Here is a 63,160-nt window from a genome sequence, read left to right on the forward strand (position 1 = left end):
TGACATGAGCCAGGCCGTGTGCCCTGACATATAATTACAGTATGTCCTTGTTACCCATGAATTTGCTGGCTTGCATACCAATTGGCAAGCCATCCTGGAGTTACCCCGTCACTACCAGTCAGGGGATTACTCTAGTTTTGGGGGAAGATGTGAAACCTTTTGACCTGGCTCAGTGGTCCTTTGTAGGGCAGAATGGGTAACTATCTCTACTGGTCGTGTTTCAGACCTGACTGTCGTTCTTTAAGGTTTCACAACGTCAATTACATAAGTGGACCACTGTGACTGTATACCAACAGGTGTACATTTTGACCCCAAGAAGTCAAAAAAAATATATATATATTTTTTTATATATATACATTTGAAGTCGGAATTTTATAATTAAGTTGGAGTCCACTCCACAAATTTCTTGTTATTAACAAACTTTAGTTTTGGCAAGTCGATTAGGAAATCTACTTTGTGATGACAGAAATAGATTTCCTAATCGACTTACACAAGTAATTTTTCCAGTTAGGATCACCACTTTATTTTAAGAATGTGAAATGTCAGAATAATAGTACAGAGAATGATTTATTTCAGCTTTTATTTCTGTCATCACAATCTCAGTGGGTCAGAAGTTTACATACACCCAATTCGTTTTTGGTAGCATTGCCTTTAAATGGGTTGGGTCAAACGTTTCGGTTAGCCTTCCACAAGCGTCCCACAATACGTTGGGTGAATTTGGCCCATTCCTCCTGACAGAGTTGGTGTAACTGAGTCAGGTTTGTAGGCCTCCTTGCTCGCACACGGTTTTTCAGTTCTGCTCACAAATGTTCTATGGGATTGAGGTCAGGGCTTTGTGATGGCCACTCCAATACCTTGACTTTGTTGTCCTTAAGCCATTTTGCCACAACTTTGGAAGTATGGCGTTTGGAAATTGCTCAAATAGGGCCATCATGCACAAAGTAGATGTCCTAACCGACTTGCCAAAACTACAGTTTGTTAACAAGAAATTTGTGGAGTGGTTGAAAACGAGTTTTAATGACTCCAACCTAAGTGACTTCAACTATATATATATATATATATATATATATATATACAGTGGGGAGAACAAGTATTTGATACACTGCCGATTTTGCAGGTTTTCCTACTTACAAAGCATGTAGAGGTCTGTAATTTTTATCATAGGTAAACTTCAACTGTGAGAGACGGAATCTAAAACAAAAATCCAGAAAATCACATTGTATGATTTTTAAGTAATTAATTTGCATTTTATTGCATGACATAAGTATTTGATCACCTACCAACCAGTAAGAATTCCGGCTCTCACAGACCTGTTAGTTTTTCTTTAAGAAGCCCTCCTGTTCTCCACTCATTACCTGTATTAACTGCACCTGTTTGAACTCGTTACCTGTATAAAAGACACCTGTCCACACGCTCAATCAAACAGACTCCAACCTCTCCACAATGGCCAAGACCAGAGAGCTGTGTAAGGACATCAGTGATAAAATTGTAGACCTGCACAAGGCTGGGATGGGCTACAGGACAATAGGCAAGCAGCTTGGTGAGAAGGCAACAACTGTTGGCGCAATTATTAGAAAATGGAAGAAGTTCAAGATGACGGTCAATCACCCTCGGACTGGGGCTCCATGCAAGATATCACCTCGTGGGGCATCAATGATCATGAGGAAGGTGAGGGATCAGCCCAGAACTACACGGCAGGACCTGGTCAATGACCTGAAGAGAGCTGGGACCACAGTCTCAAAGAAAACCATTAGTAACACACTACGCCGTCATGGATTAAAATCCTGCAGCGCACGCAAGGTCCCCCTGCTCAAGCCAGCGCATGTCCAGGCCCGTCTGAAGTTTGCCAATGACCATCTGGATGATCCAGAGGAGGAATGGGAGAAGGTCATGTGGTCTGATGAGACAAAAATATAACTTTTTGGTCTAAACTCCACTCGCTGTGTTTGGAGGAAGAAGAAGGATGAGTACAACCCCAAGAACCCATCCCAACCGTGAAGCATGGAGGTGGAAACATCATTCTTTGGGGCTGCTTTTCTGCAAAGGGGACAGGACGACTGCACCGTATTGAGGGGAGGATGGATGGGGCCATGTATCGCGAGATCTTGGCCAACAACCTCCTTCCCTCAGTAAGAGCATTGAAGATGGGTCGTGGCTGGGTCTTCCAGCATGACAACGACCCGAAACACACAGCCAGGGCAACTAAGGAGTGGCTCCGTAAGAAGCATCTCAAGGTCCTGGAGTGGTCTAGCCAGTCTCCAGACCTGAACCCAATAGAAAATCTTTGGAGGGAGCTGAAATTCCGTATTGCCCAGCGACAGCCCCGAAACCTGAAGGATCTGGAGAAGGTCTGTATGGAGGAGTGGGCCAAAATCCCTGCTGCAGTGTGTGCAAACCTGGTCAAGAACTACAGGAAATGTATGATCTCTGTAATTGCAAACAAAGGTTTCTGTACCAAATATTAAGTTCTGCTTTTCTGATGTATCAAATACTTATGTCATGCAATAAAATGCAAAGGAATTACTTAAAAATCATACAATGTGATTTTCTGGATTTTTGTTTTAGATTCCGTCTCTCACAGTTGAAGTGTACCTATGATAAAAATTACAGACCTCTACATGCTTTGTAAGTAGGAAAACCTGCAAAATCGGCAGTGTATCAAATACTTGTTCTCCCCACTGTATATATCCTTCTGAAGTTGAAGGACTTTGTCAAGCAACTGGTTACCAACAAAACAACAACATTTAGCATGATTTTTGTGTTGTATTAAATATCTATTTTTGTATACTAGTGTGCTAGTATAAGAATTTGATGAAATTGTGGAATCAATAGTAAACTTTGTGATAGAATCACCAAATTTGGCACATATGTACCCGGAAAAGATATATATGGACCCACCCCAGATTTGGCCCCTGGATCATGGCATCAACTATAACTAAAAAATGTAAATACATTTAGCTTCCAGTCATTGTTTCTTCAAGTCAAGAGTATCATCATTCAGATGCAATTTGAACATTGCGTTCAAAAATTAGAGCAAAAAAATCAGATTGGACCGGTGCCCATATCTACTAAATCATACCAGTATGTCAGATTAGCTCAATCGCCAATTTCTCAGCCTCTGAGTGTCACAGAAACACAAAACTTTGAATAACAGACACATGTTCATAAGTGGCTATGGTTGAAATTGATCAGAATCTGTTCAAAACATAAAATATAGCTATAAATGTCTGAACATTTTTAAATATATATGCTTATTTTGGGGAATGTAAACCCTTGTGTAAAAAAGGTAAATAAAATAAAAAGTGCTACTGTTTGACAAAGTGTATCTTTGCCATTTCCTATTTTGGGGAAATGATGGGGTTGAAATATGTTGCCGCTTTTAGGGTTAAGGATGCAGGCAGGGGACTTCCTGGATTGTTCTATTTTCTCCTCTATGCACTGAAATCTGTTGAATTTTACTTCCCAGAACAGCCTTGGCCATCCTAATCTGGATTTGGGTGTCTTTGTCTCAGCTGTGTAGGCTTGGGCTAACCATGGCTTTTGTTTGTTCAATACACTGGGTTAAGTAGGCTAATCTGTGTTAGTTATTCACCAAGATTCTGTTGACAATCAGAGGGGAAGATACAACATTGTTGTGTGTTTTTTTTTTACGGAACATCTTGAAGGTAGCATTGAGCAATGACTACCCGGCAATTCTCTGGTTATAAATTCCTGACATTCGTCATACCTGCAGTTTAAGCCTAGTTTCAGTCAGCAGGCTTGTGGTTTCACTGTCTCCCAGCTGTAGAGTGTGACAGAGCCACACAGCATGGGTTTTAGCAACACTATTCCACTCTGTACAAAACCAATTCTGTTCCAGTTATGTTCTATCAGGTTGTCTTTTGATAATCCAAAATCTTGATGTGTCATTCACAACGCACGCACAGGAGAGTTCTTTCTTTTTTTTTTGCCCAGTGGATCTAAAGTCTCACACCTCTAAGGTTTATTAAGCCTAAATGTTTCTAACTTTAGATAGTCACCCATCTATAATTCAAATTGCAAAGATACTGTGAGTCAAGAGTAAAAGCCATTAGGGGTTAGATGCATCTTCTTTAGACCAACTGACTGTGAACAAAACAGTATTGCATAGCTTCTAATGTAGAGCTGTAAAATCAGGCTCAATCTGACATTTTAGAAGATTCAGTGAGCGTGGGGAATACAGGTGTAAATGTATGGTTGAACGCGTTCATGTCAGCAAATGGCAGATGCATCATCGATTTGGCACATCTACACAGGAGAACGACAACACAATGCCCCATACGCACTCTTCAAGTGGATGGTTTTAAGAGGAACCGAGGCACATGACTTGTATCGCTTTGTCAATATTGATCTGAGTCAGAGATAATAGAGCATGAATCACCCAAGTATTTTCAGTTCCTGATCTTTAACTCTGCTCATCAGAGAAGAGACACAGGGGAATGAGTCATACTGTAGTAAACCTACTGCTGCCACTGCTACCGAATCCATAGGCAAAGTTCATACTACCAACGTCCTTACTGGGAGATGACAGACGGTCTATTTATGTTGTTCTTTGGTTGTTTAGGGGTAATGAGTAAACTAGATATGTGGTAGTAGAGTAGGGGCCTGAGGGCGCACACTTAATATGTTGTGAAATTTGTTGTAAATGTATTGTAACGTTTTTTCAATGTATAACTGCCTTAATTTTGCTGTACACCAGGAAGAGTAGGTGCTGCCTTGGCAGTAGCTAATCGGGATCCATATTAAATACAAATACATAATATATATATTTTTTTAAATGTATGATTAACTACACAGGCTTTTGAATGGACACACATTTACATTTGACATTATTTTATGTGATGTAGACTAACAAGCCTTTAGGTAATTGTATAACTAACAGACGGCGTTGACATCTGAATGACAGGTGAACCTCCCCATAATTAATTGAAATGGTGAACTGATAATATGCAACTAAACCTGTTGAGCACTTGCACGCTGGGGTGGCTACCATTTTAGGAGCTTTGACGTCTTCCTTCGCACATTGTGTTTCACCTGAAAGGCTAATAGAGGACTTTCTGTGTCAAACTTGTTTCTGTGTCGAACTTGAGCTAATGAAATTTGTGCAGACAAATACAACCAATACGAGTTGTAACACAACTGTTGTGTGATATGCGTTGTTTATACAGCCTGAGTGTCTTGGTTGTAGACAGTTGGTACAGTTTTACTTGGTTGGTCAGTTCTTCTAAGTATTCTTATTATTTACACTATTGTTCTTTGACAATGTGCGTGTCTGACAAATGTTCATGCTATATACTAAGGTACTTTTTCATTCATATCGATAGAATCCCAGTGCTCAGGATAATTTCTGTACTGCAAATCTTATCCAGATGATAATGGTAGAGAGTGAAAGAGGTATATGAGACATTATCATCAAGATATGAGCCGACAGGCCTTTTGAAATGCAAATATTGGAATGCCATTTAATCATGTCCTCCTCAGCTCTCTTTCAGTTGTCTCTTTTGTTCAGCAGTGGATATGTGGATCCTAAGGCGAATGTCAGCATTCACATTTGATGAGCTGAGAATAACAACTTATTTTATTTAACCTTTATTTAAGTAGGCAAGTCATTTAAGAACAAATTCTTATTTTACAATGACGGCCTACCCCGGCCAAACCCTCGCCTAACCCGGACGACGCTGAGCCAATTGTGCGCCACCCTATGGGACTCCCGACCACCGCCAGTTGTGATACAGACGAGATCGAACCAAGGTCTGTTGTGACGCTTCTAGCACTAACATGCAGTGCCTTGGACCACTGCGCCACTCGGGAGCCCTTAAAACTTTTGCTCACACTTTACTTGAAGCACATTTTAAGTGCTATATTGCCATACGAACATATTCGTAAAACCTTATAGATGCAGGTTTAGAGCATTATATATTCACAATACAACAAAGCCTCTTCGGCCTTATTCCTTTAGTACAGTTTTACAATGCTCTATTACTGCATCTATAAGATGTAGGCAATATAACACTAGGTAAAAAGCAGTGGCATGTATTCATGGATACCAAGGGAAGCCAGGCTTCCCACAAAAATCTACCAAAGAAAAAACATATAAAACAATGTGTCTTTCATCTCTCAGTGTTCAAATTAGTGGATTCGGCTATTTCAGCCACAGGTGTATAAAATCGAGCACACCGCCATGCAATCTCCATAGACAAACATTGGCAGTAGCATGGCCTCAATGAAGAGCTCAGTGACTTTCAAGGTGGCACCAGCCACAGGATGCCACCTTTCCAACAGTTCAGTTCGTAAAATTTCTGCCCTACTAGAGCTACCCCGGTCAACTGTAAGTGCTGTTATTGTGAAGTGGAAATGTCTACGAGCAACTACGGCTCATCCGCGAAGTGGTAGGCTACACAAGCTCATAGAACGTGACAGCCGAGTGCTGAAACGTGTAGCGTGTAAAAACCGTCTGTCCTCGGCTGCAACACTCCCTACTGAGTTCCAAACTGCCTCTGGAAGCAACGTCAGCACAATAACTGTTTGTCGGGAGCTTCATGAAATGGGTTTTCATGGCCGAGCAGCCGCACACAAGCCTAAGATTACCATGCACAATGCCAAGCGTTGGCTGGAGTGGTGTAAAGCTTGCCGCCATTGGACTCTGGAGCAGTGGAAACGCGTTCTCTGGGGTGATAAATCACTCTTCACCATCTGGCAGTCCGACGGATGAATTTGTGTTTGGCGGATGACAGGAGAACGTTACCTTTCTGAATGGATAGTGCCAACTGTAAAGTTTGGTGGAGGAGGATTAATGGTCTGGGGCTGTTTTTCATGAGTCCCTTCATTCCAGTGAACACTACAGCATATAATGCCATTCTAGACGATTCTGTGCTTCCAACTTTGTGGCAACAGTTTGGGGAAGGCCCTTTCCTGTTTCAGCATGACAATGCCCCCGTCGAGATCGGTGTGGAAGAACTTGACTTGCCTGCACAGAGCCCTGACATCAATCCCATCGAACACCTTTGGGATGAATTGGAACGCCGACTGTAAGCCAGGCGTAATTGCCCAACATCAGTGCCCGACCTAACTAATGCTCTTGTGGCTGAATGGAAGCAAGTGCCTGCAGCAATGTTCCAACATCTAGTGGAAAGCCTTCCCAAAAGAGTGGAGGCTGTTATAGCAGCAAAGGGTGGACCAACTCCATATTAATGCCCATAATTTTTGAATGAGATGTTTGACGAGCAGGTGTCCACATACTTTTGCTCTCCGGTTTTATGATGAAACAAAGGTGTGGTTTATTTTATTCTGCCACTCTGTCTTGTTGTCTCGACGTTAGGCCTATATGCCAACAGGCATATTAACTAGGCAAGGCATATGAACTAATATATTATAGAGCAAACAATACAATTATTACAACACAGGTTGTAATATGGCTTTTTTTATTGGCTTGGCTTCCCCAGTGATTTTACCCACGTACCGCTACTGGTAAAAAGGTGCTTCAAGTAAAGTGTAACCCAACATTGTTCTTTCCTCTATTTGAACTGTAGTTGTGTAGAGGTTGTACAGAAAACGTGTTCACTTGTAGCAACTTCTAGAGGCCTCAGTACAAAAACATCTATGCACCTTTAGAAGATTCTGTCCAGATGTCAATGTGAGATATAGGGATTGAGATATTATCAGAAACTCAGGTTTCAGGTTGAGGTGGTTTGGAAAGGATCCCAGTGGCATGAAGATATCTAGAGCACTGCAGACATTAAAGGGACATGCCCTCTGCAAAGTTTAAACATTGAGGTGGCTTAATTCAAAGTCATCCTTGTGTAAATGTGAGAGTTTGGTATACAGTTGTTCTGAGTGTGAGTGGCTACAGGTTGCCATGTGAACGTTCACCTAAAACCAAGACAACAAAAGCCCACATGGTTATACAGTAGATTAACCTAATAGAGCTGTCAATTAGAGGATGTGGTAACATTCAAGTTACCTTTTAAGGTTGACACCTCCAATAGATGCTATTGTAGCCATCATGAATGTTTATAAAATGTCATTGTTTTTTTGTTTATGAACTGTAATACTGTCAACAATGGAAGTTACTGTTTTCATCTTTACATATCGCACCACCTCATCTGATGTAACGGGCATGACGTATTCTCCTTAAATATTTTACTTTACTGTAATACATTTGTTAGATACTGTATATTTGCTATACTGTACGCTTAAACCTACTCCTGATAGCACTGTGGGAAAAGCTTTCAGCAAGCAGAGAACTATTTTTGCCTGACAGCAGTGACCTCCTGTGGTGTAATGTGTGAAAGAAGGTTTTATGGATGGAAGTGTTCATGGGAAATGGAGTCATTTACAGGTCAGTGTTACAAGCACTGGGATATGTAGCTCATGAAATGAGTGGGGTTTGACATGGGGGGATAAATAGGGTGAGAGGATGATGTTGGGCGTTGCATAGCCTTGAGGGGTGGGTCAGTGGGGTGGGCCAGCATAGAACACCGTTCGGGTCTTTACGTGTCAAACATTTACACATCAAATAATACTCTTTGATATGTCAAATAACACTTCAAATAAGCTTTTTAATTTGACGCGCCAATTAACAAAATTATATTATAGAATGTTGTGTGCTCTAAATTTGCATTCGCAAGCCAAGCGTCACCACTACGGTCAGTAGCACTGTCAAAGCTGGATTTTTTTAAATAGAAAGGCTGCAAACGGCCCCTAAAATGTGTTTACAATACCGTGCTGGTAATATGACACCATTTGTTCTACCGAACAATACACATAAAAATACAGAACGCACTGTGTATTTACTGATGGTGTTTAATTAGGTTTTCTGGACATAAAGGGCATCCCACAGGGATTGTTTCTTGGTCAAATTATTTTATCTATGTACAATTAATCTTCTCCTTTCCCCCCTCTGATAACCAGGTGGTGAATCGCATCTCTGCATGTCTGGCAGACATATCAGTGTGGATGACGGATCACCACCTCAAGCTGAACCTCGGCAAGACGGAGCTGCTCTTCCTCCCGGGGAAGGACTGCCCGTTCCATGATCTCGCCATCACGGTTGACAACTCCATTGTGTCCTCCTCCCAGAGTGCTAAGAACCTTGGCGTGATCCTGGACAACACCCTGTCGTTCTCAACTAACATCAAGGCGGTGACCCGTTCCTGTAGGTTCATGCTCTACAACATTCGCAGAGTACGACCCTGCCTCACGCAGGAAGCGGCGCAGGTCCTAATCCAGGCACTTGTCATCTCCCGTCTGGATTACTGCAACTCGCTGTTGGCTGGGCTCCCTGCCTGTGCCATTAAACCCCTACAACTCATCCAGAACGCCGCAGCCCGTCTGGTGTTCAACTTTCCCAAGTTCTCTCACGTCACCCCGCTCCTCCGCTCTCTCCACTGGCTTCCAGTTGAAGCTCGCATCCGTTACAAGACCATGGTGCTTGCCTACGGAGCTGTGAGGGGAACGGCACCTCCGTACCTTCAGGCTCTGATCAGGCCCTACACCCAAACAAGGGCACTGCGTTCATCCACCTCTGGCCTGCTCGCCTCCCTACCTCTGAGGAAGTACAGTTCCCGCTCAGCCCAGTCAAAACTGTTCGCTGCTCTGGCACCCCAATGGTGGAACAAACTCCCTCACGACGCCAGGTCAGCGGAGTCAATCACCACCTTCCGGAGACACCTGAAACCCCACCTCTTTAAGGAATACCTAGGATAGGATAAAGTAATCCTTCTAACCCCCCCCCCCCCCTTAAAAGAGTTAGATGCACTATTGTAAAGTGGTTGTTCCACTGGATATCATAAGGTGAATGCACCAATTTGTAAGTCGCTCTGGATAAGAGCGTCTGCTAAATGACTTAAATGTAATGTAAATGTACATCTACAATAGTGGTTTATCTGTAAAAAAGATGTATATATACTTTTATCTGTATGCAGGTGACACTGTGATTGATGTATGCTATTGCTCCCACAGCTGACCAGGCTCTGTCAGAGATTCAATCTGCCTTTATTGCCCTGCAGAAATACTTTGTTGACTGAAATTGGTACTTAATGCAGATTGGATACTTTGGATGGTGCCCTCAATGACCCTCAGTGTCCCTGCTTATAAAATATCTGGGCATCTGGATTGAGAGCTTCTATCTTTCCAAAACATGTGAATGACTGAATTGTGGCATTTAACATTCAGAGGTAAACCTCTAGACCTCAAATTGTCCCTCTCAGGCACCAGGCCCCAGGACTTCGCGTGCCGAACCTGCCCGTGCTGTTGGGCCCCAGGTCCCTGGGCAACGGGAGTTGCCACTGATTCCCGCCTAAAAGGCGAATGATTTCCTCGAACCAAGCATGTCTGGGCCGACAGGGAGCCACAAGAATCAATGATAAACCCTCTTGGTACACCTTCTCCAACATGGGCTGAATCAGAACCCCCTGCCACAAATGCATAAAGGATCGTCCGAGGCCACTGGTGCGCCAGAGCAACCATTCCCTAGGCTATCGGGTCCTTAATTGAGAAAAATAGACAACACTGTGTGTTTTCTTGCGATGTGTAAAGATCTACGTCGGCCCTGCCGAACCTCTCCCATATCTGGGCAACCACCCATGGGTGTAGTCTCCATTCCTGAGGACGAGGGCCCCCGTTGCATAGCAGATTTGCACCCAAGTTGAGACAACCGGGAACATGCGTCACCTGAAGTGAGGGCAACTGCTCACTGCTATACAGCAACAGGGAGGGAGCCAAGTTGAGAAGAGGACCGAATCCCCCCCTGCCTGTAGATGTATGACACCGTTGTCGGATCTGACTGGCACATGCTGGCCCGACAAACACGGGAGGAGGTGCCTGAGCATTACGTACACCGTCACAAGTTCCAGGTAATTGATATGTCGAACAAATCAAATTACATTTTATTTGTCACATGCGCTGAATACAACAGGTTACAGTGAAATGCTTACTTACAAACCCTTAACCAACAATGCAGTTTTAAGTGTTTAGTAAAAAAATAGATGAGTAAAAAATAAAAGTAATTAAAGTGCAGCAGTAAAATAACAATAGCGAGGCTATATACAGGGGGTAGCGGTACAGAGTCAATGTGCGGGGGCACCGGTTAGTCAAGGTAATTGAGGTAATATGTACATGTAGGTAGAGTTAAAATGACTATGCATAGATAATAAACAGAGAGTAGCAGTAGCGTAAAAGAGGGGGCGGGGGCAATGAAAATAGTCTGGGTAGCCATTTGAATAGCTGTTCAGGAGTCTTACGACTTGGGGGTAGAAGCTGTTAAGAAGCATTTTGGACCTAGACTTGGCGCTCTTGCACCGCTTGCTGTGCGGTAGCAGAGAGAACAGTCTATGACTAGAGTGGTTGGAGTCTGACAATTTTTAAGGTCTTCCTCTGACACCACCTGGTATAGAGGTCCTGGATGGCAGGAAGCTTGGCCCCAGTGATGTACTGGGCCGTACGCACTACTCTCTGTAGTGCCTTGCGGCCGAGCAGTTGCCATACCAGGCAGTGATGCAACCCGTCAAGATGCTCTCAATGGTGCAGCTGTAGAACCTTTTGAGGATCTGAGGACCCATGCCAAATCTTTTCAGTCTCCTGAGGGGGAATAGGTTTTGTCGTGCCCTCTTCACGATTGTCTTGGTGTACTTGGACCATGTTAGTTTGTTGGTGATGTGGACACCAAGGAACTTGAAGCTCTCAACCTGCTCCACTACAGCCCCATCAATGAGAAAGGGAGCGTGCTTGGTCCTCCTTTTCCTGTAGTCCACAATCATCTCCTTTGTCTTGATCATGTTGAGGGAGAGGTTGTTGTCCTTGCACCACACGGTCAGGTCTCTGACCTCCTCCCTATAGGCTGCCTCGTCGTTGTCTGTGATCAGGCATACCCTTGTTGTGTCATCTGCAAACTAAATGATGGTGTTGGAGTTGTGCTTGGCTCAGCGTTCAACTCCATAGTGCCCTCAAAGCTCATCACTAAGCTAAGGTCCCTGGGAAGAAACACCTCCCTCTGCAACTGGATCCTGGACTTCCTGACAGTCATGAGTGAACAGGGAGTACAGGAGGGGACTGAGCACGCACCCCCGAGGGGCCCCCGTGTTGAGGATCAGCATGGCGGATGTGTTGTAACCTACCCTTACCACCTGGGGGGTGGCCCGTCAGGAAGTCCAGGATCCAGTTGCAGATGGAGGTGTTTCTTCCCAGGGACCTTAGCTTAGTGATGAGCTTTGAGGGCACTATGGAGTTGAACGCTGAGCCAAGCACAACTCATCATCAAAGTGATGAGCTTTGAGGGCACTATGGTGTTGAAAGCTGTCGTGTCTTTGGCATCATTAAAGTGTAGACTGTTATTTTATCAAATCAATTCTCTAATTATTACGTGATTAAACTAATTATGTAAATGTAAATAACTAGGAAGTCGGGGCACCAAGGAAAATCTTCAGATTACAAAGTTATAATTTTCCTAATATACAGTAACTCTTCAGATATTTTAATATCTGATCAATTAGTCTTCTTATTAATGAATTATTCTTTACCTCACGTTAGTCTCATTCCAAACGTCGTAAATTGTTGGTTATCTGCACAAACCCAACCTTTACTATGAATCATCCACAAACCAATTGTCTTAATCATTTATTTACTAACTAACTAAGTAATCACAGAAATGCATAAACAAGCAACAGTTATGGTTACAAGGAAATGATAGGGGAGGTTCCCTAGTGGGCTAAGCCGATATGACGACTTGGTGGACAAAGGGAAGTGGGTGTGGACTGAGAACAGCGAGAAAGACAAACAAGGAATCGCTACACAGTTGATAATTATATTAATTTAAATGCTAATCCTTTGCACATGAACACTCACTCATTTGGGAATAACTGCAATCAATATATATTTACGCTCAGTGTGTCATCGTGATCTCTGTTGGAATTGTCCGTCTGTCTGTTGGAGAGTTCGTCGGAGTGTCTCTCTCTCTGCTCCCTTGGAGGTCAAAGTCTTTCATGGTTAGAACATCATTTGACATCATTTCTAGCTGCAGACTAGTAATTAGTATCTAAGATTTGTTCTTATTCTGTCGGGGTCGATAGTCTCAGAGTTAACCATTTCCACCCGTGTAGCCAATGCTCCACGTGGTATGGTTAGGAATTCAACAACCATTGCAACCTTAGCGGACACTGAGGTTTTTGTGGTCTGAAGTTGATTTCCTCAGGAGGGTTTATTTTATTCGTAACAGTAGAAAAGGGCTGTTCCATGATGCCAGATCATGTCTGTGCTCACGGGTGTGGGCCAAGGAATTAGTTCAACTTTAAAGGGAATACAATTCTTTCACATTAAAGGTTTAACATATTACATAATTTCACAAATAGTTTAATCTTTACTCATTCATTTTATACAAGAATTAGATGCAAACCCCATAATTGAGAAATGTACATATTCAGAGATATAGTCGTGTGTTTCCTGTCCTCTCTGAGGTCACCAAATGAAACACACTCGTCATACCTGTCCCTTAAGTGTCCATGGACCATTCCCACCTTCTCACAAGTGGACATTTTGTATCAAATCCCCATTTTGGGGATTTAGGAGTTCGCCATGTGAAATCCTTTGTTTTCTCTATGTGTCTCTTTCTGCATGGCCACGGGGAGAGGGTCTCCTCCAGGAATTTACGACCTGAGGTAACAGAACCTAGGTGTAGGAGAGGGAGAGAGAGAGAAGGGTAACCCACTAGCTATACCCAAAAAGGGCCACTTCATGACAACGCTGAGCTGTAGTCAATGAATAGCATTCTCACATAGGTGTTCCTTTTGTCTAGGTGAGAAAGGGTAGTGTGGAGTGCAATAGAGATTGCATCATCTGTGGATCTGTTGGGGCGGTATGCAAATTGGAGTGGGTCTAAGGTTTCTGGGATAATGGTGTTGATGACCAACCTTTCAAAGAACTTCATGGCTACAGACGTGAGTGCTACAGGTTGGTGGTCATTTTTTATTTTACCTTTATTTAACTAGGAAAGTCATTTAACCTCTATGGGATATGTGGGACGGTAGCGTCCCACTTGGCTAATAGCCAGGGAAAATGCAGAGCGCCAAATTTTTTTAAATGATATAAAATCAAACTTTCATTAAATCACACATGTAAGATACCAAATTAAAGCTACACTCGTTGTGAATTCAGCCAACATGTCAGATTTCAAAAAGGCTTTTCGGCGAAAGCATAAGATGCTATTATCTGATGATAGCACAACAGTAAACAAAGAGAGTGTAGCATATTTCAACCCTGCAGGCACGACACAAAACGCAGAAATAAAATATAAATCATGCCTTACTTTTCACGAGATTCTTTTGTTGGCACTCCAATATGTCCCATAAACATCACAAATGGTCCTTTTGTTCGATTAATTCCGTTCATATATATCCAAATTGTCCATTTATTTGGCACGTTTGATCCAGAAAAAAACAGCTTCCAATTTGCGCAACGTCACTACAAAATATCTAAAAAATTACCTCTAAACTTTGCCAAAACATTTCAAACTACTTTTGTAATTCAACTTAAGGTATTTGTAAACGTTAATAATCGATCAAATTGAAGACGGGTCTATCTGTTTTAGTCTTGCGCAACTCTCAAACAGTACACATGACGTTACACTGTTTCCAGATGGCCTTACTTCTTCATTGCACAAAGGAATAACCTCAACCTATTTCCAAAGACTGGTGACATCCAGTGGAAGCGGTAGGAACTGAAAACAGGGTGATTAGAAATCCAGTATCCCAAAGAAAAGTCATTGAACAGACAGTGACCTAAAAAATAAATAAATTAATGGTTAGTCCTCGGGGTTTTGCCTGCTACATAAGTTCTGTTATACTTACAGACATGATCCAAACAGTTTTAGAAACTTCAGGGTGTTTTCTATCCAAATCTACTAATAATATGCATATCTTATATAGTAGAAGGAAGTTGAAATTGGGCACGCTATTTATCCAAAAGTGAAAATGCTGCCCCCTATCCTAGAGAAGTTAAGAACATTCTTATTTTCAATGACGGCCTAGGAACAATGGGTTAACTGCCTTGTTCGGGCAGAACGACAGATTTTTACCTCATCAGCTTGGGGATTTGATCTTGCAACTTTTCGGTTACAAGTCCAACGCTCTAACCACTAGGCTACCTGCCGCCCCATTTAGGCAGGTTACCTTTGTATTCTTGGGCACAGGGACTATGGTGGTCTGGTTGAAACATGTTGGTATTACAGACTCAGTCAGGGAGAGATTGAAAATGTCAGTGAAGACACTTGCCAGTTGGTCAGCGCATGCTCGGAGTACATGTCATGATAATCCATCTGGCCCTGTGGCCTTGTGAATGTTGACCTGTTTAAAGGCCTTAAACACATCGGCTGCGGCGAGCGTGATCACACAGTCGTCCGGAACAGCTGATGCTCTCATGCATGTTTCAGTGTTACTTGCCTTGAAGCGAGCATAGAAGTAATTTAGCTCGTCTGGTAGGCTTGTGTCATTGGCCAGCTCTCGGCTGTGCTTCCCTTTGTAGTCTGTAATAGTTTGCAAGCCATGCCACACCCGATGAGCATCGGAGCCGATGTAGTACGATTCGATCTTAGTCCTCTTTTGAAGCTTTGCCTGTTTGATGGTTCGTCAGAGGGCATAGTGGAATTTCTTATAAGTTTCCGGGTTAGAGTCCCACTCCTTGAAAGCAGCAGCTCTTCCCTTTAGCTCAGTACGGATGTTGCCTGTAATCCATAGCTTCTGGTTGACGTACGTCTGTACAGTCACTGTGGGGACGACGCCATCGACACACTTATTGATGAAGCCAGTGACTGGTGTGGTGTACTCCTCAATGCCATCGGAAGACTCCCGGAACAAATTCCAGTCTGTGCTAGCAAAACAGTCCTGTAGCTTAGCATCTGCTTCATCTGACCACTTTTTTATTGACCAAGTGCTTCCTACTTTCATTTTTGCTTGTAAGCAGGAATCAGGAGGATATAATTATGGTCAGATTTGCCAAATGGAGGGCGAAGGATAGCTTTGTACGAGTCTGTGGAGTAAAGGTGGTCTAGAGTTTTTTTCCCTCTGGTTGCACATTTAACATGCTGGTAGAAATCAGGTAAAACTGATTTAAGTTTCCCAGCATTTAAGTCCCCGGCCACTAAGAGCGCCGCCTCTGGATGAGCGTTTTCCTGTTTGCTTACGGCCGTATACAGCTCATTGAGTGCGGTCTTAGTGCCAGCATCGGTCTGTGGTGGTAAATAGACAGCTACGAAGATTATAGATGAAAACTCTCTAGGTAGATAGTGTGGTCTACAGCTTATCATGAGATACTCTAACTCAGGCGAGCAAAACTTCGAGACTTCCTTAGATATTGTGCACCAACAAATATACATAGACCGCAACTTTTTGTCTTACCAGAGGTTGCTATTCTATCCTGCCGATACAGTGTATAACATGCCAGCTGTATGTTATTCATGTTGTCATTCAGCCACGACTCTGTGAATCATAAAATATTTTTAAAAATAATGTGCCGTTGGTAGAATATACGTCCACTTTATTATCCAGTGATTGTACGTTGGCCAATAGTACCGGTGGCAAAGGCAGATTAGCCGCTTGTCGCCGGATCCTCAGAAGGCACCCCATTCTCCTTCCGTGAAACCAGTCTCTTTCTCAAATCAAATCAAATTTGCGAATGATGGGGATGAGGGCCTGTTTGGGTGTCTGGAGTAAATCCCAGACACCCAAACATCTCATCCGACAGTTCAAGGTGAGTAATTGCTGTTCTGATGTCCAGCTCTTTTCGGTCATAAGAGACGGTAACAACAACATTATGTACAAAATAAGTTACAAACAATGTGAAAAAACAAACAAAATAGCACAGTTGGTTAAGAGCCCATAAAACAACAGCCATCCCCTCCGGCGCCATCTTTAGAGTTATTAATGTGACTTTAGTTGTTCTACAAACGTTGGGCTATATGTTTAGATGTTTTATACATTGTAAGGCTGCATGATAGGACTCTAATGTGTCTGTCTTCACTTGTAGCCTATGCGAAAAACCCAATCACCTGATTGCTCTCAATGTGAGTGAGAGGTGATTAGGAGCGCGCTGGAGAAGGTCACAACGGCCACTGGCTGCAAAAGGAATATATTTTTTTAGGGTGCATTACGGCCACACAAAGAGGATGCCATCGTTAAATTCTAAGGGTGCTTGTCAAATTGTGAATGAGAGTGTGTACCGCCTGCGCAAAAAACAAAGCAGAGCTCATGCCTTTCAAGCGATTTTTTTTTTTTTTTTGCCCAACGTTTGTAGAACAACTAAAGTTACATTAATATCTCTAAATTAAGCATATTCAGCTTTGTTCAATTGTATTCTTCATACTATAAAATAATGCCACGGGATTCTAAGCAAATTTTGTCTGCTAAATGAACTAGTGTAGCCCACAGCCATTTGACATAGTGAAGAGGGTTAAACCAAGGCCTCATACCTTTTAAAGGGTTAATAAATTGTGTTATGATAAACTGTAAGGTCTCCTCTTCAGGAGATCTCTGTGTGTGTGTTAACCTGTTTTGAGCGTTGTATCCTTCAGACACTATCAGAAGACGAAAACTGTCTAGGGTACGTTCATACTCCTCCTGTCTGGGCCCCACCTGGCTATCTGAGGTTCTGAGAAATACGACGGGTTTTCTGAAAACACAAGGCTACCGCAGGCCTGATAAAAACAGCCACCTGCCAGAAGATGCTTGGACTCGTTCACCTTGTTATGACTCTATACTTGTGATGAAAGATCAAGTTGCGGTCAAACCCACTTCTGAGCTTTTAATTGCTGATAAAATGGTTGCTGCTCTCAGGGGGAGGTTAGATTTATTAAAATGTTGTTGCCAGGGAAACTCACGCAAGGAGGACTGGGAGAGGCTATATGAGTTACAGGATGTCTTAGACATTTTGCATAACCTGGGGAGAGCTATTATGTACTGTACTCTGTCTTCTGCCTACAATTGTATGACAAAAGGAATATTTTAAAACTTAAACAAAGAGTCTGTGTTTCCTTTCCATTACTAATGTATGTTTGATAATTATATAGACCTGATAATTTGTTTAAGAAATTGACCAATAATAGCCAGATCAGGACCTAACATAAGGACAACTCAGAGGATGCTATTCTGTTCTTCTGAAAGAAACTTTATTTTCTTAATTTCATGCTTCTTTAGACCTGTCCAAAATAAATAATGGATTTATGGTGATGGTGTCGGCTATATTACATGGATTTATTATACTTTTAAAAAATGTAGATGCAAAGGTCTACATCAGTGGCTTCTGGGCTATGTGTTGAAGCCAAAAGATGCTAAATGTGTTTGTTAATTAACGTTCAATTACCGTGAGACCGACAGTTATTTGCTTGACAATCACCGGCTGGTGAAATTTCGTGACCACCACAGCCCTAGTCCTAATCATTTCAGGGAACTGAACTGGCTTCCAGTTGATCTCCGGGTGGTGCAGATCAAACTGTTGATGGTTTTTAAATTTATACATGAACTTGCCCCCAGTTACTTGTCTCATAGCCAGCACACCAGAGCCAGTGTTGCCAATATCAGACCACTGCGCTATAGGAGCATGGCTGGAAAAAGCTCTTTCCTTAAGACTGGTGCAGAGGAATGGAATGTTGTTCCAAACAATATTAAATCCTTCACTACGCTAGGTAGTTTTAAGATAAACCGTAAGAAATGGTTTATGGGCAAAATGCTTTAAAACGGCAAAGGTTAAAGAAAGTATGATTGTATTGAATGAATGTTACATGGTAATCAAATCACATCTTATTGGTCACTTACACATATTTAGCAGATGTTATTGCAGGTGTTGCAAAATGCTTGTGTTCCTAGCTCTAACAGTGCAGTATTATCTAGCAATTCACACAAATCTAAAAGTAAAAGAATGGAATTAAGAAACATATAAATATTAAGTTGCATTGACTAAAATATAGAATACAGTATATACATATGAAATTAGTAAAACAGTATGTGTTCCATTATTAAAGTGACAAGTGATACCATGTCTATGTACATAGTGCAGCAGCCTAAGGTGCAGGGTTGAGTAACCGGGTGGTAGCTGGCTAGTGATGACTATATAACAGTCTGATGGCCTTGAGGTAGATACTGAAAAACAGCTTCTCAGTCCCAGCTGTGATGCACCTGTACTGACATCGCCTTGTATTTGTATATGTTCTGGATGCCCATTGGCTGCTGCTAAGGCAGCAGCTACTATTTCTGGCGTCCGGCAAAATTAAGGCAGTTATACAATTGTAAAATCATTACAATCCATTCATTACCGAATTCACAAGACATGCCACAAGAGGTCTCTTCACAGTGCCCAAGTCCAGAACAGACTATGGGAGGTACACAGTACTACATGGAACTCTATTCCACATCAAGTAACAAAAATTTGATTTAAAAAACACCTTGAGGAACAGCGGGGACTGTGAAGCAACACAAACATTGGCACAGACATACATACACACACACGGTAACATACGCACTATACATACTACAGGTCGACCGATTTATGATTTTTCAACGCCGATACCGATACCGATTATTGGAGGACCAAAAAAGCCGATACCGATTAATCGGCCGATTTGTATTTATTTATTTGTAATAATGACAATTTCAACAATACTGAATGAACACTAATTTTAATATAATACATCAATAAAATCAATTTAGCCTCAAATAAATAATGAAACATGTTCAATTTGATTTAAATAATGCAAAAACAAAGTGTTGGAGAAGAAAGTAAAAGTGCAATATGTGCCATGTAAGAAAGCTAACGTTTAAGTTCCTTGCTCAGAACATGAGAACATATGAAAGCTGGTGGTTCCTTTTAACATGAGTCTTCAATATTCCCAGGTAAGAAGTTTTAGGTTGTAGTTATTATAGGAATTATAGGACTATTTCTCTCTATACGATTTGTATTTCATATACCTTTGACTATTGGATGTTCTTATAGGCACTTTAGTATTGCCAGTGTAACAGTATAGCTTCCATCCCTCTCCTCGCCGCTACCTGGGCTCGAACCAGGAATACATCGACAACAGCCACCCTCGAAGCAGCGTTACCCATGCAGAGCAAGGGGAACAACCACTCCAAGTCTCAGAGCGAGTGACGTTTGAAACGCTATTAGCGCACACCCCGCTAACTAGCTAGCCATTTCACATCAGGTACACCAGCCTAATATCGTGAGTTGAAAGGCTTGAAGTCATAAACATAAACATAAAATGCTTGAAGCATTGCGAAGAGCTGCTGGCAAAACGCATGAACGTGCTGTTTGAATGAATGCTTACGAGCCTGCTGGTGCCTACCATCGCTCAGTTAGACTGCTCTATCAAATCATAGACTTAATTAGAACATAATAACACACAGAAATACGAGCCTTAGGTCATTAATATGGTCGAATCCGGAAACTATCATCTCAAAAACAAAACGTTTATTCTTTCAGTGAAATACGGAACCTTCCGTATTTTATCTAACGGGTGGCATCCATAAGTCTAAATATTCCTGTTACATTGCACAACCTTCAATGTTATGTCATAATTATGTAAAATTCTGGCAAATTAGTTCGCCAACGAGCCAGGCGGCCCAAACTGTTGCATATACCCTGACTCTGCGTGCAATGAACGCAAGAGAAGTGAAACAATTTCACCTGGTTAATATTGCCTGCTAACCTGGATTTCTTTTAGCTAAATATGCAGGTTTAAAAATATACACTTCTGTGTATTGATTTTAAGAAAGGAATTTATGTTTATGGTTAAGTACAGTTGTGCAACGATTGTGCTTTTTTCGCAAATGCGCTTTTGTTAAATCATCCCCCGTTTGTCGAAGTTGGCTGTCTTTGTTAGGAAGAAATAGTCTTCACAAAGTTTGCAATGAGCTAGGCGGCCCAAACTGCTGCATATACCCTGACTCTGTTGCAAGAGAAGTGACACCATTTTTCCTAGTTAAAATAAATTCATGTTAGCAGGCAATATTAACTAAATATGCAAGTTTAAAAATATATACTTGTGTATTGATTTTAAGAAAGGCATTGATGTTTATGGCTAGGTACACGTTGGAGCAACGACAGTCCTTTTTCGCGAATGCGCACCGCATCGATTATATGCAACGCAGGACACGCTAGATAAACTAGTAATATCATCAACCATGTGTAGTTATAACTAGTGATTATGATTGATTGATTGATTGTTTTTTATAAGTTAAGTTTAATGCTAGCTAGCAACTTACCTTGGCTTCTTACTGAATTCGCGTAACAGGCGGGCTCCTCGTGAGGCAGGTGGTTGGAGCGTTGGACTACTTAACCGTAAGGTTGCAAGATTGAATCCCTGAGCTGACAAGGTAAAAATCTGTCGTTCTGCCCCTGAACAAGGCAGTTAAGCCACCATTCCTAGGCCGTCATTGAAAATAAGAATGTGTTCTTAACTGACTTGCCTAGAAAACTTGAAATCGGCCCTAATTAATCGGCCATTCCGATTAATCGGTCGACCTCTAATACATACACTTGGATTTAGTACTGTATATATGTGGTAGTGGTGGAGTAGGGGCCTGAGGGCACACAGTGTGTTGTGAAATCTGTGAATGTATTTGTACTGAATACTCATGGAGAAAAAGGCAGGTGTTTATTTCGCCTTCGCAGAAGGCAGAAATCATGGTCACAGACAGGCAATGGTCATACACAGGTAGGCAAACAGGCAGGTGAATCAAAACTAGGACTGAAGGCTATAACTGGTTCTCACAAACGAGCTAGTAAAAGGCTTAGAGTCAAAACGAACAATTCCTCACAAAGGCACAAACAGAATGAGCTGAACTAAATAAAGAGCTGATGAGACCAGGTGAGTAACTAACACAGGTGAAATCAATGAACAAATATGACAAAATAAATACAGAACCTTACAGTATTGTAATGTTTTTAAAATTGTATAAACTGCCTTAATTTTGCTGGACCCCAGGAAGAGTAGCTGCTTCTGTCACGACTTCCGCCGAAGTCGGCCCTTCTCCTTGTTCGGGTGGTGTTCGGCGGTCGACGTCACCGGCTTTCTAGTCACCGCCGATCCATTTTTCAGTTTTGTTTTGTTTTGTCTGTATTACACACACCTGGTTTCAATTCCCCTATCATGTTCCCTATTTAACCCTCTGGCATTCATTTCTGTTCTGTCCGTGATTGTTTGTTTCGTTAGTGGTTGTTGTTAGTACTTGTGTGTTTGTTATATTCCCTTTGAGGAATTTTTACTTATTTTGAGTAAACGCTGTGGTTTCGCTCAACACCTGTGTCCTGCGCTTGACTCCGCTACTTCTCTGCACACAACCCTGACAGCTTCTTTGGCAGCAGCTAATGGGGATCCATAATAAATATAAGTACAACACACTAAATGTGTGCCCTCTGGGCCATACTCCACTACCACAAATCTACAACACAAAATCCATGTGTACGTGTGTGTATAGTGCGTATGTTATCATGTATGTGTATGCATGTGCCTATTTCTGTGTTACTTCACAGTCCAAACTGTTCCACAAGGTGTATTTTTATCTGTTTAAAAAAATTTTTTATTCTATTGCTTGCATCAGTTACCTAATGTGGAATAGATGTCCATGTAGTCATGGCTCTATGTAGTACTGTGCGCCTCCCATAGTCTGTTCTGGACTTCCGAACTGTGAAGAGTCTTATGCGGTATTGTTATGGATTTTATGAATAATGACTAAATGATGTATACATTTAACGTAGAACTATAACTAAAACTACCCTGTAAATAAATGTAACGGAATTCCTCAGGGATTCGACCAAAATGCAGCGTTGTAGTTCGACATATTATTTATTTACAACAAACAGACGAAGACGAAAAACTCTTGAATAAAATACAAAACAACAAACGAAGTAGACAGACCTGGACTACGAACTTACATGTAACGAAGAACGAACAAGTACTGACTACAAACAAACGAACGAACGATACAGTCCCGTATGGTGCAACAAACACAGACACAGGAAACAACCACCCACAACACCCAATGTGAAAACACCTACCTTAATATGATTCTCAATCAGAGGAGATGAAAACCACCTGCCTCTAATTGAGAACCATATCAGGTACCCATAAACCAACATAGAAACACAAAACATAGACTGCCCACCCAAACTCACGTCCTGACCAACTAACACATACAAAAACTAACAGAAAACAGGTCAGGAACGTGACAATAAATATGATGTGTGTTGTTTTAGTCAGAATTAGGACAAGGACTTTTTGTTCCTTTTTAGTATGTAAGCAGGGTGCAAGTGTGAGACAATGTATGAGATAAGAGGAGCTATCGACAGACAAGCTCTACTACTGTGTTCCTTACAGGACATTCTGTCCCCACCCAGGGAGGGGAGAGACCTTGGGCTTGTAGTAGATTGTATAACAGGTGGCAGACAATGTATGACAGGAAGACTTGTGAACTATATTGTCATTGTTTCTGAGAGGAGGAGGGACATTTATGACGAGATGTGAGGAATATAGACCAATGTACAGGAAATGATAGGCAGAACGTTCCCGTAAATAAACATTTGACTATTGTAGACTGGGCTTCTGTCTGTTTTTATTTCTATCAGTATCTTACAAATCCTGATATAGCAGACTGAGTAATTTAATTTAATTGGTTAAAGAACATGATAATTTAATTATCCTAACAGGTATGCATGAGTGTCTGAGCTGTGTGCTAGTCGTTTAAACATAGCTCAGTGCTTTCAACATGTCAATACCTCTCACAAATACAAGTAGTGATGAAGTCAATATCTCCTCTACTTTGAGCCAGGAGAGATTGACATGCATATTATTAATGTTTGCTGTCTGTGTACATCCAAGGACAAGTAGTGCTGCCCTGTTCTGAGCCAATTGCAATTTTCCTAAGTCCCAATTTGTGGCACCTGACCACACAGCTGAACAGTAGTCCAGATGCGACAAAACTAGAGCCTGGAGGACCTGCCTTGTTGATAGTGCTGTTAAGAAGATAGAGTAGCGCTTTATTATGGACAGATTTCTCCCCATCTTAGCTACTGTTGTATCAATATGTTTTGACAATGACCGTTTACAATCGAGGGTTACTACAAGCAGTTTAGTCACTTCAACTTGCTCAACTTCCACATTATTTATTACAATATTTAGTTGAAGTCTGGGGTTTAGTGAATGATTTGTCCCAAATACAATGCTTTTAGTTTTTCAAATAATTAGGACTAACTTATTCCTTGCCACCCATTCTGAAACTAACTGCAGCTCTTTGTTAAGTGTTGCAGTCATTTCAGTTGCTGTAGTAGTAGAGGTGTATAGTGTTGAGTAATCCGCATACATAGACACACTGGCTTTACTCAAAGAGAGGCTTCCATTATAAAGAACACCCTCTGTGTTCTGTTAGACAGGTAACTCTTTATCCACAATAGAACAGGGGGTCTAAAGCCATAACACATACGTTTTTCCAGCAGCAGACTATGATTGATAATGTCAAGAGCCGCACTGGTCTAACAAAACAGCTCCCACAATCTTTTAATCATCCATTTCTCTCAGCCAAACATCAGTATTGTATGTGGTTGTTGATTATCCTTCCCTATAAACGTGCTGAAAGCCTGTTGTCAATGTGTTTACTGTAAAATTGCATTGTATCTCGTCAAACACCTTTTTTTCCAAAACTTTACTAAGGGTTGGTAACAGGCTGATTGGTCAGTTACTTGAGCCAGTAAAGGGGGCTTTACTATTCTTAGGTAGCGGAATGACTTTTTCTTCCTTCCATGCCTGAGGGCACACACTTTCTAGTAGGATTAAATTGAAGATATGGCAAATAGGAGTGGCAATATCGTCCTCTATTATCCTCAGTAATTTTCCATTCAAGCTGCCAGACCCCGATGGCTTGTCATTGTTGATCAACAATAATTTTTTCACCTCTTCCACACTCACTTTACAGAATTCAAAATTACAATTCTTGTCTTTCAAAATGTGGTAAGATATACTTGGATGTGTAGTGTCAGCGTTTGTTGCTGGCATGTCATGCCTAAATTTGCCAACCTTGCCAATGAAATAATCATTAAAGTAGTTGGCAATATCAGTTGGTTTTGTAATTTATGAGCCATCAGATTCAATGAATGATGGAACAGTTTGCCTTTTTTCCCAACATTTCATTGAAGGTGCTCTAAAGCTTTTTACTAACATTCTTTAAGTCATTCATCTTTGTTTCATAGTGTAGTTTCTTCTTCTTTTCATTCAGTTAAGTCACATGATTGCTCAATTTGCAGCCAGGTTTATTTGCCATTCCTTTTCCTCATCCCTCTCAACCATAACATTTTTCAATTCCTCATCAATCCATCAATTAGTCATTTTCTTAATGGGTGCATGCTTATTAGTAACTGGGATAAGCAATTTCATAAATGTGTCCAGTGCAACGTCCATTTTTCTTACACACCATATTAGGCCCAGAAGTTTGGATCTTTGGTTTTCCTAGATATGGCTATTATTTTATGATCTGTACATCCTATGATTCTGGATACTGCTTTCAAGGACAATTCTGCAGCATTAGTAAAGATGTTGTAACGGTGTTCCTCCTCCCCTTCATACGAAGAGGAGTAGTGATTTGACCAAATTGCAGCGGGTTGTGAATACATATTGATTTAATAGACAAAACGGAAAAACACGACAAACACTTGAATAATTACAAAACAAATAAACGAATGTAGACAGACCTGGACACGAACTTACATACAACGTGAAGAACGCATGAACCAGGAAAACAGACTACATAAAACGAACGAACTAACAAAAACCGGAACAGTCCCGTGTGGCGTAACATACAGACACTGACACAGGAGACAATCACCCACAAACAAACAGTGAGAACAACCTACCTTAATATGACTCTCAATTAGAGGAAAACGCAAAACACCTGCCTCTAATTAAGAGCCATACCAGGCAACCCAAAACCAACATAGAAACAGAAAACATAGACTGCCCACCCAAAACTCACGCCCTGACCATCACACACATACAAAACAACAGAAAACAGGTCAGGAACGTGACAGAACCCCCCCCTCAAGGTGCGAACGCCGGGCGCACCAGCACAAAGTCCAGGGGAGGGTCTGGGTGGGCATCTGACCACGGTGGTGGCTCAGGCTCCAGACGCTGTCCCCACACCACCATAGTCACTCCCCGCTTCTGTATCCCCCTCCCAATGACCACCCTCCAACTAAAACCACCTAAATGAAGGGGCAGCACCGGGATAAGGGCCAGCACCGGGATAAGGGGCAGCACCGGGATAAGGGGCAGCACCGGGATAAGGGGCGGCAGGTCCTGGCTGAGGGACTCTGGCAGGTCCTGGCTGAGGGACTCTGGCAGGTCCTGGCTGAGGGACTCTGGCAGGTCCTGGCTGAGGGACTCTGGCAGGTCCTGGCTGAGGGACTCTGGCAGGTCCTGGCTGAGGGACTCTGGCAGGTCCTGGCTGAGGGACTCTGGCTGGTCCTGGCTGAGGGACTCTGGCTGGTCCTGGCTGAGGGACTCTGGCTGGTCCTGGCTGGACGGCTCTGGCTGGTCCTGGCTGGACGGCTCTGGCTGATCCGGTCTGGCGGAAGGCTCTGGCTGATCCGGTCTGGCGGAAGGCTCTGGCTGATCCGGTCTGGCGGAAGGCTCTGGCTGATCCGGTCTGGCGGAAGGCTCTGGCTGATCCGGTCTGGCGGAAGGCTCTGGCTGATCCGGTCTGGCGGAAGGCTCTGGCTGATCCGGTCTGGCGGAAGGCTCTGGCTGATCCGGTCTGGCGGAAGGCTCTGGCTGATCCGGTCTGGCGGAAGGCTCTGGCTGATCCGGTCTGGCGGAAGGCTCTGGCTGATCCGGTCTGGCGGAAGGCTCCGTAGGCTCTTGGCAGACGGGCGGCTTTGCAGGCTCATGGCAGACGGGCAGCTTTGCAGGCTCATGGCAGACGGGCAGTTCAGGCGCCGTTGGGCAGACGGGCAGTTCAGGCGCCGCTGGGCAGACGGGCAGTTCAGGCGCCGCTGGGCAGACGGGCAGTTCAGGCGCCGCTGGGCAGACGGGCAGTTCAGGCGCCGCTGGGCAGACGGGCTCAGACGGCGCTGGGCAGACAGATGGCTCAGACGGCGCTGGGCAGACAGGCAGTGCAGAAGGCGTTGGGCAGACGGCCGACTCTGCCCTGCTGAGGCGCACAGTAGGCCTGGTGCGTGGTATAGGCACTGGCTGCGCTGGAGAGGAGGAAAGCTCTGACAGCGCTGGACAGGTGGGAGCAGCTGGAGAGAGAACCCGGAGAGACAGCCTGGTGCGGGGGGCTGCCACCGGTGGACTGGTACTTGGAGGTGGCACCGGGTATACCGGACCGTGAAGGAGGACACGTGCTCTTGAGCACCGAGCCTGCCCAACCTTACCAGGTTGAATGGTGCCCGTAGCCCTGCCAGTGCGGCGAGGTGGAATAGCCCGCACTGGGCTATGCTGGCGAACCGGGGACACCATTCGTAAGGCTGGTGCCATGTATGCCGGCCCGAGGAGACGTACTGGAGACCAGATACGTTGGGCCGGCTTCATGACATCTGGCTCGATGCCCAACCTAGCCCTCCCAGTGCGGCAAGGTGGAATAGCCCGCACTGGGCTAAGCACACGTACTGGGGACACCGTGCGCTTTACCGCATAACACGGTGTCTGACCAGTACGACGCTCTCTCACTCCACGGTAAGCACGGGGAGTTGGCTCAGGTATCCTACCTGGCTTTGCCACACTCCTCGTGTGCCCCCCCCCAAGAAATTTTTGGGTCTGACTCTCGGGCTCCCAACCGTGTCGCCGCATTAACCCGCTGCTTGATCTGGGTTTGGTGGGTGATTCTGTAACGCGCTTCCTCCTTCTCCTCATCAGAAGAGGAGTAGCATGGATTTGACCAAAATGCAGCGGGTTGTGAATACATATTGATTTAATAGACAAAACGGAAAAACACGACAAACACTTGAATAATTACAAAACAAATAAACAAATGTAGACAGACCTGGACACGAACTTACATACAACGTGAAGAACGCATGAACCAGGAAAACAGACTACATAAAACGAACGAACTAACAAAAACCGGAACAGTCCCGTGTGGTGTAACATACAGACACTGACACAGGAGACAATCACCCACAAACAAACAGTGAGAACAACCTACCTTAATATGACTCTCAATTAGAGGAAAACGCAAAACACCTGCCTCTAATTAAGAGCCATACCAGGCAACCCAAAACCAACATAGAAACAGAAAACATAGACTGCCCACCCAAAACTCACGCCCTGACCATCACACACATACAAAACAACAGAAAACAGGTCAGGAACGTGACAGATGTGATCAATACATGTTAATGATTTCATTCCTGTATTGTTTGTAACTACCCTGGTAGGTTGACTGATAACCTGAACCAGGTTGCAGGCACTGGTTACAGTTTGAAGCTTTTTCTTGAGTGGGCATCTTGAAGAAAGCCAGTTAATATTTAAATCATCCAGAAAATATACCTCTCTGTTGATAATACATACATTATAAAATATGTCACACGTGCTGGCCTTCTAGGCAGAGTTCTTCTGTCCAGTGTCTGTGTTCTTTATCCCATCTTAATCTTTTATTTTATTGGCCAGTCTGAGATATGGCTTTTTCTTTGCAACTCTGCCTAGAAGGCCAGCATCCCAGAGTCGCCTCTTCACTGTTGATGCTGAGACTGGTGTTTTGCGGGTACTATTTAATGAAGCTGGCAGTTGAGGGCTTGTGAGGTGTCTGGTTCTCAAACTAGACGCTCTAAGGTACTTGTCCTCTTGCTCAGTTGTGTACCGGGGCCTCCCACTCCCCTTTCTATTCTGGTTAGAGCCAGTTTGCGCTGTTCTATGAAAGGAGTAGTACACAGCGTTGTACGAGCTCTTCAGTTTCTTGGCAATTTCTCGCATGGAATAGCCTTCATTTCTCAGAACAAGAATAGGCTGACAAGTTTCAGGAGAAAGTTCTTTGTTTCTGCCCATTTTGAGCCCGTAATCGAACCCACAAATGCTGATGCTCCAGATACTCAACTAGCCTAAATAAGGCCAGTTTTATTGCTTCTTTAACTAGAACAACAGTTTCAGCTGTGCTAACATAATTACAAAAGGGTTTTCTAATGATCAATTTGCCTATTGAAGTTATATACTTGGATTAGCTAACACAACGTGCCATTGGAACACAGGAGTGATGGTTGCTGATAATGTAAATATGTAAATATTCCATAAAAAAATGCTGTTTCCAACTAAAATAGTCATTTACAACATTAACAATGTCTCCACTCTATTTCTGATCTATTTGATGTTATTTTAATGGACAAAAAATGTGCTTTTCTTTCAAAAACAAGGACATTTCTAAGTGAACCCAAACTTTTGAACGGTAGTGTATGTTAACATGGGCTATTTTTAGCACTTTTCTGGAGTGCTTTCTTGTTTCCATTGCTTTACTGGGAAGCTTAGCAGAAGTAGGTATTATCATGTTAATTATGTTAGTGCAGGGTGAGCTGCACACAGTGGACTTCCTACTAGGGCACACCGCCTCAGTGCTAACACCATAAATCTGGTTCATAGACACATGATTGCGGCATACAATAGCTGTCGGATCAGGGCAGTTAGAGGGACATAAATTAGGTTACTTATATTGTGTCTACCAATGCCCCTAGTATAATGTACATTTGCTAAAGCATTATGATGACTCAGCGACACAATTGTAGGGATTAACTGAGAAGGGCTTAGTTCATTGATAAGTCATTGTTTCAACACAACCTTACAATGCTGTGAAAGGATCCAGGAACCCAAATTATTTGGGTGGATCCCATCCTCCATTTAAAACGTGTTTTGTTTCCGAAAGGTATCCAAATTGTCAACAAAAGTAGCCATTTGTGAAGAGAAAGAATCCTGCTAAAGCGTTCAATGCCACGAATCAAAGTGGGCACAGGGCCAGATATGATCGGTATTTTATTAGTGTCTACCAGTTTCAACTGTTCAGAGCTGCCCTTCATAATGTCATTAAAACCCACATGGACTATGATAGAATCGATGTCCATGTCCTGGCGTAGTACATTCGGGAGCAAGTTAGTCATGTAATTTACTCGAGCTCCAGGATAGGACATTGTTTTTGCACCAGGAACAGTCATATTTCTTACCATGGAGCTGCCCACAGTCAGACCTCTGACAGATGGAGAAACCCCGCTCGATCTAGAGCAGGGACGGAATGTTGCCGACGTTAACTTCGAAATCGTAGGGGAAGGAGTAGGAGTAGGCTCAGCGGCCGCAGACACAGGTACTCCCAGCAAGGAAGGTGCAGGAAGATTAGGCTCTAGAGATCATCTGGGACTAACTTCGTTAGCTTGATGGCTAACGTTAGCAGCTTACCTAGTTTAGCGGCTCTTTCAAGCAGACTTTAACCTGTCAGTTAGGCAGGATTACGGGACAAGAAATAGCGTTCCTAACTGTTAAAAGCTAACCGCATCACGGAATCACTGCAAAAACAAGTTAGGTATTTATGTTTAACAAAGATTGGTAATGTTTTAGTTAAAATAACAAATCAAGTGTTTCCAGTATACAGTGTTCAGCTGCCCATTCTGATGATGTCAGATATCAATCAGTCTTTTCCCTGTGCCTTCTGGATGATAGCGGGGTGAACAGGCCTTGGCTCGGCTAGTTGATGTCCTTGATAATCTTTTTGGCCTTCCTGTGACATCGGGTGCTGCAGGTGTCCTGGAGGGCAGGTAGTGTGCCCCCAGTGATGCATTGGGCAGACTGCACCACCCTCTGGAGACCCCTGCGATTGTGGGTGGTGCAGTTGCCATACCAGGTGGTAATACAGCCCGACAGGATGCTCTCAATTGTGCATCTGTAAGTTTGTGAGGGTCTTAGGGGCCAAGCCGAATTTCTTCAGCCTCCTGTGGTTGAAGATGCGCTGTTGCGCCTTCTTCACCACACTGTCTGTGTGGGTGGACCATTTCAGATTGTCAGTGATGTGTACACAGAGGAACTTGAAGCTTTTCACCTTCTCCACAGCAGTTCCATTGATGTGTGCTTGGGGCAGTGGTGGTCAAAAAATTTCATCAGCCGGTGATTGTCAAGGAAATAACTGCCGGTCTCACGGTAATTGACCGTTAATTAACATGAACACATATAACATCTTCTGGCTTCAATACATAGCCTACAAGCCACTGATGCAGACCTTTAGAACATAAACATAAATCCATGTAATATAGCCTACACCTTTACAATAAATCCATTATTTATTTTAGACAGGTCTAAAGAAACATGATAGGAAGAAAATGTTGTCTATTTCAGAAGAACAGAATAGCATACTCTGAATTATCCTTATGTTAAATTATGCCATATTGCTGTGGGCTCCATAAATATATTTAGCAGACAAGATTTGCCTAGAATTCCGTGGCATTATTTTATAGTATAAAGAATACAATTTAACAAAGCGGAATAAAATAGAAAGGATATTTTCTCCAAACGATTTGAGGGAGTACGCACATGCATCTATTCTGTGCGAGCGGTTAACAAAGAAATAGCTACTCCAAAATGCTTAATTTAAAGCTATTGATGTAACTTTAGTTGTTCAACAAACGTTGGGCTATATGTTTTGATTTTTAATACATTGTAAGGCTGCATGATGTGACTAATGATGATTTGAAAAAAGTTGCTTGAAAAGCATGAGCTCTGCGCAGGCTGTACACACTTCATCAGTCTCTCATTCACAATTTAACAAGCACTTTGTAATGCCTCGAATTTCCTGAAGGCATCCCCTTTGTGTGGCCGTAATGCCCCCTAAAAAATCCATGCCTTTTGCAGCCAGGGGCTAAATATTATCATTATAATTACCTTCTCCCTGAGTGCTGCGTGCTCCGAAGCACCTCTCACTCAGATGGCTCAGCATCATGTGATCGGGTACTTCTCACAGGCTACAAGTGAAGACTGACACATCGGTGATGCAACTGCGCGCGTCCTTATCCAATTCCGAGATGCATATTGAAGATATTGGAAGAACTGTCCACATTTACTTTTCGTCAACAAGTGTCACGCCCTGGCCTTAGTATTATTTGTTTTCTTTATTATTTTAGTTAGGTCAGGGTGTGACATGGGGTATGTGTGTGTTTTGGGTGATTATATGGTATAAGGGGTGTTGGTTGTAGTGTATGGGTTTGTGTTGAGTGTATGTGTCTAGGTATGTCTATGGTTGAGTGTAGGTGTTTAGGAAAGTCTATGGTTGCCTGATTTGGTTCTCAATCAGAGACAGCTGGTTATTGTTGTCTCTGATTGGGAGCCATATTTAAGGTAGCCATAGGCTTTAGGTGTTTGTGGGTAATTGTCTATGTCTAAACGTTAGTAGCTTGTGTGTGCACTTTCGTTTTGTAGCTTCACGGTTGTTTTGTTAGTTTGTAAAGTGTTTTGTTTTGTTTTTCCTTCTTAAAATAAAAAGAAGATGTCTTATTTTTCACATGCTGCGTTTTGGTCCGTCTCTCCTCCACACGATCGTGACAACAAGATGAGTAGGCCTAATTAACAGCAAAAGCACTAGCCTACGTCAATCTCCCCATAGTACAAAAGTTGACCTGTTCTGTGCAAGAAATAAATATCCCAAACATCATCTGGGACAGTTGTGGGATGTGATAGATCCCAAATTTATACAACCACTAGCATCAAAAATACTTTTATGCAATGAGGCTGATCAGATCAGAATGTTTAGCTTAAAATGTTGATAAACTATTAGGTTATTTCTTCACATTATAAGTGCAGCAATGCGCACACGGCAGTAGGCTATAAGCGTGAATGTTCCATTTGCAGGAAAACACTATTATGAAAAGTAACCACAAATGTGATTATGCATGTAATACTTTTATTATGAGGGTGCATTTTTATGGTGAAAATTATCTTCCCAAAACTTGAAACTCACGCGTTGCTTATGTGTGCCAGTTAGGCTCTACACCCCTTGTAAAGCAGATTAATTTGCTTAATTTTAAGAAGTTATTTGGACGCTTTAGTTGTGATACAAACCTTATCAAAACATAAAGGCCTATGGGCTAGGCTACATGGGGTGTGCAACTATGGTTAGAAAAAGTCACGAAAAAAAGGCATTGTTTCTTGCCTTACGCTGGGCATCATTCACAAGTGATAATATATCATTCACAAGTGATAGGCTAATATTGTCACCCATCAGACTATTCTTGATTTAATCTCGTCTTTCAATATACTAAATAATAAATATGTGAAATTTGTTTTGATTTAGAATGGACCATTATCATGCACTTGTCTCGAAACAGTGGAAGGGGAAAAATGTATCTGTGCACTTAAATAGCGAATGGAGGACGCTTTTCCCGTGGTTCATTTTTATGCCAACCAGGTAGGCTATACTCCTATTGTAAAGAGAAGCAATGTACTTAATATTAGGAAAGTTAATAAATAAATATAGTAGGCCTAGCCTATAGAAAGCTGATGGGATACCCCTCTTCTTAAGAGGCCATCACTCTGTTTTCTCACGCAATTGCATAGCCTATAGAAATGTTACGCAACATGAGCTCATGGGCTCTCATTTTCGATTTTCGATTACATTTGCATTGATATCGGAGTGATTAGAGGGATAATAGAGTGCTGAGTACCAGGCTGTTAGCAAGTTTAGTAGACTACTAATGACCATCAGCAGCATCAGAGCTTGGAGAAGCCTAATTACCATGACTAATTTGTCACGTGGAATTTGACTGCCTTCATGACTCGTGACCCTAAGCATGCTCCCTCGGCTGTCTCCGGAAGTCTACGATCAGCTCCTTCGTTTTGTTGATGTTGAGGGAGAGGTTATTTTCCTGGCACCACTCCGCCAGGGCCCTCACCTTCTCCCTGTAGGCTCTCTTCATTGTTGGTAATCAGGCCTACTACTGTTGTGTCGTCTGCAAACTTGATAATTGAGTTGGAGGCGTGCATGGCCACGCAGTCATTGGTGAACAGGGAGTACAGGAGGAGGCTGAGCATGCACCCTTGTGGGGCCCCTGTGTTGAGGATCAACGTAGAGGAGGTGTTGTTTCCTACCTTCACCATCTGGCGGCAGCCCGTCAGGAAGTCCATGACCCAGTTGCACAGAGTGGGGTTCAGACACAGGGCTCCGAGCTTAATCATGAGCTTGGAGGGTACTAGGGTGTTGAAGGCTGAACTTTAGCCAATGAACAGCATTCTTACATAGGTACTCCTCTTGTCCAGATGGGATAGGGCAGTGTGCAGTGGGATTGCATTGTCTGTGGGATCTATTGGGGCGGTATGTAAATTGAAGTGGGTCTAGGATGTCAGGTAAGGTGCAGGTGATATGATCCTTATCTAGCCTCTCAAAGCACTTCATGATGACAGAAGTGAGTGCTACGAAGCGATAGTCATTCAGTTCAGTTACCTTTGCTTTCTTGGGTACAGGAACAATGGTGGACATCTTGAAGCAAGTGGGGACAGCAAACTTGGATATGGAGAGATTGAATATGTCCGTAAACACTCCAGACAGCTGGTCTGCCATTCTCTGAGGACGTGGCTAGGGATGCCGTGTGGGCCGGTAGCCTTGCGAGCGTTAACATGCTTAAACGTCTTACTCATGTCGGCCACAGAGAACGAGAGCACACAGTCCTTAGGAGCGGGCCGCGTCGGTGGCACTGTGTTATCCTCAAAGCGGGTGAAGAAGGTGTTTAGCTTGTCTGGAAGCAAGACCTTGGGAGCAAGACGTCAGTAATCTATTTTATTCCTATTACAATGTCCTCCCTATTGATGAGATTCATTTTGCTTTCATGTTATAATCTTGTGTATATTTTGTTTTCATGTATTTTCACGAGGACCACAATGGAAATATTTTTTTTTACTTTCTTGTGTCTTCCACAATGATTTTAATGGCATTTTACTGGGTGGTTGTATTGTGTTTCAATAAATCAAGTCATGACTTCAGTGATCTCAGATCAGAAAGTCAGAGCTCTGGGAAGAGGCCCGAGTTTCCACTTGGATAACCGTTCAAAACTATATATTTTTTTCAGTCGAAACTCGTTTTTCCCGAGTTTCCAGTTGTGTTGAACTTACTGAAGTCGGGAGACTTCCGAGTTCCCAGTGGTTTTGAACACGGCATTGAAAGGGCCAAACACATGGCTTGCGTCGGGTGTTGTGGGTTTACGTCATGACGTTGACGAGGAAGTGAACACGTGTGAGGAAAAATAAGAAGTCCGCGTTTGCTGAGGCCACAAACCTTGAGTAGGTGAAGTTATTGTTATTTGCATAGCTAATCCGATATCTCAAACATTCAAACGTAGCTCAATAACTATAGTGTGTATGGGAACCAGCCCGTGGTCTTGGATTTTCTTGAAAATGTGTTCAATAAACGTTACTGAACTTCTAAACTTGAGGCAATTTCCACTCCACTAGCTAGATTGCTAACGTTAGCCATATGCATTGCGTCTTCATTTTTTTCAATTATGGGGTGGTAGTTGTCATGTGTTTGTAGCTGTTGTACAATCTTTGGATACTCTACCGTACATATTATAATCAGCAAATTGGGCTGACTGAGATGAGAGAGTTAACTGAGTAGCTAGGCTTGGCTAGAAGTAACCAATTAATAGTCAGCTAACGGTAGCTAGGTAGGAATTGTGAAATATTGACGGGTATTTTATTTTGTTTCAGGAAAGTTCTTCCTCAACTGTGAACTTCAACATGGCTGTCAGGGCATCTTTCGAGAAGAACAACGAAATAGGCTGCTTCGCCAAATTAACAAACACATATTGCCTAGTTGCAATTGGTGGGTCAGAGAATTTCTATAGGTAAGAAATGTGGCATCTTTTCCAGACGTTGCTTGCTAGCTAACGTTAGCTGATCAGATCGAACATCCGGCGGATAACTAGCTTGAGATGGTACATTTATTTTCAACTAACCTAGTTTTCGAATAGAAAGCACCAGTATTTGTATTTATTAGGGATCCCCATTAGCTACTTTTCCTGGTGTCCAAACATATTAAAGCACTTACATATATATTTTTTAAATGTATATTAAAGCACTTACATATATATTTTTTAAATGTAACCTTTATTTAACTAAGCATATATTTATATGTGTATGTTCCTATTCCGTCCCTTAGATTTGTGTGTTAGATATTACTGCACTGTCGCAACTAGAAGCACAAGCATTCGCAATACACTCGCAATAACATCTGCTGACCATGTGTATGTGACCAATAAAATTTGATTTGAGTTGGGTGTAATGCAAAGCACACTTGATTTCTGAGTCAATCTCATGAATCAGCGCTTTGGGGTGGACTCACCTGTCTTGATCAAGCGGACAGAGCATAAGAGTGAATTCCATAACAAATGGACAAGTACAATTGTATTGAAAGCTTACATACAGTATTGTCAGCTTTCTCCAGGGAATGTTGTTATGAATGAGCATAGAGTACCACAGTATGAGTCACAATACCCTAGCGGTCAATCAGGGAAATGGTTCCACTTGTTCCGATGGTCAAGGCAAAGGTAGGAATTTCTGTATGAAATATCTAATGTTAGTTCAAGGTAAAAGTGACCTTGTTCGGGGGATTTACATGGTTATCAAAACGTCACGCCCTGGTAAGCCTATACGAAACACAGCCCTTATTTAAATTTTCTAAAATCCCATATGGGGAAAAAACATGGTGAGAAACGATTTGAACCATTTCCCTGTTTGACCGCTAGGTTTTATGACTATTGACACCTCCACTGTGGGGCTCTATTGCTGTCATGGTAACATGAACTCTATGATTTCAGTGTCTTTGAAGGCGAGTTGTCAGAGACCATCCCAGTTGTACATGCCTCAATAGCAGGATGTCGGATAATTGGAAGAATGTGTGTGGGTGAGTATAGCTCTGTAGGTCAAACAGCTAGGCTTTGTGCAAGTGCACAAAGAAACACAAAGCAATGTCATCAGTTCAACAGGGGACTGGAATACTCAATTATGCTTTATGTAAGACCAATACTGCGCTTTCTATTTTCTGAAAATAATTTGGATAATTGACTGTCACAATTTTGCACTTAGCCCAGCTAACCCTGCTCAACTACTTCCACACTAAATTTGCTATTCAGGGAATCGTCATGGACTCCTGGTGCCCAACAACACTACTGACCAGGAGCTGCAGCACATTAGGAATTGTCTTCCAGACACGGTGAAGATCCAGAGGGTCGAGGAGCGGCTCTCAGCACTGGGGAATGTCATAGCCTGTAATGACTATGTGGCCCTAGTGCATCCTGATCTGGACAGGGTGAGAAAAAAACAACTCTTGCCTCATACCTCTTATGTTTGTCATGCATGATTGCAGTGCTGCCAACTCTCACGCATTGGGCGTGACACACGCATTTGACCCTCTTCCCATGTCATACTTATTTCTCACGCGTTGAAAAAAGTACTTATTTTATTTTCTAATTCAGTGTGTCAACTTTCAACTGTGCCTCCAAATCCCTTTGAAATGGAAGCATATTGCGCCTGCAATTCTACATCATAAGCTTTGTAACCTCGGAAGCTTCACCCGGGAGATCCACCATTTTCTGCCACCGCACTGTGAACCGCGGCAGATTGAAGCTTGTGATTTTGTTAAGGGCCTGAGACCAAAGCGATTGGATGCGCGTTCGTGAAACGTCCCTCACGATTAGCGTGGCAAAGGCAGCCACGGCAGACTGGACAGGCACGTTTGTTCTCCGCTGAACAAAGTTCATGAACTCAAATGTCAAAAGAGCAGCACAAATGAATTTGCTGTCACTTCTGTCGCAGAATGCTTCCTTTTGACAGCATGTGATAATATAGCCTGGTACTAGTTATTCAATCCTCCACTTGTATGAGCCTAAATCCATAGGCTACATTATTCACCATTGGCAATTTAGCACTAGGTTCATTAGGTTGTAACATCGAAAAAGGCAGCGTTCAGCAGGACATTTGGTAAGGTGACCTGATTTGTCGGAACTGTATTATGAACATTATTTTGCCCAATCAGATTGTGAACCCAAATGTCTAACTGATTCTAGTGGGTGGACAATACATTGAAAGATAATTTAGGTTGAGTGTAGGGGCAGATTTTGGCTGTCGTCTTGTCTTAAGGAAATTTGTCTTCTTTTTTTCCCACAATAGCTAATATAAGTCGTAACAATTCCCATCCCCTACAATGGGCCAAAATATCAACTAGTTAGTGTTCTAATCTCAGCAGGAACACTACTGTTATTCCTCATACTTATTATTGAACTTCTTACCATTTTTGCCCGTGTAATTAGGCTATTTAAAATCTGATATGCCAATTTGTGTCTTTTAATTTTAGATTTTTATTCAATGAGAGTATTTTTATAAGCCTTTATGGACAGTGTTGAGTATAGGCTGTCAGTGGTTCCCAAACTGGGGCGCGCTACTAATAATTACAGTATAAATTGCATTTAAAAAGGAAACCCTGATACATTTTAAACTTTGTTTGACAAGTGGTCATGAAATAACCTTTTAAATTATGTATAATATAATCAACTTTGAAAACAACAGCTAGCTACAATTGTTTAAAAATCGCCTATATAGAGAGAGATTGTAATGGCGTCTTTTTGTAAGCACTAACTCCGCCATGGTTCGTTGGACAAACCCTGTAGAGAAAATTAGTGCTGTTTTGCGGTAAACGCCGAAAATAAGGTCTGTGTTGAACACAGGCTTAGGAGATTTATGTTTTGTTTGCCATTCATTTTTCCAATAGGGATGGCTGAATGAACAAGAGGTAACTCATTTCCGGGTTTTATGACTACAAGCTGTCGAGCTCTCTTGTGCCATTGCCATTAGAATGTTGGAAGCTTACCCATAGAATTCAATGTAATGGGGCAGCAATTTTTTGGGATCCACCCCCAGGTGTGGCATATCAAGAAGCTGATTAAAACAGCATGATCATTACACAGGTGTACCTTGTGCTGTGGACAATAAAAGGCCGCTCACAAATGCGCAGCTTTGTCACAGCACAATGCCACAGATGTCTCAAGTTTTGAGGGAGCGCGCAATTGGAATGCTGACTGCAGGAATGTCCACCAGAGCTCTTGCTTAAAGAATTGAATGTTAATTTCTCTGCCATAAGCCACCTCCAACATCGTTTTAGAGAATCTGGCAGTATGTCCAACCGGCCTCAACCGCAGACCATGTGTAACCACGCTAGCCCAGGACCACCACCTGCGGAATTGTCTGAGACCAGCCAACCGGGCAGCTGATGAAACTGGGGGTTTGCACAACCAAACAATTTCTGCGCAAACTGTCAGAAGCCATCTTAGGGAAGCTCATCTGCGTGCTCGCCGTTCCTCACCAGGGTCTTGACCTGACTGCAGTTCGGGGTCATAACCGACTTCAGTGGGCAAATGCTTACCTTCGATGGCCACTGGCATGCTGGAGGAGTGTACTCTTCATGGATGAACCCTGGTTTCAACTGTACTGGGCAGATGGCAGACAGCGTGTATGGTGTGTGGGCGAGCGGTTTGCTGACGTCAACGTTGTGAACCATGTGCCCCGTGGTGGTGCGGTTATTGTATGGGCAGGCATAAGCCACAGACAATGAACAGAATTGGCATTTATCGATGGATATTTGAATGCACAGAGATACCGTGACGATCCTGAGACGCATTGTCGTGCCATTCATCCGCCGCCATCGCCTGATGTTTCAGCATGATAATGCACAGCCCCATGTCGCAAGGAACTGTACACAATTCGTGGAAGCTGAAAATCTCCCAGTTCTTCCATGGGCATGCATACACACCAGACATATCACCAATTGAGCATTTTTGGGATGCTCTGGATCGATGTGTACAACAGCGTGTTCCAGTTCCCGCCAATATCCAGCAACTTCGCACAGCCATTGAAGAGGAGTGGGACAACAGGCCACAATCAACAGCCTGATCAACCATGCAAAGATGTATCACACCAGATACTGACTGGTTTTCTGATCCACGCCCCTAGCTTTGTTGTTTTTGATTAGTTGTATTTTTTAAGTCATTTTTACCCCCTTTTTTTCTCCCCAATTTTGTGATTACGATCTTGACTCAGCGCTGCAACTCCACAACGGGCTCGGTAGAGGTGAAGGTCAAGTCATGCGTCCTCCGAAACATGACCAGCCAAGCAGCGCTTCTTAACAAGAGCTTGCTTAACCCGGAAGCCAGCTGCACTGTTCAACTGACGACCGTAATCAGCCCGCAAGCGCACTGGCCCGCGACAAGGAGTCGCTAGAACGCGATGAGCCAAGTAAAGCCACGCCTGCCAAATCCTCCCCTAACACGGATGACACTAGGCCAATTTTGTACCTCGCTGTCGGACTCCCGGTAACGACACAGCCTGGGATCGAACCCCAGGCTGTAGTGATGCCGAAAGACTGCGATGCAGTACCTTAGACCGTGCCCTAGTCCATAGATTTTACATTTTACATTTTAGTCATTTAGCAGACGCTCTTATCCAGAGCGACTTACAGTAGAGTGCATACATTTTATTACATTTTTTACATACTGAGACAAGGATATCCCTACCGGCCAAGAGCAGACGCTCTTATCCAGAGCGACTTACAGTAGAGTGCATACATTTTATAACAATTTTTTTATTTTATTTTATTTAAAAAAAAATATATATTTTTTTTTTATACATACTGAGACAAGGATATCCCTACCGGCCAAACCCTCCCTAACCCGGACGACGCTATGCCAATTGTGCGTCGCCCCACGGATCTCCCGGTTGCGGCCGGCTGCGACAGAGCCTGGGCGCGAACCCAGAGACTCTGGTGGCGCAGCTAGCACTGCGATGCAGTGCCCTAGACCACTGCGCCACCCGGGAGACCGGGTAGATAAGGGCGTAGTGCATTTCAATTGACTGATATCCTTACATTATTTTTTTCATGCTCATCCCTAGTACGTTGTCTGATGTAGGGGATGTTAACACACTTCCCATGTTTGTTTAGGAGACTGAGGAGATCCTGGCGGACAGTCTGAAGGTGGAGGTGTTCCGTCAGACAGTAGCAGAGCAAGTTCTAGTGGGGAGCTACTGTGCCTTCAGCAATCAGGGGGGACTGGTACACCCCAAAACCTCCATAGAAGACCAGGATGAGCTCTCCTCCCTACTCCAAGTGCCTCTGGTGGTGAGCGGTAGTTCTCATAGAGTGGTGCTTATGCTCATTTCTACATCGTCCCTAGCCCCGACTGCAAGGCTCATGTAGATCTGAATCAATCTGATACATATAAGCAATGTGGTAATAGATCTACCTTGCACTCTGATAGGCTAAGTGGAAATTTCTTCATTTTGTTTACATTTTTGTTTTTGATCTACTTAAGTGCCCAGGGGGGCACATTGCATCAAGTTGTTGTTGCCAAATCTCTCCCTCTCTGGCACTCCACAGGCTGGAACAGTGAACCGTGGTAGCGAGGTCATCGCCGCAGGGATGGTGGTAAATGACTGGTGTGCCTTCACTGGCCTGGACACCACCAGCACAGAGCTGTCCGTCATTGAGAGTGTGTTCAGACTGAGCGAGGCGCAGCCCAGTGCCATCGCTACCACGATGAGAGACTCTCTAATTGACAGGTGAGTGATCACTTCTGACACCGTGAGAAACTCACAAATTTTAGGCATCTTCTAGAGGTTGCTTCATTTCCTTTTTCCACCCAAAAAATCTATGTATGACCGGAAAGGCAGGGTTAAGATTGAGCCCGAGAAACAGGCTTAGCCACTCCATCCGTTTGTAATGCAACATCGTCTTATGTCACAGTGCGTGGCTTTTTGTTTTTGAAGTAGCATTTGGCCCTTGTATGTTTGAGGCCCCTGCTTTCATCCGTTTAAAGATCCGACTTTCATAAAACCATGAGCAATTTGCTCACGTTCAGCTGTGTTCAACACTAGACTGAATCTATTTCCTGACTAGGCTATTAAAGTTGCCATACAGTCTCCTTTTCACCTCTATCATGTGATTTACCTGACAACGAGGGCGTTCGACTTATTAGGCGAGCTAGACGAGTAAATGAGTGAAGTCGGGGGAGGTGCATCTGCGACAACTTAGTCGGCCACTGTTGTTTTTCAAACGGCAAGGCTCAGATCAACATGGCAGTGTCAAAGTAGTGCCATTGTTTTCTAAAAGTTTAATTATATAAAAGTATATAGCTCTAACGTCCATACCACAGACTAACAAACTGAAATCATATGTGTGTATCCTACATTGTAAAATGTATATATCCATTGTATACATGAATTGCTTCAAAGTTGGTTCCTGTTTCAGTCACATCTTTGGTCACGTCCGTGTGGGTCAAACAAAAACAACCTAATGATTGGTTGACAATAGAGCCTCCCACAATGCAGGCGACCGATGGGATGGCTGCACTTTGAAGTTGTTGAGGAGCTGCAGAAACTTGCAGTCAACTTCATGACCTTTGATCACATTAACATTTTCTGATATCAAAATGGGGTTGTAGGCCAAACATTTTTGGGTTGCGGCTGATGACGTAACAAATGACCTTTGTTGGTTTTTGGGGAGGTATTTTTTAGAATGCACAGAAGTCTAAGAAAAAACGCTTGATCTTTTTTACACTTAGAGGAACTGTCACTGTTTTTGGCACTATTAAATCATAATAAAATTATTCATATAACCAGACATACTCGCAGGCGGACCGCGGTACAGATCCGGACCCAGAATGGGGTCAATGCGGGTCCCTATTTTATATTTATTTTTGGAACTGTCGGGCTTTCATCTTACTGCTGTTGACAGTTGTAATAGTAGAATGCACAAGGTGCAATTTTGAAATTTGGTAGTGCGTGGGCAGTTTTTATTTTAATTTTATTTAACCTTTATTTAACTAGGCAAGACAGTTAAGAACAAATTCTTCTTGACAATGACGGCCTAGTTCAGGGTTAGCTGCCTTGTTCAGGGGCAGAACGACAGATGTTTACCATGTCAGCTCGGGGATTTGATCTAGCAACCTTTCGGTTACTAGTCCAATGCTCTAACCACTAGGCTACCTGCAGCCCCAGTTTCTCTGTCCATTCACTGAAAGACCTTTAGAGATCTATCAGAAATATCCAGTTGTTTAACTACTAATCCTGGTTAGCCTAACTTACCTATCTATCTACACTTTGTAGTTATCATGGCCAGATTACGTGTCCAGGGGCCTCGACCCCAAGGGGGCCCCCATTTTGATCTTGTTGAGTCACTCGGGTATCATATGAACACACAAGACATGGCAAAATGTGTAGAATCTCAGGAAATTAGCTGTAAAATGGCACAATGTTCTCTCTGCCAATGAGGGGTGAGGGTTGCGATGTGGGGGTTTGTTACTACACCGATACATTACAATATCCATCCAGACCTTTGCCACCTAGGAAATTTGTTGTGACCGGACCTTCTCAAATAGTAGTTGAGTATCCCTGATATACACCCCCGGGAAGAATTACACATTTTGTGACCAGTAAGCACATAGATGCGCTTCTTTTCCTGTTTTTATAAATTCATAGGATGTTTAGAAATTACGTGGCGTCTGGAATTTGTGAAAATTCTGTACTGAACAAAAATATAAACGTAAAATGTTGGTTTCATGAGCTGAAATAAAAGATCCCAGAAATGTTCCATATGCTTCAAGAAGCGTATTTCTCTAAAATGTGCACAAATTTGTTTACATCCCTGTTAGTGAGCATTTCTCATTTTCTAAGATAATCCATCCACCTGACAGGTATGGCATATCAAGAAGCTGATTAAACAGCATTATCATTACACAGGTGCACCTTGTGCTGGGGGCAATAAAAGGCCACTCCAAAATGTGCAGTTTCGTCACGCAACACAATGCTACAGATGTCTCAAGTTGAGGGAGTGTGCAATTGGCATGCTGACTGCAGGAATGTCCACCAGAGCTATTGCCAGAGAAGTGAATGTTAATTTCTCTACCTTAAGCTGCCTCCAACCTCATTTTAGAGAATTTGGCAGTAATTCCAACTGGCCTCAACCGCAGACCATGTGTATGTGTGGGCGAGCAGTTTGCTGATGTCAGCGTTGTGAACAGTGTGCCTCATGGTGTCTGTGGGGTTATGGTATGGGCAGGCATAAGCTACGGACAATGAACACTATTGCATTTTATCGATTGCAATTTGAATGCACAGAGATACCGTGACAATCCTGATGCCCATTGTCGCGCCATTCATCCGCCGCCATCACCTCATGTTTCAGCATGGTAATGCATGGCGCAAGGATCTGTACACAATTCCTGGAAACTGAGAAATGTCCCAGTTCTTCCATGGCCTACATACTCACCAGACATGTCACCCATTGAGCATGTTCGGGATGCTCTGGATTGACAGCGTATTCCAGTTCCCGACAATATCCAGCAACTTCGCCGAGCCGTTGAAGAGGAGTGGGACAACATTCCACAGGCCACAATCAACAGCCTGATCAACTCTATGCGGAGATGTCGCGCTGCATGAGGCAAATGATGGTCACACCAGATAATCACTGTGAAAGGTGAATTTGGACCAATCCCTGACAACCCATTCATCAAAACGTAGCTACGAAGCTTTGCTTTGTAACCTGCTGTTTTTTTCCCGTGTCTCTGAAAAATCTGAATGATTCCAGTCAAAAGATGTCCGATGGCCGTGAAACACTCTCAGGACTTTCCCGTACTTCTTGGCGATAGTGTCACATCAGTCTTACTGATGAGGAATACCCTTCGCAAAGAGCAAATATGAAGACCGTGGGTTTGACAAAGGGCTGTCCCACAGATTTTAACGTTCTTTGCGCAGCACTTTACATTTGGGCTCATATTGCGTAAATATCATACCAGTATTCAAATGTTTTGAAATGGGAAACAACTGTCACTTATTATTTATGTATTTTGACGACCACATTGACATTTAGTGAAAACGGATTTGTTAACTGCTGTTTTTTTCTTCTTCACAACTTCCATTGTTTGTCGTGTCACCTAACACCCTACCTATATTAAAAACACAACACCAGCTTGATTTAGTTTTTATACATATTCTCTTTCACAGAAAGTGATTTGATCAATTGATAGGGACAGTCACACATTGTATAAGATTACTTCCCAAGCAAAGTCCGATTTCTTTGGCTCCTAAAGAAGGTCGTAGCTCAGCTTCTAAATGTCATGGAGACAATTCAAAGATATTCCCATGTTCATCAGTCGTGTCTTCCCCTGGCATTTTACAGCTTTTTTTCTAGCATAAAGCATAACATATTTATGCAATGTTTTAGATCGGTATAAACAATCGCAAACTGTAAAGTGTTTTTTACCCCTCAAATCAAGGAAGGACCCGCTCCACGAAACGTTGGCGCCCCCTAGGTTGGGAGCTCCTGAGCTATAGTCTTAGTCACGTACTGCATAGCAAGACTGATTGTGTTGATTCCCAATCGCTGCTTTTTTCATCGGTTTTTGTCCCAAAAATTGAGTAACTGAAACGGCGCATCGTCTGAATGGCTGGAAGCAGCAGAAAATGTACTAGCTGTGATGTACAACCTGATAGCAATATTTGACTACCTAGCGATTTATTGGCGAATTTTATTAATCATGCAGTGACTGCATCCAGATAATTCTGCTAACAATGCCTTACTAGGCGCGTAATGGATTTTTTGTCAAATAGTTTTAAACCTCAAGTTGGTTTTGAAGCATAAATGGCAAATGTTATATTTTTGACAGATTATTAGACATTATCGGTTTGTTTCATTTCTGCACAGTAGGTCAAAGTGTCAGTTACTCTTAAGTGTGTATACAATACTTTATTCATACTTGGGATATCGTTTTTCAATGGGAAGTCCTAAAATAACGTTAAGATGCTGATGGAGACTTTTAGACATTCAATTACCAGTGCAGATAAAATGCTATACTGCTGCAGCACCATTTCTAATATAACATTATTTCTCTCTTTCAGCCTCACATAAGATGCCAGTCCGCCTTGAATGAAAGGTTTGAGTCATCCCTGAAAATCTGATGCAGACCACTCGCTGTCATTTGATATGGTTAACACCTTCGTTTAGAGTTGGACATTTGCATGGTATGTCAATGCTAGACTTCATAATTCCTTAAAGAGAAATTGTTTTTTATACCTCCTGCTTTGGGCTGGATGTGTCAATGTGTAGATCATACTTTCTTACCTCAATTAGCCACGTAATCCTTAGTTTGAAAGCGACTCTTTTCTTGAAGGTGTGCTGCGCCATTTTCCTTACATTTTCCCCCATATGGGCCTGCACCCTAGCAATTCGAGTTCTAGCCAATGATCATCAGCCCCTCTCATTTAAGTGACAGCAAGCAAGAGGCTTGTCCAGCTTTATTCAATGAGGTTGCAGGGCGGGCCCAACGGCTCAGTGGACACAGCAGAGACAGCAAAGACGTGGTACATACAGTGCATTCAAGGTATTCAGACCCTATGACTTTTTTTCACATTTTGTTACTTACAGCTAGCTTATTCTAAAATGGAATGAAAAATCGTTTTTCCCCCTCATCAATCTACACACACTACCCCATAATGACAAAGCAAAAACAGGTTTTTGGAAATTTTTGCTCATTTATTAAAAATAAACTGAAATCACATTTACATACGTATTCAGATCTTTTACTCAGTACTTTGTTGAAGCACCTTTGGCAGCGATTAGAGCCTCAAGTCTTCTTGGGTATGACGCTACAAGCTTTGCACACCTGTATTTTGGGAGTTTCTTCCATTCTCCTCTGCAGATCCTCTCAAGCTCTGTCAGGTTGGATGGGGAACGTTGCTGCACAGCTATTTTCAGGTCTCTCCAGAGATGTTCAAGTCCTGCCTCTGACTGGGCCACTCAAGGACATTCAGAGACTTTTCCCGAAGCCACTCCTTTGTTCTCTTGGCTGTGTGCTCAGGGCTGTTGTCCTGTAGGAAGGTGAACCTTCGCCCCAGTCTTAGGTCCTGAGCGCTCTGGAGCAGGTTTTCATCAAGGAACTCTCAGTAATTTGCTCTGTTCATCGTTCCCTCGATCCTGACTAGTCAGGTGATGATGCTCCCACCACCATGCTTCACTAGGGATGGTGCCAGGTTTCCTCCAGATGTAACTCTTGGCATTCAGGCCAAAGAGTTCAATCTTGGTTTCATCAGACCAGAGAATCTTGTTTCTTTCTTTGTTCTTGGGGACCTTCCATGCTGCAGAAATTTTTTGGTACCCTTCCCCAGATCTCTCTACACAATCCTGTCTCAGAGCTGTACGGACAATTCCTTCAACCTGATGGCTTGGTTTTTGCTCTGACATGCACTGTCAACTGTGGGACCTTATAGACAGGTGTGTGCCTTTCCAAATCATGTCCAATCAATTGAATTTACCACAGGTATTTGTATTTTTCATCAAGGACTCAAATTATATTTTCTATATTTTCTTTTACATTTCTAAAAACCTGTTTTCTCTTTGACATTATGGGGTATTGTGTGTAGATTGATGAGGGGGGAATACTATTTAATCCATTTTAGATTAAGGCTATAAAGTTAACAAAGTGGAAAAAGTCAAGGATCAGAACTTTCCGAATGCACTGTATGTGACGTAGTACGCAATTTCCGGGGACTACTTTTGGCTACTTTCATAACTACTGGCTAAAAAGTATACAAAAGTACCAGAAAATCTCTAACTTTGTACAATTACCATGTTTGGTTATTTAAATGTCGATTTTTCTGTAAAAGAGCATCATAAAATGTAAAATTTGAATGCCAGGTTTTCGTTCATCACTTTTAACCATTTTGAAACTGGTGGTTTCCTTGCTGTGGGAAACTAGAGAAATGTTCCCAATGGAAAATGTACATTAAGTCTGTCTGCCAATTCCATTACAGTTAAGCCTTGCATGGCAAACACGTGGTTGAGATGTGGCGATATTCCCTGCTGATTTTTTGCAATATATTAAAAAAAAATGGATTAGCCTGTAAGACCATGTTGTATTTGTCACACAATCTGTTGCTTATCGTCAAATGATCTTTGATTTTCTTACCTTGAATGAGACTTTGGTTGTGGTCAAACTTTTGAGTGGAGACATTTTATTTTAGGGCTGGATTGAATCGGTAGCGCCGAAGATCAGCGTTATAGCATGATTGAAATTTAAAGGTAATGTTTCCATGTTCGAGGAGACTGCATACCTCAGCTCTATTGGAAATCGCGCTATAGCGCTGAACTTCAGTGATATGGTTTGATAAAGGTTGTTGATTTACTCTCCCCTGTCCACCTACATGGGTATTTGGTGCCCTCTGCTGACAACTTACATTGAAAACACAAATTACTTTCTTTAGAGTTTTTTTTAGACCCACTCCCAGTACAGTGACATCTCATTTAATTTGTGCACTATACAGTATATACCTTCTTTACTATATGCATGCAGCACATTCCTTAACACTAAGCTATTAGCAGTAATTTGTGAGTGTATGTCATGTACTAGGAATGCACCAATATGCATTACTTTGGAAAAGCTCTTTAGACCCACTCCTAGTACTGCAACAGTTGAGTGAGAGTGAATAACATGTTAATTTTTGCATTGTGTTTTTTTATTTGGATGAAGTGAAAGTTAAGACAAAGGTATTTGGCATAAGCCCCGTATAACACAATACACATCAAAATAGAATATACACATCCAAATACACAAAAAGCTAAATATAATCAATCATAAAACACATTCTTCAGCTGTCTGAAATGCCCTAAAGCCTGGATGGGCATCTGCGATCAATTTCCAAACAAACAAAAATGTTGGGGGGTGGGACTCTGTCGGGGTTCAAAACTGCAAATGTTTCTCTCCTCCCCATGGCAACGTGTAGAATTGCAGAAAACTCGCTTTAAAACTGCACAATTTTCTCTACGCCCTATGGCAAAATATGTACTTCAGGAAATGTAATCTAAAACGAAAATGTTTTGCGTGCAAGGTGCCTAACAAAATTTCACTTAGGGCCCCTCATGATGAGTTAAAATTTTTTGTGGCACCCACCCACATCAAAGTGGCCCATCCGGGCTGTAGAGGCACCAATACCTCAAATTTTAGAGGAGAGAGTTAGCATCTCTGTGATCAGGTCTGGTGACTCATGACTAATTTAACAATGAAGTAAGGCAGGAATAAATTACCTTAGTGGTCGCTTAGGGCAGCAGGGTGCCCTCGACCCAGTTTATATATAAATTTTTTGGAACTGTCCGAGTCTCCATTTACTGTTTAGAGAGTTAGAATAGTAGAATAGAGAAGGTGCAATTTCAACATTTGGTTGTCCATCAGGTGTTTCTCTCTTGTCAGTCACTGACAGTCAATTAGCCATGTCAGCAAAAAAAAAATGGATTGGTCAATTTAGTCTAGCCATCTATCTAAACTTGTAAACACAATACCCCATAATGACAAAGCAAAAACAGGTTTTATTACACCATGCTTCACCGTAGGGGTGGTATTGGCCAGGTGATGAGCGGTGCCTGGATTCCTCTAGACGTGAAGCTTGGCATTCAGGCCAAAGAGTTCAATCTTGGTTTCATCAGACCAGAGAATCTTGTTTCTCATGGTCTGAGTCCTATAGGTGCCTTTTGGCAAATTCCAAGCAGGCGTTCATGTGCCTTTTACTGAGTGGCTTCTGTCAGGCCACTACCATAAAGGCCTGATTCTTCCATTTAAGAATGATGGCGGCCACTGTGGTCTTGGGGACCTTCAATGCTGCAGACATATTTTGGTACCCTTCCCCAGATCTGTGCCTCGACACATTCCTGTTTCAGAGCTTTACGGACAATTCCTTTGACCTCATGGCTTGGTTTTGCTCTGACATGCACTGTCAACTGTGGGGCCTTATATAGACAGGTGTGTACCTTTTTTCGAAAACAACTTTGTTTTCAACTCAATAGTTAGCGACCCAGGATTAGTTTAAAATGGCCCGTGACATTGTTTGTGAAATTATATATAAAATGCGCGAATCCCAATAGAAAGAAAAAAAAGCATCTCCAGTAATATGGGTCTTTTTTTTATTTTTATCTTTTACGCTATTGTTTTTATAAACAATTTAGATCGGTAGGGCTGAAAATGTATCATATGAAACGGTACTACGGTATTCTAAAATGTTGGTATCATAGCTATCATGACATTTTGGTAGCGTGATATTACCTTGGTACAGGTATACCAGGATCCGAAGTGGGGCAGCGGTCTAAGGCACTGCATCTCAGTGCTAGAGGCGTCACTACAGACCCTGTTTCGATTCCAGGATGTATCACATCCGGCCATGATTGGGAGTACCATAGGGCGGCGCAGAATTGGCCCAGCGTCGGCCGGGTTAAATAAGAATTTGTAGACATAGAGGACTGAGAATATGATCCCTGATATATTTTGGGATGCCTTTTAAGGTGTACATTAGGGGAATGATAATGTTATACTCAGCAAAAGTTACACCTGATGTAGAAAAAAAATAAAAAAGCACTTAGAGAAATCACATAAAAAAATTCTGAACTTAAGCATGAATACGATCTTTAACTTTTGAAGAGAGCCAACAACTACAGGTTAAATTCAAATAAAGCATCTTCCAGATCTCACACAACGAAAACAAATAAAGATACAACAGCGGTAGTTAGAAACAACGTGATTTTAATGACAATTTAAAAAACTATGAAAGTTGGACGAATCCTATAGCCTTCTTATACTCAACTCAATTATCAGCACACAAAAAAATAATCACTAAAAACACAGCACCCAAGAAGAAATGTTCGATACTGTTAAAACATTCGCATGGAGAAAGGCACCAGGAATGGATGGCTTTCCCATAGAATTCTATTCAACATTTTGAGACCGTAGCCCCCCTATTTACACAAATGACAACACACATCACCCAATTCAGTACTTCCTAGTTCAATGTATCAAACAGTTATTTCAGTTTTATTAAAACCAGGAAAATCTGGAGTCCCTTGCTGATTGTAAACCCATAAGTTTAATAAATTGTGACAAAATAATAACAAAGCTTATAAGCAATAGAATGGCAAGTCTTACCAGACTTGATACATATCACATGGTTTATAAAAAATAGACAGATTTATCAATAATGGCTGTTGATGCCGAAAAGGCTTTCGACTGTCTTGACTGGCCTTTTTCTTTTATTCAAAACTTGAGGCTTTCAACTTTCCAGCTGAAATAATAAATAATATAAACAATATTCTATAAATGTCCTAAAGCAAAAATATAAACAAATACATCTGATGAAATTGCTTTAGAAAAGGGCACAAGAGGGAAAAGGGATGTTGCACTAGCAATTGAACTGCTTGCAGAAGTAATTAGACAGGACCCAAACCTAACAGGTATTGGTAAATTAAACTTATTTGCAGATCTCCTGATATACATGACCAATATTGAAAACTCAATGCCACTTTGCTAAAAAAATATTTCTGGATATAAAATTTAAGTGGATATAAACGAAATAATGTTAAAAGCAAAAAGATGAATAACTCACGATCTACTGCAATCCTTTTAGTGGACCACAAAAATAAATATTCTTAAGAAGTGACAAACAAATATATAAAGATAACTTTATTCCATTACTCAACAATATGAAAGCATATCTAATTAAATGGAATAATCTTCCCTTAAATCTTACAGGTAGAATAACCTCTTTAGAATGGTATGACTGACAAAGTTTTTGCATTTATTTTCGGTAATACCAATTTATTCTTTTAAGTATACTCTGCCATAAGACTTTATATGGGCAAATAAAAGTTACGTTTTACATCTTCAATCTGAAGGTGGTTTTAACCTTACATACTTGGAATTGTATCAACTCGCTACCCAAGGTTTTTACTTGCGACATATAGTTAAATGCACTAAAGAGGAACAATTGGTATATATTGAAGATGCGCCTGCTCATCCCCAGAATATTTTTGTGTCTATTTTCAAGGGACAAAGCTAAGAACACTATAACAATATGGGGGGAAAATGAAACGTATTCTACAAGAGTCAATATCACTCCCTACAAACAGAGACTTATGAAACGGTAAATGACTTGGTAATAGGAAATAAATGTACGGTGCATTTGGAAAGAATTCAGACCCCTTAACTTTTTCCACATTTACTTACGTTACAGCCTTATTATAAAATGGATTAAATAAAACATTTACCTCAATCTACACACAATACCCCATAATGACAAAGGGAAAACGGTTTTTAAAAATGTTTGCAAATGTATTAAAAATAAGCAACAGATTTACGTAAGTATTCAGACCCTTTTGCTATGAGACTTGAAATTGAGATCAGGTGTATCCTGTTTCCATTTATCATCCTTGAGTCCACCTGTGGTAAAAGCAATTGATTGGACATGATTTGGAAAGGCACACACCTGTCTATATAAGGTCCCACAGTTGACAGTGCATGTCAGAGCAAAAATTGTCCTTAGAGCTCCAAGACAGGATTGTGTTGAGGCACAGATCTGGGGAAGGGTACCAACACATTTCTGCAGCATTGAAGGTCCCCAAGAACACAGTGGCCTCCATTCTTAAATGGAAGAAGTTTGGAACCACCAAGAGACTCTTCCAAACTGAGCAATCGGGGGAGAAGGGCCTTGGTCTGGAAGGTGACCAAGAACCCGATGGTCACTCTGATAGAGCTCCAGCAAAACGGCAGAGTCATGCCTTAAGTGTAAAACTAATGACTCAATAATCCATGCTTTGGGAATGCTATTAAAGTCCAAAAGTTATGGGTGGAGCTAGAAAGTTGTCTGTCAGAAGTATTACAATGTAAACTTACTTTTAATCCATCTGTCTGCATATTTCAAGACATAGCATATGGGGGTGTAGTGAGATACCTGGACGATTTTCTTTCAAAAAACGTATACTAAAAACTTGGAGTGAGAAATGTTTTATGCTGTATCTAAAAATCCTGGTACAAAGTTTATTTATTTTTTAAACTAGGCAAGTCAGTTAAAGAACAAATTCATATTTACAATGACGGCCAAAGTTCTGCTTCAGCCAATTACAAATGTTGACATAGGTGGACGTGAACAAACACTTTTCCATCAGATCGTCCTTAACAAAGTCAAGCACTCTTATCATCCTACAGATGGCAGTATTACAGTAACAGTTAAGTTTATCGCGAGTCCGGACTTAAACCTACGTTGGTGAACATCCACACGAGGAAAGTTTTTGTTTATCGTTCTACTGTACACCTATTCAGTGGCGACCCGTCATTCAGGGCAGAGCCCCACTTGTTTTGAGCACCACATTTTGGGCGCTTGCTTGTTTTGCATGTTATTTTGGCATTAATGTGTGTCACATCAGTTTCCAAACAATGTCAAAATGTCTTGTGTAAGGCTGCTCCAAAATGCAGGTGTTTCAGCCTAGCTCAGTGCTTTCTGTGGTGGGGCAAGCCAGCAGAAAATACGGAAAAATGCACCGTGATTGGCTCAGTGTTCTGTCACTCATGGGGACACTACGTCACCGCCAAGTCTAAGGGTAGAGCTCTACAATTCTAGCCCCTTGGGTGCTGCCATGGAGTTACATTAGAAGTTCCCATCCAAGAAGGCTCAAGGTCTTTGGCCACAGATAAAATGACAACAAATCACGTTATATCTACAGTAGGTTTGATTGGACTGATCATGTCAACATCATACTTTCAAAAGCTGAACCTCGGCAAGACGGAGCTGCTCTTCCTCCCGGGGAAGGACTGCCCGTTCCATGATCTCGCCATCACGGTTGACAACTCCATTGTGTCCTCCTCCCAGAGTGCTAAGAACCTTGGCGTGATCCTGGACAACACCCTGTCGTTCTCAACTAACATCAAGGCGGTGACCCGTTCCTGTAGGTTCATGCTCTACAACATTCGCAGAGTACGACCCTGCCTCACGCAGGAAGCGGCGCAGGTCCTAATCCAGGCACTTGTCATCTCCCGTCTGGATTACTGCAACTCGCTGTTGGCTGGGCTCCCTGCCTGTGCCATTAAACCCCTACAACTCATCCAGAACGCCGCAGCCCGTCTGGTGTTCAACTTTCCCAAGTTCTCTCACGTCACCCCGCTCCTCCGCTCTCTCCACTGGCTTCCAGTTGAAGCTCGCATCCGCTACAAGACCATGGTGCTTGCCTACGGAGCTGTGAGGGGAACGGCACCTCCGTACCTTCAGGCTCTGATCAGGCCCTACACCCAAACAAGGGCACTGCGTTCATCCACCTCTGGCCTGCTCGCCTCCCTACCTCTGAGGAAGTACAGTTCCCGCTTAGCCCAGTCAAAACTGTTCGCTGCTCTGGCACCCCAATGGTGGAACAAACTCCCTCACGACGCCAGGTCAGCGGAGTCAATCACCACCTTCCGGAGACACCTGAAACCCCACCTCTTTAAGGAATACCTAGGATAGGATAAAGTAATCCTTCTAACCCCCCCCCCCCCTTAAAAGAGTTAGATGCACTATTGTAAAGTGGTTGTTCCACTGGATATCATAAGGTGAATGCACCAATTTGTAAGTCGCTCTGGATAAGAGCGTCTGCTAAATGACTTAAATGTAATGTAAATGTAAAATCTTAGCTAGCAGTCATCATGAATCAAGTTGACAATCTACTGGCAAATCCTTTTTAATCCTTGTCATATGAAGAGAAATTATAGATAAAATGTATCAGTGCTCATCGGCCATAGGACATAAACATTCCACAACAAGTTGGAAATCACAAATTCAACAACGAGTGGTTTGGAAGGAATCATTGGCTAACATTGCAAATCATTAGCCTGCTATTTAGTGGAGTGGCTATGTGGTCCCAAATCTAAGATTAAGGGTCTCTTTTCCTAGTTTAAAATTATAAACATTCAACATTGGCCATGCTGTCAATTAAGAATTTGTGGCGCACTCAAAACAACTCGGAATTGCAAAATCTGCCTTTAGTGAGTTCAAGACAACTGGGAACTTGGGGGGAAAAACGAGCTACGACTGGGAAAATACGTTTTGAACTTTCATCCAACTCGGAATTGGAACTCGGGCCACTTTCTACAGCTACGACCTGAAGATCACTGACGTCATCATGATTCAACCTTTTTTTTTTAGTTCCCAGTTGTTTTGAAAGCACCATAAATCCAAAGAATGCCAGGCTGATGACAAAGTTTGACAACATTTGCCCACGAAGAACCACGGCGCCACCTTCCTGTTCCAAGTGAGCACAGCACAACAAGGTGAATCCAAACATGTCATGTATGCTGCTGCATAAATGATGTAATATGCCAGGGAGATGTGTATACTGTAGCTAAGAAAGTAATACTATTTTCACCTCTTCATTTCACCTACTGTTCTGACTTGGTGGTTCACATGTAGCCTATAACCTGTTAAGAAATGTAATCATCAAATATTGTAAGAGCTTTCATTGTCTGCTTATATGCCCCCTTTATTTATCCTACGGTTCTGATTTGCTGTACAGGGAGAACACTAAGAACTGCCAATGTTCCGAATTCTGTTGCTGTACATTTCAAATGTGCTGAACAAATAGTTATATTCACTACGTCCATCCTTTCTCGCTCATTAATGTCTTAATCGAAATTACGGATTGCCTCTTATTCGCTTGTCATCCCCTTAGTCCATAGTTTGTACATCTCAATTGTCAGTAGAAACCACATTTGTTTAAGCAAGTCAGACATATCAGCTATGTTTTTTTTAAAGGGAGTAAATGAAGCTGAATGAACTGTTTCACTGCCAGACATAGCTCCTCTGATAGCCAGGTGTAGCAGTGGTATAGTGCAATTAATGTATTGTTTGCTTAGTGTTGTGGCTTTTATTTTTTGCCCCACCAAGATTCACATGCTAAAATCGACACTGCACCTGTCAAGCCACCAGGGTCTGACAATCTAGATGGAAAAATACTGAGGATAATAGCAGATGATATTGCCATTCCTGTTTGCCACATCTTCAATTTGAGCCTACTAGAGAGCGTGTGCCCTCAGGCCTGGGGGGAAGCTAAAGTAATTCCGCTACCCAAGAATAGTAAAGCCCCCTTTATTGGCTCAAATAGCCGACCAATCAGCCTGTTACCAACCCTTAGTAAACTTCTGGGAAAAAATGGTGTTTGACCAGATACAATGCTATTTTACAGTAAACAAATTGCTAACAGAATTTCAGCATGCTTATAGGAAAGTACACTCAACAAGCACAGCACTTACACAAATGACATGTTGAATGCACCGCGCTGTCTGTCTAAACAACTAGCACACAGCTCGGACACCCATGCATACCCCACAAGACATGCCACAAGAGGTCTCTTCACAGTCCCCAAGATCAGAATAGACTATGGGAGGCATACAGTACTACATAGAGCCATGACTACATGGAACTCTATTCCACATCATGTAACTGACGCAAGCAGTAAAATTAGATTATTTTATTTTTTTAAGAAAAAAAGAACACCTTATGGAACAGCGGGGACTGTGAAGCAACACAAACATTGGCACAGACACACACTTACGATAACATACTCAATATACATACACATGGATTTAGGAATGTAGAGATGTGGTAGTGGTGGAGTAGGGGCCTGAGGGCACACAGTGTGTTGTGAAATCTGTGAATGTCCTGCATGCTATTAATAAAGTGGTAACACACAACCATTCAATGCTTCCAGGGTATGTTCATTGTTATAGTGACAACTGCAAAAAATATTTCAAACAATTAAAAGGATATAAAAATGTATTTAAATGTAGAAATTCAACAGCCAACGCTATTTGGCCTGCACATCTTTTACAGCATGTCATTGCTTGCCTCGTTGCTCAAGTGGTATGCAAGTGATATCCAATTTTCTAATGGTTGTCAATTCCTTTGGATCTTCTTTTTCACTGTGCTCATCTGTCTGACCTGTGTAACCATTATAATAACCAGCCAAAGTGATCACACCAACAGCACTTTCAACTTTCCCAGACAGTTAATTTGGTGTATGCTGTAGGCCTGTTGTACATACATACAGCAAGTAGCTAGAGCAAGGCCTAGTATAAAATATCTAAAAATAAATGTCCGATAGCTTTTCCTGGGATTTCACGAGAAGAGGAATAGTATATTGCGCACAGCTGGAAGAGACGCTGGAGATGTGTAGCCGAAGTAAGAAGCTAAATATTAGCCATATATTAGGTCATTCATTAGCTCAATAGTAGGGCTATAAATACAGTGCCTTCAGAAAGTATTCATACACCTTGACTTATTCCACATTTTGTTGTTACAGCTTGAATTCAAAATGGATTAAATTGATTTTTGTTTAAAAAAAAAAAAAACATTTGGGCAGTCTTGATACATTTTGAACAGAAATGCAATGGTTCTGTCTAAAACTTTACACATACACTGCTTCCATTTAGTGGCCAAAATCAAAATTGCGCCTAACCCGGAATATTACATTTTGAACTTTCTCTTGCATTTCAAAGATGATGGACCATTATCTTTTACCATATCGAATGTGTTATATTCACCTACATTAATTTCACATTTCCACAAACTTCAAAGTGTTTCCTTTCAAATGGTATCAAGAATATGCATATCCTTGCTTCAGGTCCTGAGCTACAGGCAGTTAGATTTGGGCATGTCATTTTAGGCAATAAAAAAAAGAAAAAGGATCCGATCCTTATAAGAGGTTTTAAGGGCAAAAAAAATTGACAGCTGTGCCATATAAATTGCTAAATAGTTGGGAGATTTGATGTACCGATTCCATGGCACATAGAATTGAACAAACACTTTTCCATAAGATTGTTTATGAATTGACACGCAAAACGACGCCGGATTCAAAATTTAGAATTTTTCTAATTAAATTATCCAAAATTCTTGCATAGAATGTTATACGGGGATACAATCTTCCCAGCTCTGCAGATTTTGCTGCAAGGAGGCAGAGTCATTAGATCATTTATTTTAGTACTGTCCATCTGTAGCTCGTTTTTGGTCACAGGTCCAGGAATGGCTGAAGAATTGCAACATTTACCAAGAGCTAATGTTGCAGATAGCAATACTGGGTGATTTGAAAAGTCATAGTCAATCGATTAATAATATAACAATAATTTTACCAAAAATGTTTATTTGATTTACAATCTGTAGAAACTATGAGAATAGAAAGGTTCAGTACTTTTGTGAAGCATCACAGCACAGTTGAAAAATATGTGGCAAATCGAAATCCAATATGGATCACCATCCATATATATATACACTGCTCAAAAGAATAAAGGGAACACTTAAACAACACAATGTAACTCCAAGTCAATCACACTTCTGTGAAATCAAACTGTCCACTTAGGAAGCAACACTGATTGACAATAAATTTCACATGCTGTTGTGCAAATGGAATAGACAACAGGTGGAAATTATAGGCAATTAGCAAGACACCCCCAATAAAGGAGTGGTTCTGCAGGTGGTGACCACAGACCACTTCTCAGTTCCTATGCTTCCTGGCTGATGTTTTGGTCACTTTTGAATGCTGGCGGTGCTTTCACTCTAGTGGTAGCATGAGACGGAGTCTACAACCCACACAAGTGGCTCAGGTAGTGCAGCTCATCCAGGATGGCACATCAATGCGAGCTGTGGCAAGAAGGTTTGCTGTGTCTGTCAGCGTAGTGTCCAGAGCATGGAGGCGCTACCAGGAGACAGGCCAGTACATCAGGAGACGTGGAGGAGGCCGTAGGAGGGCAACAACCCAGCAGCAGGACCGCTACCTCCGCCTTTGTGCAAGGAGGAGCACTGCCAGAGCCCTGCAAAATGACCTCCAGCAGGCCAGAAATGTGCATGTGTCTGCTCAAACGGTCAGAAACAGACTCCATGAGGGTGGTATAAGGGCCCGACGTCCACAGGTGGGGGTTGTGCTTACAGCCCAACACCGTGCAGGACGTTTGGCATTTGCCAGAGAACACCAAGATTGGCAAATTCGCCACTGGCGCCCTGTGCTCTTCACAGATGAAAGCAGGTTCACACTGAGCACATGAGCACATGTGACAGACGTGACAGAGTCTGGAGACGCCGTGCAGAACGTTCTGCTGCCTGCAACATCCTCCAGCATGACCGGTTTGGCGGTGGGTCAGTCATGGTGTGGGGTGGCATTTCTTTGGGGGGCCGCACAGACCTCCATGTGCTCGCCAGAGGTAGCCTGACTGCCATTAGGTACCGAGATGAGATCCTCAGACCACTTGTGAGACCATATGCTGGTGCGGTTGGCCCTGGGTTCCTCCTAATGCAAGACAATGCTAGACCTCATGTGGCTGGAGTGTGTCAGCAGTTCCTGCAAGAGGAAGGCATTGATGCTATGGACTGGCCCGCCCGTTCCCCAGACCTGAATCCAATTGAGCACATCTGGGACATCATGTCTCGCTCCATCCACCAACGCCACGTTGCACCACAGACTGTTCAGGAGTTGGCGGATGCTTTAGTCCAGGTCTGGGAGGAGATCCCTCAGGAGACCATCCGCCACCTCATCAGGAGCATGCCCAGGCATTGTAGGGAGGTCATACAGGCACGTGGAGGCCACACACACTACTGAGCCTCATTTTGACTTGTTTTAAGGACATTACATCAAAGTTGGATCAGCCTGTAGTGTGGTTTTCCACTTTAATTTTGAGTGTGACTCCAAATCCAGACCTCCATGGGTTGATAAATTTGATTTCCATTGATCATTTTTGTGTGATTTTGTTGTCAGCACATTCAACTATGTAAAGAAAAAAGTATTTAATGAGAATATTTCATTCATTCAGATCTAGGATGTGTTATTTTAGTGTTCCCTTTATTTTTCTGAGCAGTGTATATATATATACAGTGGGGAGAACAAGTATTTGATACACTGCCGATTTTGAAGGTTTTCCTACTTACAAAGCATGTAGAGGTCTGTAATTTTTTATCATAGGTACACTTCAACTGTGAGAGACGGAATCTAAAACAAAAATCCAAAAAATCACATTGTATGATTTTTAAGTAATTAATTTGCATTTTATTGCATGACATAAGTATTTGATCACCTACCAACCAGTAAGAATTCCGGCTCTCACAGACCTGTTAGTTTTTCTTTAAGAAGCCCTCCTGTTCTCCACTCATTACCTGTATTAACTGCACCTGTTTGAACTTGTTACCTGTATAAAAGACACCTGTACACACACTCAATCAAACAGACTCCAATCTCTCCACAATGGCCAAGACCAGAGAGCTGTGTAAGGACATCAGGGATAAAATTGTAGACCTGCACAAGGCTGGGATGGGCTACAGGACAATAGGCAAGCAGCTTGGTGAGAAGGCAACAACTGTTGGCGCAATTATTAGAAAATGGAAGAAGTTGAAGATGACGGTCAACTACCCTCGGTCTGGGGCTCCATGCAAGATCTCACCTCGTGGGGCATCAATGATCATGAGAAAGGTGAGGGATCAGCCCATAACTACACGGCAGGACCTGGTCAATGACCTGAAGAGAGCTGGGACCACAGTCTCAAAGAAAACCATTAGTAACACACTACACCGTCATGGATTGAAATCCTGCAGCGCATGCAAGGTCCCCCTGCTCAAGCCAGCGCATTTCCAGGCCCGTCTGAAGTTTGCCAATGACCATCTGGATGATCCAGAGGAGGAATGGGAGAAGGTCATGTGGTCTGATGAGACAAAAATAGAGCTTTTTGGTCTAAACTCCACTCGCCGTGTTTGGAGGAAGAAGAAGGTTGAGTACAACCCCAAGAACACCCTCCCAACCGTGAAGCATGTAGGTGGAAACATCATTCTTTGGGGATGCTTTTCTGCAAAGGGGACAGGACGACTGCACCATATTGAGGGGAGGATGGATGGGGCCATGTATCGCGAGATCTTGGCCAAAAACCTCCTTCCCTCAGTAAGAGCATTGAAGATGGGTCGTGGCTGGATCTTCCAGCATGACAACGACCCGAAACACACAGCCAGGGCAACTAAGGAGTGGCTCCGTAAGAAGCATCTCAAGGTCCTGGAGTGGCCTAGCCAGTCTCCAGACCTGAACCCAATAGAAAATCTTTGGAGGGAGCTGAAAGTCCGTATTGCCCAGCGACAGCCCCGAAACCTGAAGGATCTGGAGAAGGTCTGTATGGAGGAGTGGGCCAAAATCCCTGCTGCAGTGTGTGCAAACCTGGTCAATAACTACAGGAAACGTATGATCTTTGTAATTGCAAACAAAGGTTTCTGTACCAAATATTAAGTTCTGCTTTTCTGATGTATCAAATACTTATGTCATGCAATAAAATGCAAATTAATTACTTGTGATTAATGTGATTTTCTGGATTTTTGTTTTAGATTCCGTCTCTCACAGTTGAAGTGTACCTATGATAAAAATTACAGACCTCTACATGCTTTGTAAGTTGGAAAACCTGCAAAATCGGCAGTGTATCAAATACTTGTTCTCCCCACTGTATATACACAAAGTGCACACCAAAATTAATTGGACAGTGACCATTTTTTTGTTATTTTGGTTCTGTACTCTAGCACAATGAGGGTGAAGTGCAGACTGTCAGCTTTAATTTGAGGGTATATTCATACATATCGGATGAACCGTTTAGAAATGACAGCACCTTTTGTACATGGTCCCCCCCCATTTTTAAGGTACAACAAGTATTTGTTGAATTGGCTTCACAGATGTGTCGTTAGGCAGGTGTATTAATTTGTGTCGTTAGTGAATGCAGGAGAGCTGTTGATGATAGTGTTGATTCTAGACTTTGCTATTGCCTTAGAAGGTTGTTGTTGGGGTGTGACAACATGAGGAAGACAGCAGTGTTGATGCAAATGAAGCTGGCCGTCATAAGGCTCAGAAATGAAAATCAATCGATCAGGAACATTTGATGACCCAAAAAGTGGAAAATGCTTGACTGGCTGAGTCAATCACCAGATCTAAATCCAATTGAACATGCATTTTACATGCTGAAGAGGAGACTGAAGGCAATAAGTCCCCAAAACAAGCAGGAACTGAAGATGGCTGCAGTACAGGCCTGGCAGAGCATCATCAGGGAAGATACCCAGCGTCTGGTGATGTCGATGCATCGCAGACTTCAAGCAGTCATTGCATGCAAAGGATATGCAACCAAATATTAACAATGATTACTTTATTCTACATTGTTAAACTGTCCAATGTTTTTTGATGCCCGAAAATGGGGGGGGGGGGGGACTATGTACAAAAGCTTCTATAATTTCTAAACGGTTCATCCGATATGTATGAAAATACCCTCAAATTAAAGCTGACAGTCTGCACTTCACCCTCATTGTCATTGTATCCTTTCAAACTCAAAGTGCTAGAGTACAGAACCAAAACAACAACAAAATGGTCACTGTCCAATTAATTATGGTGCTCACTGTATATATACACACACATACAGTTGAAGCCGGAAGTTTACATACACTTAGGTTGGAGTCATTAACTAGTTTTTCAACCACTCCACAAATTCCTTGTTAACAAACTATATTTTTGACAAGTCGGTTATCTACTTTGTGCATGACACAAGTCACTTTTCCAACAATTGTTTACATGCAGATTATTTCACTTATAATTCAATGTATCACAATTCCAGTGGGTCAGAAGTTTACATACACGAAGTTGACTGTGCCTTTAAACAGCTTGGAAAATTCCAGAATATGATGTGATTGCTTTTGATAGGCTAATTGACATCATTTGAGTCGGTGTACCTGTGGATTTATTTGTGGATGTATTTCAAGGCCTACCTTCAAACTCAGTGCCTCTTTGCTTGATATCATTGGAAAATCAAAAGAAATCAGCCAAGACCTCAGTAAAAAAATTGGGAGCAATTTCCAAATGCCTGAAGGTACCACGTTCATCTGTACAAACAATAGTACGCAAGAATAAACACAATGGGACCACGCAACTGTCATACCGCTCAGGAAGGTGACGCGTTCTGTCTCCTAGAGATGTCCTCTGGTCCGATGAAACAAAAATATATAATGACCATCGTTATGTTTGGAGGAAAAAGGGGGAGGCTTGCAAGCCGAAGAACACCATCCCAACCGTGAAGCACGGGGGTGGCAGCATCATGTTGTGGGGGTGCATTGCTGCAGGAGGGACTGGTGCACTTCACAAAATAGATGGCATCATGAGGCCGGAAAATTATGTGGATATATTGAAGCAACATCTCAAGACATCAGTCAGGAAGTTAAAGCTTGGTTGCAAATGGGTCTTCCAAATGGACAATGACCCCAAGCATACTTCCAAAGTTGTAGCAAAATGGCTTAAGGACAACA

The 63,160-nt window shown here is 42.4% G+C and overlaps 1 protein-coding gene across 1 annotated transcript; it reads left to right on the forward strand.

Annotated features, from left to right (window-relative positions):
- Positions 1 to 35,144: 35,144 nt before the first annotated feature.
- On the forward strand, positions 35,145 to 47,935 carry eif6 (eukaryotic translation initiation factor 6). Its single transcript, XM_071334649.1, has 7 exons — positions 35,145 to 35,272; positions 35,699 to 35,835; positions 36,808 to 36,893; positions 37,123 to 37,298; positions 40,980 to 41,156; positions 41,415 to 41,596; positions 45,932 to 47,935. The coding sequence occupies exons 2-7, from the start codon at positions 35,729 to 35,731 to the stop codon at positions 45,939 to 45,941; spliced, it is 738 nt and encodes a 245-aa protein (XP_071190750.1). The 5' UTR covers positions 35,145 to 35,272; positions 35,699 to 35,728; the 3' UTR covers positions 45,942 to 47,935.
- The last annotated feature ends 15,225 nt before the right edge of the window (positions 47,936 to 63,160 follow it).

The sequence above is a fragment of the Salvelinus alpinus genome, chromosome 12 (assembly GCF_045679555.1).
Source record: "Salvelinus alpinus chromosome 12, SLU_Salpinus.1, whole genome shotgun sequence".
In the NCBI taxonomy this organism is placed as follows: Eukaryota; Metazoa; Chordata; class Actinopteri; order Salmoniformes; family Salmonidae; genus Salvelinus; species Salvelinus alpinus.

Excerpts from the sequence above, each read along its gene's own strand:
- eif6 (XM_071334649.1), top strand. The coding sequence starts at position 35,729 with ATGGCTGTCAGGGCATCTTTCGAGAAGAACAACGAAATAGGCTGCTTC. Across the intron at positions 36,894-37,122 it reads AATTGGAAGAATGTGTGTGG|GGAATCGTCATGGACTCCTG; the intron begins GTGAGTATAGCT and ends TTTGCTATTCAG. Across the intron at positions 37,299-40,979 it reads TGCATCCTGATCTGGACAGG|GAGACTGAGGAGATCCTGGC; the intron begins GTGAGAAAAAAA and ends ATGTTTGTTTAG.